The sequence below is a fragment of the Paroedura picta genome, chromosome 6 (assembly GCF_049243985.1).
Source record: "Paroedura picta isolate Pp20150507F chromosome 6, Ppicta_v3.0, whole genome shotgun sequence".
NCBI classification, from domain to species: Eukaryota; Metazoa; Chordata; class Lepidosauria; order Squamata; family Gekkonidae; genus Paroedura; species Paroedura picta.
The window spans coordinates 55,610,139-55,666,724 of NC_135374.1; the positions used below are offsets into that span (position 1 = coordinate 55,610,139).

The 56,586-nt window shown below is 42.8% G+C and overlaps 1 protein-coding gene and 1 long non-coding RNA gene across 5 annotated transcripts; one reads left to right on the forward strand and one right to left on the reverse strand.

Moving 5' to 3' along the window:
- Positions 1–18,308: 18,308 nt before the first annotated feature.
- Positions 18,309–50,566, forward strand: LOC143839857 (uncharacterized). Of its 4 annotated transcripts, XR_013231911.1 has the most exons (7): positions 18,309–18,504; positions 38,093–38,231; positions 43,267–43,378; positions 43,837–43,890; positions 47,856–48,101; positions 49,930–50,086; positions 50,434–50,548. It is a non-coding gene; the product is annotated as an uncharacterized LOC143839857 (long non-coding RNA). The 4 variants fall into 4 exon arrangements; XR_013231913.1 differs by lacking the exon at positions 49,930–50,086 and having other exon boundaries at positions 50,434–50,566; XR_013231912.1 differs by lacking the exon at positions 50,434–50,548 and having other exon boundaries at positions 18,309–18,530; positions 49,930–50,426.
- On the reverse strand, positions 41,708–55,767 carry ADAMTS1 (ADAM metallopeptidase with thrombospondin type 1 motif 1). The gene is made up of 9 exons (XM_077342475.1): positions 55,024–55,767; positions 52,686–53,032; positions 50,503–50,635; positions 49,588–49,755; positions 47,798–48,075; positions 47,396–47,582; positions 47,134–47,309; positions 44,059–44,234; positions 41,708–43,865 (listed from the first exon to the last, which is right to left on the reverse strand). Exons 1-9 carry the CDS (start codon positions 55,610–55,612, stop codon positions 43,124–43,126), a joined length of 2,796 nt encoding a protein of 931 aa, XP_077198590.1. The 5' UTR covers positions 55,613–55,767; the 3' UTR covers positions 41,708–43,123.
- Between the last annotated feature and the right edge of the window lie 819 nt (positions 55,768–56,586).

The window sequence follows — 56,586 nt, forward strand, 5'->3', positions numbered from 1 at the left end:
TAAGTGATTTTAAACAAATATATATTTTTAATTTTCTCAATTTTCACACAATATTATTCTCTATTTCCCCCCTTTATTAGCTAAGCAATTTCTTCTTAATTGGTTTAAATATTTGCTCCTATTCTTAGGTATTTTTAGGCTTATTCTTTCCCCCTCTGTTTTATGAGTGGTTATTGCATTATAATTTACTGAACTATTGCAGTTTTCAGCATTCTGCAGGGCCTGCAAAATGGAGCTCTTCCACCAGGTCTATGGTTGAGGCTGGGTAACAAGGAAGATCAGCCCCCCCCCCCCCACTAGGAATGGTGGTAGCGAAGTTGATCAGCGCCCTCTTGCACCGTCCCCTCTAGGTAATGTAGATTTGGGGTTTTAGGTTTAAGAGGAGGTTTTTTGCTGTAGCATCTTGGTTTTATGGGGTTGTTGTATTGTAGGTAATTTGGTTTTATATTGGTTTTAATGGCTTGTATTGGGGGTTTTATCTGACTGTTGTAATCCACCTCGAGCCTTCGGGAGGAGGCAGGTAATAAATAATAATAATAATAATTTTTGTATTCAATTTTCTACTTGCATATTTTTGTATTACAAACTGGCTATATAACCATAATAAATGAACTTCACTTGACTTGACTCATCACCTGTTAATGAAGCAAAGGTGTTTAACTGAACATGCCAGGAGCTGAACTTGAGACAGTCTTCAAGAAAAGAATGTGTGCTACCACTTAATCACAGCTCCTCCCAATGTAAAACTTCAAACAACAAACCACAGAAAAACATAAACTCCATATAAAAATTGGTTTAATTTCAGTTACTGAAACATAGATTCAATTTTGTGATAGAGTTCAAGAGTGATTAATCACTTCCTTTGATATATAAGGCAAGACAGTCATCAAAATTAATGACAGACTTGTAAGACTACACTTCATTCATGTAAATATGGAAGTGTTGAAATGAGGATTATGGGTTTGTGGCAGGCAGAAGTATAAATGAACTGTAAGAAGTAATAGAATAAATGAGTTAATTACCAAGAACTTGTTTCTTGTCATGCATGGCTGTGATATTGTGGTTTCACACAGCTATTAGAATAGTATTTGTAACCATTCTCAGAAAAGGTGTTCAAAGGCATAGATTCGTTGTCCTGACTCAGATGAATTGTCTCCGTGTCTTATACATTTCTATTAGAAAAATAAGAGAATTTTTATACCCTACATTTCACTGCCTGAAAGAGTCTCAGAGCAGCTTACAATTGCCTTTCTTTCCTCTCCCCACAACAGACACCCTCTGAGGTATGTGAGGCTTAGAGAGCTCTGATTGACTGCTTGGTCAGAACAGCACTCTCAGAGCATTGCGGAGCCCAAGGTTACCCAGCTGGCTGCATGTGGTGGAGCAGGGAATCAAACCCAGCTCACCAGATTAGAAACTGCTGCTGTTAAACACTGTACCATGCTTCAAATGGTAATTCTAGGCTTACTATTTGCCTGAAGGCAGTGAGCAATCTCCAATCTCTACTCTCAGTATCCTGCCCTTAATAATTAGAGAAGCAGGAGAAAAAAAAGGAGGGCAATATCAATTGTGATGCTTTAGGAATGTTCCCCTATCCCTGTGTGGTAAAGACTGTAGAGCAGTGGTCCCCAACCCCCGGTCTGGGGACCGGTACCGGTCCATGGATCAGTCAGTACTGGGCCGCAGCTCCTCCTCATCCTCCTCCTCCCCGGCTGTTGCCTCAGGGGCTGCCCTGCCACTCTGCCACCGGCTCACCTTTGGTGCTCTCCAGCAGCCACCATGGCTGGGGCTCCCCCTCGGCGTTGCACTGCGCAGTTGCTGCTGGCAGCGCCCCCCAGCGGGAGGCGGGAAGTCAGGGGTGCTGGCAGGAAAGCAAGTGGAGCAGTGGATCAGGTGGCGGTGACATCACTCAGCAAAGGACTACCCCCCCCCCGGCCCCAGTAAAATTGTCAAGCATTGACCAGTCCCCGGTGATAAAAAGGTTGGGGACCACTGCTGTAGAGCATCACCCAGTAGTGATATTAGTTTAGTTTATTTACAGCCCATTGACCAGTGAATTCCAACAAATGATAGTGATATCACATCCACTGGCACTACACCTCTGTAAAATAACATTTGGCCTACCTACCTCACTGATACATCACTAACTAGGAGGTTCTAAAGCATTTATCATGGTTAACATAAACATCCTGACATTAGATAGCTTGGCTTTCCTTGGCTTTGCTGGCATTTTATTTCCCCTGCATATATGGCTATTTTTAAGTTCTTTTTAATGGGGAAAATATGTTTCAGAATGGAAGAGGGACCCTTGTGGCTGTTTCCCCTTGTCTAATACATCTGAAGTACAAGATTCAAAGAGTGTGAGTATTCCTGGTTGGCTTCTCCCAGGTGGGAAGGGGGTGTCTTCTGGTCACCACAGATATAATGATTTAAGAACGACATTAGCTTCGGAGAATACAACTCATCTATATGAGAGTTGCTGTATTATCAAATAGATTTGTGATGGCTGGGAGACAGGGATAGAAAAATGGAGAGAATAAATCAGATATTCTGCTAGTTCTATTGGGACTGTCTAATATAGCCAAGTAATATTATTTTTCAGGGTATAATTACAGTTTTACTGGGAAAATACAAAGGCATTTATACTTTCAAATGTAGTGAGTATGCCAGATAGCATACTTTTATATGCTAACTAGCTTACGAAGCATTCATCTTATGTTGGCAAAACAGTAAAACAAGTTTAGGTAAGTACTCAATTTTCCTAAACCTTAATTCCTCCCTCAGGTTTTTTTAATAATTACAAAATTTCTCGAAAACTCTCCTTTCAGGATTGACATTACTGACATTAACTTCTAGTAGTCTAATCAATTTGAGATTCCAGGGAAAGTATGTCTGGCATACCTTGCTGTCTTCTATTACATAACTTTGGTTCTGAAATACCTTTTCACAGGTACAATGAGACCTCTTTTCTTTGACAGTTTGACAGTTAATGATTCACCTTTTTCCTGAGGAAAGTTTTCATGTTACTACAATTATACAACTTGTGGTGGAATGGGCCCACTCAGTCCTGCAGGCCCTGTTACACCCTGCCGAACACATGGAGAGGCTTTTATTTCTCTTTCAGGGAACCACATCTACTGCCTGATCTTTGTAAACTGAAAGGGTCAAGACACCCAGCTTCCCTTCCAACAGCTTCCCTGCCGTTGTGTCCAGTGCCTGGTCACCACAAGGACTGTTACTGCCTTGTGAATCCCTGAAGGAATAGCTGCTTGCCAACTGCCTGCCTTGCCCCAATGCCCCTTTTAAAATAGCATGTCCAAAATGTTGGAAGTCCATGTGGTACAGAGAACCACTAGCAGCATCAAAAGTTATAAAGTATTTATTAAAAAGAAAATGTTCACAAGCATACTTTTAGCACATCACCAGATTGAGCAAGGAACTTAAAAGAACTGGGTAAAATACAATTTCTCTGTCCTTCTCTCAATTCATGCCCTATCATATGTTAAAATACAGGACAAGCCCCTTAGCTTAGAATGTTAGAGATCTTTACAGAGTTTCCATTAATTTGCAACTTCCTCTGGCTGTCTAGACCAGCACACGGTAATGACTGTCTCCAAACAGAGTTTACTCCTTGCTCCCATCTCTCTTTTCCCCTGACAAAGTTAGTTTGGGTCAGAGAAGCTTTTCCTGGTGATTATTGTTCGAGCACTCCTAATCTAAAATCCTCCCAATCTCTGTTCTCTTCTTGAGGATGAGGGAAGTGGGAGAGCCTGACCATCCCATTGGCTAGACATAATAGCATTAATATGCATTGTTTGCCAGTTTGGTGTAGTGGTTAGGAGTGCGGACTTCTAATCTGGCATGCCAGGTTCGATTCTGCGCTCCCCCACATGCAGCCAGCTGGGTGACCTTGGGCTCTCCACGGCACTGATAAAACTGTTCTGACCGGGCAGTGATATCAGGGCTCTCTCAGCCTCATCCACCCCACAGGGTGTCTGTTGTGGGGAGAGGAATGGGAAGGCGACTGTAAGCTGCTTTGAGCCTCCTTCGGATAGGGAAAAGTGGCATATAAGAACCAACTCTTCTTCTTCTTCTTCTTCTTCTTCTTCTTCTTCTTCTTCTTCTTCTTCTTCTTCTTCTTCTTCTAGTTTTTATGATGTTGTAATAATTGTTTATGAATTGTTTTAATCCATAGTTGTGAACCACCCTGAGCCTGCTTGCAAAGTGGGGCAATATATAAGTCAAATAATAAATAAGTGAAAGTGAGCTAAGGTAAGTCCGGAAATCAACTGAAAAAACTTTTAACACTCAAAGTAAAGGTTTTGTTCTTTTCAAATGTCCAAAAAAAAAGTGCATCTCTTCACACATCTAAACAGAAAACTTGATCTCTAAAATATACAGAGACACCTCTGACACAGTGAAATCCAGCTGACAGTGCACTCATGCTATATACATCAATACTTTCTATTGTCTGCTGTGCAGATCTGGAGCCCAAAGAAGCATTTTTCTGCTTATTCCAGTTTTCTACAGTCATGACAAATTACTGTAATATTATAATGTATAAAACAGACACGGTTTAGTAGAGATCTTTAATAAAGATTTATCTTTACATTATACATTCAGGTTTCTTTCTGTCTTATACATCATTATTATTACCACACGTGCATCTAGTTGTCTAATACTTTGACTTGCCATTGTGAGACAGAAGCATGTAGTGTCTAGGTTAAGAGACATAGCAGGGTAATAAGACTGTGAGTCAAATTAGATATTATGGTGACCACAAGTATAATCTCTAGTTGTCAAGGCCATTTTAGAGGTCAAATCGCCTCTTTACCTATGCCCCTTAGGGAGTACTATGCAGTACTAAGGAGACCCTGCATTATAACCAGTGACAACCAGGCCCTCTGAACTGTATCTCATGGTGCCAGGAACCCTGGATCAGCACTTATAATAACAGACCTCATTGTGGGACACTAGCACTTGCGTGCTTCTTCAATCAATACTATTTCAATTAATCCAGTATTCCTGCAAACACATACACAGTGCTGGCAACTTCAAAGATCATAGCTTCCCCTCCACTTCCCATCCCCTTCAGGCCCATCATTGGCCATGGGTGGGGGCAGGTCAACACAACCATATATGGTAATATCACCCGATAAATGTTTTAACAATTTTAAAAATATATTAAAAATGAATTAACTCCCATTCAGAAAACCCTTCCAGGGCCATTAAGAAACCTTTGTTGTTGTTATGTGCGAAGTCGTGTCCGACCCATCGCGACCCCATGGACAATGATCCTCCAGGCCTTCCTGTCCTCTACCATTCCCCGAAGTCCATTTAAGTTTGCACCTACTGCTTCAGTGACTCCATCCAGCCACCTCATTCTCTGTCGTCCCCTTCTTCTTTTGCCCTCGATCGCTCCCAGCATTAGGCTCTTCTCCAGGGAGTCCTTCCTTCTCATGAGGTGGCCAAAGTATTTGAGTTTTATCTTCAGGATCTGGCCTTCTAAAGAGCAGTCAGGGTTGATCTCCTCTAGGACTGACCGGTTTGTTCGCCTTGCAGTCCAAGGGACTCGCAAGAGTCTTCTCCAGCACCAGAGTTCAAAAGCCTCAATTCTTTGACGCTCGGCCTTCCTTATGGTCCAACTTTCGCAGCCATACATTGCAATAAGAAACCTTAGGGTCTCACAAAACCCTTGCTGAGAAATCATAAGATTATGGAGGTTATTAAGACAACCCCTCAGAAGCTGTGGTTGATACAAAGGAACTTTGTGCTTTCAGTGTTTCCAAACCAACTCAGAACTACTTTATTTTAGAAACAATATTTACTACACACATCCTGTTTTTCAGTGCTATAGAAACATGACACTGAAAAATATAATGATTTACAATGAGAGTTACCAGCTTCCTGTTGGGAAATTCCTGGAGGTTTTAGGATGGAGTTTGGGGAGGGCAGGGTTTGACAAGGAGAGATATTAACTAAAGTCAGTGCATATACGGATTTACATCAGAGTTTTATATTGAGTTACCTCTGAAATTTTACCCTGATTTCATCTGACCTTCCCTCTTTATGTTGAGTAAAATATTTTGTTAATTTTGTTAATTTGGAATTTCAAAACACCTCAGATGCCAGTTGTTTCAGTTAAAGGGGACTCTCACCACCTTTAACTTGGCTAAGCTGGTAGCCAAAATATCATGCTGTGACAGGTTGGGACAACCAGAGTTCTTCAGTAAAGAAGAAAACAGATACCTAGGAGAGTTCAGTCAGAAAGGGAAAGAAAAACGTTGGAAAAATTTTCTTCTGAGGAAGGAAAGTAGATGGGTGCATCATAGGAACATTGTTGATGAAATTATCCTTTTCCAAAATAACATTTCTGTAACAAAAATTATCCTTGAAGTTTGATATGTGTGTTAGCCTGCAACATTCAACAGGCCCACAATGTATAGAATCATAGAGTCGGAAGGGGCCATATAGGTTCAGCCTAGAATAAGAAATCTAGATTTATTCACATTCTGCATTGTATAAAATGAAACACCTGTATGACAAATGGATGCTCAGACAGGATTTGATTTAAAATTAAGATTTCAGACTGCAATAGTCTTCTTCAAATAAAATTGGATAATTTCCCCCTGTACGTCAAAAGCACCAATTTTGATATTAATCATTACAATTAACTGAATTACTGCCATTTGAGTCTGAGTATAGTTTGCCACCTAATGGACATGAGTAGCAGTGCAGCTTTTAAGATTTCAGTTAAAACATTTTAGAAAATTCATATTATATATGGAATGGTCAGGGCTTTTCCTGTGCCTGTGACTTGCTGGCACTCAGTCCTGGCACCTTATTTCAGGGTCTGTCCAAGTCCTGATACCCATGTGCCATCCTGCTCCACTCAGCCAGACAAAGAGTGAGCCCTCGGAAACAGTCTAGTTGGGATCTGCTAAGGGAAGGGAGGATTTCTGGGAACCACGGCAAACTGAAGATGAAAACTAGTGCAGAGGGAAATAGAACATGCAGCTTTACCAGGGAATCTAATGAAATCATTAAAAATATGACATATTTGATACATCATTTTAAAAACTGATAAAACACAAGGCAATTTCAGGGAATGGGTACAGTGCAATCATAATTATTTGCTGATATTTAGGAAACCAAACCAACATCAACATATAACAAAAATACAAAATCCATGAAATATTTCACTAATCCTGTTGACAATAAACAATATTATTTTTTATTTATGTGTTTGATTTATATACTGCCCTCCTGGCAAGCCAGTTCAGGGCAATGTACAACATCACATTTAATAACAGTAATAACAGGTTAAAATGATTAAAACATTTTAAAATCACTTAAAACTAGCTTTGTATTCAGCAACAACAACCATTATATTATTATTTTAGCATGGGTCACATCAGATCTACTTTATGTTGATGTTTTGATGGGATGCTTTTTGTGGAGGTTACTGGCACCAACCAAAAGCTTGGCAGAGAAGCTCCATGTTGCAGGCCCTGTGGAACTGAACCAGCTCTGTCAGGGCCAAGTCCTGGCCCTGGTTGAGGCCAGATACACTTCTTTGGGGCCAGGGACTACCAAGCAAATGCTTAGAATCATAGAATCGTAGAATAATAGAGTTGGAAGGGACCTCATGGGTCATCTAGAACAGTGATAGGTCTGATCCGCAGAACTATCGACCAATTAGTTTGCTGCCTGTAGCTTCTAAATTATATGGCAGCTTTCTGAGGAAGAAATTGGAGAACTCAGTGGAAGACAACAATATCTTGAGCTCACAACAGTTGGGTTTTAAGAAGGGGCATTCCACAATCGAACATTGTCAAACACTCTATCACTTGGCTGCTACTGCTATGAAGGGTCCAACAAAGGGACTATTTGTGGCCTTTGTTGACCTTGCTGCAGCCTTTGATTCATTGGATAGGAACATACTTTGGCAGAAACTCCTGAATCTCCAGCTGGATCCACGTTTAATGTATCTAATGAGACAACTCCACCAAAACACCATGGTTAAGATCAAGGTAGGGAATTCAGGCGCTCTAACTGAGGAGATCCCTGTTAATAACGGAGTAAAACAGGGATGTGTGATGGCCCCTCTGCTGTTCAACCTCTATATTAATGATGTGGTAGGAAAGATGGAGGGCTCCCACTTTATGGCACCCAGTATCTGTCAGACCAAGATTTCCATCCTCCTGTATGCTGATGATATGGTGCTGATATCACTGACTAGAATAGGGCTAAAAAGACTTTTGGACAACCTAGGCTTATACTGCAAAGATCAGGGCCTGTCCATAAATTATCTTAAAACCAAGGTGATGGTCTTCAGGAAACGCCCCCCAAATTTTTCCTGGAGTATCCTGGGTACACGGATAAAACAGTGCAGCTCCTACAAATACCTGGGTGTAACGTTTAGCGAAACATTAACATGGAAGGTTTGAGAGTGGCTACCCTGAGAAGTATGGGGGCTATTGTCAAATTTGTTTTCTAAAAAGGAGGCTGCTTGGTTGACCCCGCTATTAAACTATTTGGCAGCAAAGTAATATCTTCCATACTATATAGTGCAGAGATTTGGGGCTGGAATGAGCAAGTGAGTAACAACCTAGAAAAAATTCAGAACCTCTTTATGAGAAGGATTTTAGCTCTTCCTAAAGGATCTCCAGTGGCTCTTATGAGGGCTGAACTGGGACTACCATCCATAAAAGCACAGGTTAAACTAATCACCATGAAATGTACACGAAAGAATTCTGAAGTCATCAGCAGTCAAAACCTAGAGCTCCATTACTGATAGAATCCATCTAGAGTACATGAATAGTATTATCTTACACTACTCTATCCCAGACGATCTAATCAGGCCTGGAAGCTCAGTAAAGGAGCTCCGGAAATGGTTCTATCAAATGGATGCAGTTCTAGATGGTAATATAATTGCTCGGTCCAGAGCTGTCCCTCTTTTTAAACATTTCAAGAGAATTCACTGCAGATCTTCATATCTGGAGAGTTTGCCATCCTTAACACTCAGGATGGCATTTACTCATTTAAGGTTCCAACCCTTACCCATAGCAATGCGTAGTGTTCAGTTCTCCCATCTCCCCCTATCTGAATGTATCTGCAAATGTGATAGGGGAGTGATTGAGGACCTCACACACTATGTAATGGACTGCCCGCTCTATGATGAAACAAGAGGCAAGTTTATTAAAAGAATACTCCCTACCACCACAGGCCTCTCAAAAACTTGCAGCAAGGCAAGCTTCTTTTTGCGGGAGGGGGGAGAGGGAAGCGCGGTCGCAGCACAAACATGCATGCGCAGCATGTCTGCACATGCGCATTTGCACCATGCACGGCAATTTCGTCCTCCCCTGCGAAATTCGCAGGGGATTTTCAACCTCCCCTGCGACCTGCCACACATGTGCGTTTGCGCATGTGCTGTCACGCATGTGCGGTGCCCAGATCGCCCTCCCCCCCAACGTTCTGCAGCCTGAAAAAGGTTGCGGACCACTGATCTAGAATTCATTTGCAGTAGTGAGCATGTGGTTGATGGATTATCATGTGCATGTGGAAAAATTGTATATTAGTAAGACATAAGACTCTGAACATAAAAGTAACATATTTCATAAAAGAATGGGTGTTCCTCAGGTAGAACATTTCTTAGAATACAAGAAAAAGCTCCTCAGATTTCTTGTTTTGGTTTATATGCAAATCAGATATTATTTCTTTGACTAGAAACTAAGCCCGCTGTACTGTAAATACAGCAGGCGCTAGTCGGGCTCGTGAGTTGGGCAGGGCACCTCTCCAGCTTCCTGGGCCCCATCCCCGCACCCGAGACTGGCTATGGGCCAGTCTGTGAGCCGCCGCCACCTCCTCCCCCCCCCCGTGCCGCCGCCTACCTAAGTTGGTGTGTGCGAGGCAGCAGATAACGGTGGGCAAGCTGGAGGCTGGGACACAGGCGATGAGAGCGATGTTCTGTGGCCGCCGCATCCACCGTACCGGCAGGAGGCACAGCTGGCGGCAGTGGCGACGCCGCTCCCAGAGGTTCCTCTGCCAGCTGCTCCTGGGTGCATGGGCCAGTGGGCGACCTGTCATGGTGGGCTGTGGCGTGTCTGGCGCTGCTGGCTGGTGGTGGTGCCACTGGCACTCGCACCCCTCCCAGCAATGTCCGCTTGTCACTGCATGGTCCGGCGTGTGACCTGTGCTTTTAGCGGGCACCGCCACCGCTGGCACCGCTGCCATGTCTGCTGCCGCATCTACTGCCACTGGCCGTGTGCACCAGCTGCTCCTGGCCATTTTGGGAGGAGGGGTCATATTTATAAGGTGTCCTATTTATCAGGGTCACAGGTACCAGAGTCACATTTATCAGGTGATACAACCATACCTGATAAATGTTTAACAAATTTTTAAAATAAACACTAACTCAGGAAACCCTTCCAGGACTGTCAAGAAACCCCAGGGTTTTATGAAACCCTGGTAGAGAAAGCCTTGTCTAATGCATTTGATAATACCAATTCAAGTATATAGTCAGAACACTTCAAAATTTGCAAATTCAAAGCATTTATTTTGTTCTAGTTTTACCATGTAGTTATTCAAGAAGCACCATCTTATATGCAGCTGGGACAGATGCCTTTGACTGGTCTGTAATGTTATGGTTCCCCTCTGGACCCATTATTAAGACAACTTAATTCAAACTCAATCCATCTCCTCAGCTAAAAATAAGTATTGGAAAATAAAAGATCCTTTAAAATAATTATTAAAAAAAGAGGGAGAAGATGATGGAGAATTGGAGGATCATCATTGAAGCTGCCAAATCTGATAACACTGCAGAATTCTGGAGACTGACGTCCTCACATTCAAATCTAGATCCCTTTCTTGCGTCCAATACAATTAGTGCAACTAAGTGGACACAATTTTTCTCTGCTCTGTATAATGATTCTCCATCTGAAGTGTTCACACCTTAATCTTTAGACATAATTCCTCAATGGCCACAGGTCACCATCTCTGAAAACAAACAACTGATACATAATTTAAACGTGGTAGGCTCCTGGCAATGACTTTATCTCCCCTGACCTATTAAAATCTAATACTGAATGGTGGGCCCCTATTTTGGCATCACTCTTTACATACATAGATAAAACTGCACAAATCCCATATGATTGGGGGCTTGCCATAATTATATCTATCTTCAAGAAAGGCCTCAGATCTGAACCATCTAACTACAGACCAAGCAGTCTATTAAATTTGATCCCTAAACTGTACTCTAAACACCTATGCCTTAAACTATGCAAGTGGAGAGAACAAGAAAAAATCTTAGAAGATGAACAAGCTGGCTTCAGACCAGGGAGATCAATCATGGATCACTGCCTTATCTTGCAATACTTAATCCACAAACATGTTACAACAGCTAAGGGCTCCTTATATGGAGCCTTCATTGATCTCAAGGCTGCTTTTGATATCATCCCAAGAAACCAATTGTGGGCCAAGCTGGCCAATTCCTCCATTGATAAAAGGCTTCTTCATTTGATGGTCATGTAACAAACCGCAAGTGAGATTTAGTAACGAGGGTAACCTAACAAAACCAGTGAACTTTCAGAAAGGCGTGAGACAGGGCTGTATTCTAGCCCCCTTTTTATTTAACTTCTATGTTGACTCCTTAATCAAATGCTTTCAGAACTCTGATATCCACGGCCCTAAGCTGGATGATAAGAAAATACCAATTCTTATGTATGCGGATAATTCTGTGATCCTTTCACAGACCAAATTGGCCTGAAACGCGCTCTGCTTATTTTGAGCCAACAGTGCAAAGAAGAACATCTTAATATTAACTATGAGAAAACGAAAATAATTCACTGTAACAACAGGTTTCAGAAACATTGCTGGTATATTGACAAGCACATAATTGATCAGGTTAAGTGTTTTAGATATCTAGGAGTCAGCTTCCAATATAACGGTGGCCATTATGCCCATATACATTCGGTCACATGCAAAAAAAAAGTACTCTAGCCATTTTTAGATTCTTTCATACCAAAGGTGGTAAATTTATCCCAGCAGCTCTGAAGCTATATTCTGCAAAGGTATTAGCACAAATCCTGTATGGTACCCAATTAGGTCTTTACAGGAGCTATGTGCTGCTTGAAAGAGTGCAATCAAAATTCCTGAGAAATCTTTATAAAACACCTAACTACACTCCAAATGTTGTATTACGTCAAGAATCTGGCCTTCTGAAAGTAGAAACCTGTGCTTGGCTGACAACAATCAATTCCTGGTTAAAAATTTATCTCCACCCAGAGGGACTAATCCTGAAATTCTTAGCAGTCTTCTCGCAATTCCCATGGAATAGTAAAATCATTGGAAAAAAACCAAATTCTGGGCCTTGATCCAATCCATTTAATAGAATTTGGCCTTAAAACAGCCAAAGCTGTCGTACGGCAATGTCTTTTTGATATAGATTCTCAGGAAGAATTCACAATTCTTCCTAGAATGTATAGCACTCTGAAAGGATGGCCAGGAAATACTCCAGCTTCATATCTCACAAACATCTCCATAATAAAATACTGATGGGCCTTCTCAAATGCAAGTTTTAACTCATTCCCCTCAGCTTCCCTCAAGGGCAGGTTTCTCAATCATCCGCTGGAGCTATGTTTATGCCCCTATGATACTACCAGACCCGAGACAATTTCACATATCTTTAAACCGCTCCGCAGAGCGGTAAGAATAAAGCCCTAAGGGCTGTGTGGGCGGAGAAAAGGCGGGGCCAGTCCGTGATAAAAACTCTAGAGGGGCCAATCGGGAGCCGCCAGGCTCCCAATTGGCCCCTTGGCCCTGGACTGACAGCGGAGGAGCCAATCAGGAGCCGTAGGCTCCCAATTGGCGCCTCCGGCCCCTTTCTGCATTTTGAGATGGTCGGGTGTCTGCCCTCTCTGCTGCTCAGGGCTGCATGGGAGACAGTCAGGGAGAAGGGCCAGTCAAGCCTGGCTGCCTGCCGAGATAGCCAGCTCTGGCAGACACACAGAAGCAGTGGGCTGGAAGACAGACAGACAAGCTTGTGATCCCGGGACAGCAAAGCAAACAAGAAGGGGAGGGGGGCCACGGGAGGAACGATGGCAGACACATAGAAACAGCGGCCTGGAAGACAGAGGGCTGGAAGGGCTCCTTGGAGGGCTGCTCAGATCCTGGCCAGGACTGAGACTCCCGAGGCCACAGGGCAAAAGGTGCAGGGATAGACAGAGAGAGAGACAGAGAGAGAGAGAGAGAGACCCAGCATTACACAGAACGCACATAGACAGGCAGGCAAACAAGAAAGGACGGGGGACACATAGAAACAGCGGCCTGGAAGACAGAGGGCTGGAAGGGCTCCTTGGAGGGCTGCTCAGATTGGGGGTGGGGCTCAGACTCCCGAGGCCACAGGGCAGGAGGTGGAGGAATACACAGAGAGAGAGACACCGATTGACACAGAAGGCACACAGATATCGAGGGACAAGAGGAAGGAGGTGTATGTGTGTGTGTGTGGGGTGAAGTCAGGAAGGAGGGAGGGAAAGAAGAAGGAACATAACAGACAGAGAGCCCATGGAATGGGCAGACTGAGGTGGCCACAGGTGGGAACAGACAGACAGGAAACAGAGAACACATAAGACAGGTGGGGGGGGGGTTAGGAGTCCAGGCAAAGGGAGCAAGGAGGCAAGGAAGGAAGGAGGAACATGGGGGGAGTGGAGCAGAGAACAGGATGGCGAAAATGCCCCTGGACAGACAGACACCGACACCATCGGAAGACAGCTGGATGGTGGGTATGGAGTGAGGTACTATTGGGGTGGATGGGTTGGTGGGTGTTAGCGCCAACGACACACAGACAGAGAGTCCATGCAATGTGCAGACTGAGCTCGCCACAGGCAGGAACAGTCTGAGACAGAGGACATGAAAGACAGGAGTGGGGGAAAGGAGGAGTCCAGGGGGGGAGGGAGGGTACAGGGAAGGGAGGAAGGATGGACAGGCGGATGGATGGACAGGCCCCAACAACCATGGCCAACCCCCCCTTTACTCTCCCCAGCACTGATCCCTCTGCTGCCACCAGAAGCCGCATTCCTGCTTGCAACTCCTGTGAGTACTTACACCTGTCTTACACATCACAAACACCTGTGCTCCTACTCTGACCAGAACAGCACTCTACATGATGCTTTAGGATGCTTAGCGCTGATCCTGCGTAAAGCAGGGGGTTGGACTAGATGGCCTGAATGGCCCCTTCCAACTCTATGATTCTATGATACTATGATTCTATGCCTCTCCCAAGACCCCTGGCCTGACAATGGCCTTCATACACAATGCCACACTTCATCTGCTACAATATCCTGCCCCAAGACAAACCCCCCACCCCACCAGCTATGCCATGATGCCTGACCCATCTTACAGGTCTCTTTTGACCTACTACTTCTCTACGTTGGTTACAAGAACATTTGTGAGACTTTCACATAACATACAGCCTGTGGATCATGCACACCTGTCCTTGCATTGCTGCCCATGACACGGCATCTGCTTCCTCTGGTTTGCAGATACCTCTCCATATCACATACTATGGTTGCCATCACATACAGTGACACAGAAGCATCACTCCTCAACAACACTGACACAGATGGCTATATCACATTACCCTTTTCCTCTAAAATCTAATATATGTGCGGAGCATACAGTGATATAGCCTCGCTTACATCTCTCTGTGCCGCAGACCTCCTCCTATCACATCCCAGCCCACCTCCCCATTTACATCTCTCCCTTTCACCCATCCTTACATTCTGCCTTCTCCTTTCACAGACCCTATGCTGTCCGCCTGACAGGCCACCATCGCCAACACGCTCTGCATCTTCACCTAACTCCTGGGACTGCTCACCTGACCTGGTGTCTTCCGTTTGCCCTACCCCTTGCAAATCACTCCCATTCCCCTCCCCTCCTCCAACCCTCTCCTATTAACCGGTACCTACCAAACCCCATGAGAACACTCACCCATACACTGCCACGCTACACAAGTCACACTACTCCTGCTTTTCCCCCTTCTGCAGATTGACTCGCCTGCACTCCTGCTTCACACCTCCTTCTGCTTTGTTGCCACAACCCACTCCACTGCGGTTGGCGCTCCCTCAAGACTGCACCCTTGGTGAGTTCGGATCCCCACCTATCCCCATCACTTGACAATCCTTCCCTGCCCTGTCCCAAACCATGCTTCCTAACCCAACTACCCTTTACCCTTGAACCCCTCCATACCTCCTGCCATCGTTTTCCCCAACCGCACCAAACTTCCCTCCTTTATGCACACCTTCCCCCTTCTCACCACAAGCACAATGCCTCATCCTGCCCCTTTCTCTATCCCCCCCACAGCTGCATGCCTGCCTCCCAGCCTCTCCAGCTTCTACCCAGCCTCCAGACAATACACAACCTTTCAACACCACCAGTTTAATCCCTCCTTTACAAAACACTACTGCACATTCCCAGCAACTGTATCTCCACTTCCCTGCACCTCTCCCATCCACTCTGCCCAAACACCTACAATACCACTTGCACAAACACCCAGCCACCAACAGCACTCTCAAATCTACACTTTCTAGCGCCCGTTGTCTTTAAACGTACAACGGGCTTTAAATCTAGTTGTATTATATTGTCCATTTTATGAAGGCATCCAAAAATATTTAATCCTACCTTTACTATCCCATTACACCAGACATTCACCTTTGTCCTTTCATAATAGTGATACTCTAGTTAAATTTTTGCTAAGGGATAAAGACTCACTTATTTCCAACATGGTAGCAAAATTTATTTACATCTCTACTAGAATAAGATCAAAAAGAATGTCTGAACAATAGTAATGGATAGGTAAGTGCCATCTTATCACTTGGCTCATGGATTGTTCAAGAAGTCGCATTAATTCCTTGTCCCTGTAGTTAACATCTTTGAGGTTTCTTCCCCCTTCTTCTCTATATGTTATAACCCTTTTCCCCCCCTACCCACAATATCATTACATTTGATTTCGACAATATATTGTTTTTAACATTGTTTTACCTTAATATTTTTATGTAGCATCATATTTATTTACTTTTATCATTGATTGTTGCCGTTTCTGCAGATGTATCTTTTATATGGGTCAATTGACCAAATAAACACTGACTGACTCAAAAATTGATGTAACATTTAATATTTTCCAGTCTTCTGGTACAGAGACTGAACTTAGTAACAGGCCACAGATATGGGTTAATACACCCATCCTTATCCATGGTTCCTCTTTATATTTATGAAACTGCCCCTGGGGTGGAGCGAGTCCGGCTGTCCAAGATTGAATAAGGCCAATCATGGCTTCACCCTGATTGGCCCACCCCGAACAGGTCCCACCCACACTGCCCTTGGGTCCTGGAAGGCCTTTAACTGCATCGCAGATGTGGCAAAAGGCCTTTCCAGAGCCAGGGCAGCTCCCTGCTGGCGCACCCACCAGGAGAGACCTCTCCACTGCCTTTGGGTCTGGGAAGGCCTTTCACTGCATCACAGATGTGGCAAGAAGCCTTCCCAGACCCAGGGGCTTCTCTCTGCTGGCACGCACAGTGGGGAGAGCCCTCTCCACTGCCCCTGGGTCCGGGAAGGCCTTTCACCGCATCTGCAATGTGGCGAGAGACCTTCCCGGACCCAGGGGCAGCTCTCCACTGGCGCACCCAGTGGCCAGGAGGCTCTCCACTGCCCCTCTCACCAAGGGGCTGCTCTTCACCAAAGCAGCTCTCCAGCTGCAGAAGTCTGCAATTTGATGAGAAGGTAGGCTGCTGGGGGGGGGGTCCCCCTTCTCCTTCCTTTCCCCATTCCCCTTCTCCCCCTTCAAAGCCCTTTTTTTTTAAAAAAAAAAAGGGCTTTTAAGCTAGTTATTTTACATTTGAGTTCCCTAAGATCTCTTGGGTATATGCCAACAAGATCTGGGGACCTAACAGGTCTAGAATGTCATCTCCCATCATCTCAACTTAACTCATAGTCTGTGGAAAGCTAGGAGAGTGGGAGCCTTCCTGACCTTATTAGGCAGGTATTCTGAAAGGTGGGGCCACAACAGAGAAGGCACATGTATGGGCAGTTGTTGATTTTGGTCATTTACAGATTGCCACCTGCTCTTGCAAATTGGATCCTGCTCAAATGAGCAAAGTGGTCATAGCACAACATAGGGGGAGAGGACATATCATCGATATGAGTGTCCAAGGCTGTGAAGGGCTTTGTATGTATAGTTAATACCTTGAATTTAATCAGGTAACTCATGGGCAGCCGGTGAAGTGCCTACAAAATAGGAGTAACATGTGTGCTTCCTCTGGCTCCAGAAAATGGCCAAACTGCAGAATTCTGCCTCCCCCCCCCCCAAAAAAAAATTATTAACTTCAATATGTTATCAGGGCTAGGGGCTCATTTGCTGTTCCTTTTACAAATTGCTATGTTTTATTCATTTCCTAAATCATATAAATAGCTTCGCTGATGTGTGTGGAGTTTTTCCCCACTCAGGCCCATTGATATAAACAGTTAACTTTTTTATGATTTGAAAATACTGAAGAAAGTAAGGTAGATGTTGCAATATTTCATTTTCAATTGAACTTTTGATCTGCTTCCCTGTTCTAGCAACTGGGATCCATTGTTACAAATTGATTCTTTTCAGCCAGCTATAAGCTCTTGAAAACATTCCACACAGGTTGGATAATACACTTTTGATGTCCTTTTGCAGCTGCGTTTTCCTGTGCAAAATAGGAAAATCTACTTCTAAAGTGCATTGGAAGTGCACTATCCCATGTATGAGGAATGTCTGCAAGAGCATACAGCCTCAGCTTCACTGAGTCAGATGCCTTTTCCCCTCACAACTCTCTCACTGCTAGTTCCCAACTGCTCTGCTAAGGGTTTTCAAATTGTCTCTCCCAAATATTCCAACATCTTTTTTTGGTCACTCTTAGGAAAGGTAGAATCTAACCTATATGTCACAAGTGCAGTCAAAAGCTTTGGTGTAATCTATGAAACAGAAGCTGATTTTCTTCTGAAGTTCTCTTGGGCTTTTCTGAGAAAGAACCTCTGAGGATTTTGTCATCTCATGCTGAGTTGGTGGTTCCCTTCTTTCTCATAAGGGAACTGGCTCATGAAAGGGATAAATCTATTCATATCCCCTCCATCTTCTAAAGCTGGAAAGATTTATTCATCTCCATGGATCCCTCAAATTGCAGCTATGCTCATATCTGTCCCAGCAAAGCACCTGGAATGTTATGCATGTCATAAACTCCCTTGTTGCTAGGTCATTCTGCTGCTGCTGTGAGACGTAATAACCTGCTCAGCTCAAAAACCTCTACTTGACCTTCCTCTCATGACAGAAATTTGTGTAATGCCTGCATCCCTCTTGAAATTGGCAACACTTATTCTCTAGCTGCATTGTGACTTCTTTGGTCATTTGAGGCTAAGAATTTCAGAAGAAGCAGTGTGAAGGCCTCGAGGGCAGAAGATGAGGCAAAGATCACAGCAGGAAAAGTCGTGAGTCATTGCTTTATAAATGCCAGGTGCTTATTCTGCTGCCATGCCAGGGTCTTAATAAATCAGGCCATATGAAACAGTAGCTGTAGCCAAAGCTGAACCAGCTGAAACAGTATAGTTAGAGAGCATGTCTGTTCCAAAAAGAAAATTCCTGGGATGCCTACTGTTAAAAGTCTCCATAGCATCAATAGCGGACCGCAAGTCAAGACAGACACCTGCTGAGGGAAAAAAAGGAGTGTTCATACTTAACCTCAGTAAGGCTGTAGGATTCTATTGTAAACTAAGACGAGGAAAATAGCCTGTACGCCACAAAAAAGGAGAAAAGAAAAAGAAAACCAAAGAACAGGAAATCCCAGAAGCACAAGTTTTTCTAATCTCTTTTGTGCTCTCCAGGTTGAAGTTTACTGTATACATGTACAACACAGCAGGGACAAAACACTGATTCTCCGCTTACATAGCGAGTGCCTGCTTCCTGTTGACAACCCCTCTCTCCACTTTAGAAGGGCAGTGTCAATTTTCACAGCTCAGGCCCTCTTTTTGTCTTTGCTATCTAAAAAATGAGCAAGTTCCAAGCCACCTCTTGAATTATATAAGCAGTCAGCTAGATTTTAAACAAACCCTTCCATTAGAAAATCACAAGCCTAGTTTGGCTCTCACATAGACCTAAGTTGTTTGACTGTACTTGTGCTAATGTAAGATAGCTAGCATGCATTAATGTGCAAGCAGTGCCACACTACCATTAACAATGATCAGAGACATGAAAGTGACATAAAACATCACAGTACTATTATTTACACACCCGTAACTCTAGTAATTATACCCTACAACTCTTATACATCAATGTCAGGCTATGTTCATAGTAACAAAACAGGAAATATGCCAGTTGCTGTGCTGGAATACCCTTTCTGCTTCAGTGGCAGTTGTTGTCCATTTAGAATACCACAGAGATTAACATCCTAACACTGGTGAATCAAACACAGTCCCACAGGAAAAAAAATGTCTCTGCAGGCGACTATTCCCCTTGCAAAACCCAGCCTAGCAACAGTATGCCACATGCTTTGCATATCAAAGATCCTATGCTCAAAGTGTTGAGCAAAGATCCTATGCTCAAAGTCTGGTCAGAATGATGTGGGTCAGTTTTCTATGAAGGCCCTGGAGAGTTGTTCCTTATCCAAGAAACAGAGAGAGTATTACATAGGGTTGCCAACTCTGGGTTGGGAAATTCCTGAAGATTTGGTAGTGCAGCCTGGGAGTGTGTGGGATGGGTAGCAAAGGGACCTCAGTGAAGTTCAATAGCATGGATTTTCCTCTCCAAAGCAGGCATTTTCTCCCATGAACTGATCTCTGTGGTTTGAAGACCAATTGTAATTCTCGAGATTTCCAGGATCCATCTGGAGATTGGCAACCCTAGCATTGTGCAAATTGGGGCTGTAACAAAAAAGGCCCTGTTTCTTTTGAAAATTAATCTTCATGCGAGATGGAACATGAAGCACAGCCTTTTGGGTATTTATATATTTAATTTAGAAAATATATATGCTATCTCTTCAGTGATGTGCTTGAGGTAGCAACAAAAACATATGAGAAAAACAGCTAAAATAGCTAACATTGTTCTCCTTATTAGAATAAGCAACAACTGTTTCTCCTGCAACTGTTGAATCTTTGCTGCCATATCTGCAATAGTCTTTCCATTGACATTTGTTGATTTGGATCCTCATTCCCATTGCTTGCCTGACACTATCAATAAAAATTATTATAAAAGGATTTGAACAAAGATGTTAAATGTTGTCTTCCTGGCTATTTTACCATTTCCTAAATCTTCTGAAGATAATACTTTCCAGGACAGCCTTCAAGGGTATTAATAGTTATGTGAGGTCATTTATTAAAATGGAGCCATCCGTTTAGGGTCTCACTAGGTCAATTTCCTATTTAGTTCCTGTTAGCCCATCCAATTCAGAAAGTTCAGCTGTGAAGTCAAAGGTTGTCGGATCAAAGATCATCCTGAAACCTTGACCTCTCACACAATGGTGTTCAGAACTGCCTGGTGAATTTCCTCTGGGCTTTGTTTGGCAGGCATGAGGCCAGCTTGGGAAGTAGCCTTTCTCACAGATGTTGCATATAAAAGAAGCTATTTATGAGTGGAAGTTATACATGCAGATTGAAATTAGAATAGGTTGTGGGGGGAGGTTAGCACATAACACAGGAACTGTTGTTCTTCTAAAGCAGTAGAGCCTGATAGCTAGAAGATATGTTTATAGCCAAAGGTTATATTCTTCAGTTTCACCTGGCATTGTTATTCATCCATTTCTCATTTGTGATTCATAAAGCCTGGAAAGACACCATTTGTGACAGTGCTAGATGCAGTTTTCAGGATGACTAGCAGCCTGGTTAATATGCTAGTTACAATTTCCCGGGTTTCCATTAATTTCCTCACATTTATGAGGAAGTTAACCAATCCTATTACTGCTCTGCTGTCTAGAAGTTCTTTTGCTTTGGTCCCAGTTTCTAGCACACTAATTTTTATATACCTCATAGTCATAGCAGTGTACTCTTCCCAATGAAAACCTATTTAAATAATATATTTCTGTGATTAGGTACTCAGTTGTGCACATAATGAACACATGAAGCTTCCTTATACTGAATCAGACTACTGCTCCAAAAAGGTCCCCACAGGTCGGAAGCAGTGAACTATAAATATAATGATGATGATGATGATGATAAATTACTGAAACTGGCAGGGGCTCTCCAGGGTTGTAGGCAGAAATTTTGACATCACCTAATACCTCATCCTTTTAACTGGGGATGCCAGGGATGGAACCTTGGACCTTCTGCATGCCAAGCAGATGCTTTGCCACTAAGACCCAGCCTCTCCCCAGTTAGACCTCTCAAGCAAGTAGAAACAAGGACATGACAGTGACAGCCACTTGGACTTACTGCATTCCCACTTGCATTTCTGTTTCACAAGATAGTGTGCAGCCAATTTTGGGGCACTACAATATACAGGGGGAAGAGTTTTAGATGCTGCATAAGATCTTGCACAACTGCTCATTTATTATTGTGGTTTTTACAGGTAAGGGATAACAGTAAACTGTTTATGAATGTTTTGCATTTAAAGGGGTATTTGGTTTGAGACGTACATTAAAATATTTCATGAAATGTGGTTTAAATGATTTGGGATAGTGTTATGACATCCCTCTTTCCTTTTTGCAATTACATTTTTAATAGGATGTCTGGGGAGGGCAATCATCCTGCAAACATGTAAACACAAAGATCAGAAGCATATATCAGCTCATGAGGAATAGTCTCTATCTTGGATGCATGTATGATTTATGGTGGTCCAAACCTATTTTGGTGCAAACCTCATACATTTATCTATAAAAATGGTTTTTATTTGAGAGATAAGGATAGTCAATGTGTATGCATGTATGTTTACAAAAGTATGTACAGCATCACCATACATCAGTTCAACAAGGAGTATCTTCATAATGCATGGGATGGAGGTAGTTGATACCCCATTCTGAGACACTGATATATCAACATAATTAATGCTTCACCTGAGCCTTTAATCTATGTATCTGTTTCTCAAGTGTAGCCCCCATCTGTGAATATAAAAATCTATATATTGGGAACACACTGACACTAAACAGATTTTTCTGCAAACTTTGGGGACCTCCCAGGTTTGCAGAAAAATCTGAAAACTTAAAAAAAAAGTACATTGGGAGTTTAAATTCCCCCATCCCCCCCAAAATATAAAAGTATATTCTGCATATGTGCAGACAACACACATACCTCCTCCAGGCAGTGGTGGTGACAGGAATAGAGGATGCCCAATAGTTGCAGTGGCACTGGGGGGAATTGTAGCGAGCCAGGAGCAGAGGCTGGGAGACATAGTGGGTCCATTGATGGATGCAGACAATGTTTGGGGGTGCCACTGCAGCCCCAACATTGGCTGTAGTGATGAGGGGAAAGAAGATGCAGTGGGACAAATCTATGAGCTGTGCTAGGCCTGCCAGAGTTGTGAGTGATGGGGGGAGCCTGAGTTGCCAGGGAGGGACAACTGTAGGCCTGGTAGCAGAAGCCGGGAGGCATGCAGCACATGGTTAAGGTTGCATCAGTGTGGAGAGAAGGGAGCCACAGCAACCCCTGCATTGGCAATGGTAGTATGTGTGTGGGGGTGGGGTGGGGGAACTTCAGCAGGCTGAAACTGGGATCTGCATCAGGGTTGCCAGGGTTGTTGATGATAAGAGAGGGAGCTGCAGTGGACCCAAGGATGTCAATATGGATAGGAGGGAAAAAGAACTTATGGCAAGACTGGCAGTAGAGGCTGGGAGCAGCACCAGGCTCATAAGCAATGATGGGGAGAGGGATTCTCCCTTCCCACGTGAGTATCATGGGTCACCACTTGTTATATATCGATACTAATAACTGCAGGTTGTGGAATGGTATAGTATAGGCTGATCTCATCAAATCTTGGAAGCTTAACAAAGTCAATACTTGGATTGGAGGCCACCAAAGAAGACTACAGAAAAAGGCAATGACAAACCAGCTCTGCATTTCACTTGCACTGAAAGCCCCTCACGATGGTTGCCACAAGTTGGTTGCAACTTGATAGCACTTACATTCATACTACTGACATCAAAGTGTTAATTGGGAAACAATTTCAGCCTTTTATTTGGATCATGGGTGAGAAGGGATTGTGGTTGAGAATCTTCTGTTAAGTAGAGCTAAAAACATAAGCTGGTAAACTCAGAAGTACATCCCATCGTATTATTATTATTATTATTATTATTATTATTATTATTATTATTATTATTATTATTATTATTTAGATTTATTTCCCGCCACTCCCCGTAGGCTCGTGGCGGGTCACAATAGTCTTATCCCCATTAAAATATCCATTAAAAGACTTTAAAAACAATCCCAACATGGCGGAAGCTCTCATTATTCCTATCCCCTGCTATCAGAGCAGCAGGGAGGGTGGGGAGGAGATCTAACTTACTAGGTCTGGGGGGGGGGGGGATGCTGGCACTCATTTGCTAACCCCGGCCTCAACCAAAAACCTGGCGGAAGAGCTCCATCTTGCAGGCCCTGTGGAAAGCTGGTAAATCCTGCAGGGCCCGCAGCTCACCCAGGAGCTCATTCCACCAGGTAGGGGCCAGGACCGAAAAGGCCCTGGCCCTGGTCGAGGCCAGGCGCGCTTCTCTAGGGCCAGGAACGATCAGGAGATTCTCCCCCGCTGAGCGTAAAGCCCTGCGGGGGATATATCCATTGGAACTTACTTCCAGGCAACTGTCCTTAGGATTTCAGCCATTGGATCTTGACACTGAAGACAAGCTTAGACAAATTATTAATTTAGAACATTTGGATATGCTCCTTTAGTCTGGATTTTGTTCTGCGTATAGCTGTTTTTATAGATTATGCAATGGGAAGAATCTATGCTGAAATGTATGACTGGGACACTCAGCAATCATCACACAGACAGCCTCTGAGTGCATGCAAGCAGTAAGGTGTAGACCAATATATTCAAGAAAATTTGTCCTGACTTACCAATCAGCTATTTCATAAATTGTCTGTTACATAAAATTTATCCTTTCTTCTCATCTGTGCTCATGTGCATCCGTGGTTTTTATTTGATCAAAAACAGATGTATCAAAATACTGCACAGTTAAAGGGAAAAGAGGGAAATTTTTACGATCCTTCCAGCTTGACTGTAACCAGGAAGTACTGTGTACAAGACAGACAGAGCACTTCTAAACAGAATTAAACCCTTTTAAGTTCACTGACTTCAATTAACTTAGAAGGGAGCAGAACAAAGTTTGAGTCCAGTGGCAACTTTAAGACGAACAAAGTTTTATTCTGAGTATAAGCTTTTGTGCGCATGCACACTTCAAAAGGGGAAATCTCTCTTTAGGACAACATTGTAATTATACTGTCTTAGCTCAGGCTTTAATCAAAAATGACTTGTGCTGCCAAGCTTTGAAAACATGCACTCAAACTTTAGAATAGCAACATTTATACATCATGGTTTGACAGAGTGCATTATTATGAAACATTAATGTCTTCTGCATCCAGAAATGCCATGCCCTTTTGTTAATGAATTATATTTCCATGACCTGCTATATGAACCACAGAAAACCATTGTAATAGTCTGGTTTATGGCACCATGTGCTGAACTTGTGTTTTGACACATTCAATATCTAAAGAGGCAATGGGTGCAATATGCAGACTTTCATGTACTAATTTCAACCAGACGTTGGGCATAATGAAGACAAAGCTGAATTTCTTCATAAACATTAGCTGAGTCTAACATTCAAAACCAGAATTTTAAAACATGTATCACAGAAATGTACTGATTTCTATTTCCACTTTTCAAGATCTATTGCAAGAAAGGAGTCTTAAATATTTTAAAATAAACTAAAATACAGAACTCACTTTTACATGCCCCTCTCAGCTTCATTCACAGCTGATAAAATAAGGGAGATGCTAAGCCTGTTGTTTGTTTCTTGGTTGCAATCAGGCAAGGCCAAACTTGAGAGCAAAAACAGCTCCAGTCACTTAGAAATAAATATATTTTCAGTTTCAAAAAGGAATGGAGTATGTAGGTGAGAAGTGACTGCAATTTACCTCTCCACAGGCCCTCTCTCCATGCTCATTTCTCCCAGCTGACATACTTCTGTCACTATCAGAGCATGGCTGAGGAGAAAAGTGCTTGGGAGAGATGCTGAGTGAGCTAAGCCATGGGGAGTGGGAAGCACTCCTGGTATGTACAGGCCTTTGGCTTTGAAAATCAAACCCATCCTCCCTATTTTCCAGTTACTGGGATAGTTTTATGCTTCTTGTGTAGACGGCTATCACTGTTATTTTAGTTCATTCTAAAGTGTATCAAGGCCAGGGCCTTTGATGAACCCAACCAGCATGGTAAGTTCAGAAAGCAGCCAGTTCATGCACATCCCTAATTCCAACCATAAGGAGGACCTAAATCTTGCTTCCTCCTGAGGCTTGCTTAACTACACTTTAGATTTTTCCTCAGCCATGTTCCAGTACAGGGAACAAACCTGGCTGGAAGAAGAATGCTGAAAAAAATGGCACGCATGAGAAAAAAGCAAATGGATGGTAACAGTATTCAGTTTCAATAATGATTTCCAAAATGTGGGATAGAACCAGAAGTCCAACATATAGATACAGTACAATCTTTATCATATATTATAGCTAGAATTTATATTTACTGTCTCTATTTGCATAAAATATATAACTACTAGTCATCTTTACCCCAAATACATCTTTCGATTATAGTCACAGTACTATGAACTTTAGTTGCTTGCGAGGGAATTGGATTAATTACTTTCTTTGTATATTTATCTTGGACACATTTGGAAGATAAAAGTAGTGTTTGTGGCTTTGTATGAATTTTCCATATACAGCTTGACTAAGAGATGTGCTTTACTGTGTTTTCTACAGCTTTTATTGTGATATCATCTGGGATGAATTTAAATCTTGGAAGCCCATCGTCAATTTAAATTAATTAACTTCCTCTCCTCAGCATGGTTTATTTATCTGCAAATTATTGACATTTAGGGATGGTTTGTAACAGATTTTGAAATTAAAGGAAAATTCAATTTTAATTACAACAGTACCCCCCCACACACATTTGCCGCAACATCTCATGATGTCTTTAATTAGAGTTATATTATATGGTTGCTCCTCATTATTACTGAGGTTTGCCATCACAGAGATGTTGGGTTGCAAGACATAATCCATTTTCATGGTTAATATCAGTGGTGTTGCCTGAACAAATGGCCACAGACCTTAAATAATTGAATGTATAATTGCCCTACTGAGGCTGACAAGAGTATTCCGGAATAAATAAGTCTTAATTTTTTAGCAAGGCAAAACTCACAGGATGAAGGTGCTCTTTGATAAGAAGGTTGAATATTTCAATTTGCTTTACACCTGTTTTATTAATATCCTTTTAGGTTACTCTGTTTGTTTTATGGGCTTTTATGCCTTGGCTTTTTAAAACAAATTTACTCGTTTTTACTGTTACGTATTTATTTCATTTTATTATATTGTTTATGCTGGTCAAAGAGTGTAATAAATTGACTAACAAATAAACCAAGTTATTCCACTGGCCTGGCTTGTTTTGTTGGCTTTGTTCTTTTGTGTGATTTGGGGTTTCTTTTTACTTGATTAGTTATGTCCAGGTACCTTCCCAAATCCTTATCCATTGGTTCCTATATATATTTGTGAAACAGCCTCGGGGGACGAACGGTCCAGCTGTCCAAGTTGGAATAGGGCCAATCAGGGTGCAGCCAGCTGTACCCTGATTGGCCCTGCCCCTACAGCTCCCACCTTCCCTCACCGAGCCCCCACCCCTCGCCTCACAGTTGCTAGAGCCAGGCACGTCTGTGACTCTACACCGCTCCATGGCCTTGCAGGGCTCCAGGTAAGAGGCCCAGCTGCTGGAGGGGAGGGGGAAGAGAGCGCTTCCCCACTGCCAGTCAAGCACACCCGGCACCTTGCAGAGGCGCCAGGTATGTCTGCTGGTCCGCGGTGAAGTATTCCCACCGCCAGGGGGGTGGGGGGGAAATTGCTTCCCCGCGGCCCTGCAAGCACACCCAGCTCCTTTGCTGAGGTGCCTGGTATGCTTGCCAGGCCCCAGGGAAGCGATCTCCCCCCCTCCCCCCAGCATGCTTCCATGCTGCCTGGCCACCGCTTCCCACGCCATGGGACAACGGCTGGCCTAGTGAGGGGGAGGTCCCTTTCAAAGCCCGTTGTTAGGAACAGGCTTTGTGGCTAGTAAAGACATAAAACAATTGCGTAGATTTAACTAGTTTATTTAATCTACATAATAACTGACTGATATATGCAGAATATTTAAAGTGGTGAGCTATGCTAAGCTGACTTAATATGGCTGCCATTATTCGATCAAATCCACTCTGGCTCCACACTTGTCCAGTGAATTTGTTAGCTTGTTTATCTTCAGTTGAACATATACTGTGCTGACAGATTACAACCATCATCACCCTCCTCTGATATACTTTAATCCATTATCAAGAGTGCTCTTTCCCATACCACGAGATGCATGATGGCCTGTTCAGGAGATGATCCTCCTGTGATGGATCATTTCTATTAACAACAGAGAAGATTTATTTATTTCCACAGCTCAACCTCCCATTGGATGGGGAGCCACAGCATCTGCCAATCATGGTCCATAGTGCATTTGAACATGAGAAGGGACCTGGACAACAGGGTCCACAGCATTATTGCCCTGAATGTATTTGTTTTAATTGTGAGCCTGCACAGCAGGTCTGGTTTCTAAATAAATAATTTGGCAGGCTGTGAAGCTGATGGCAGGCCTTGATTCAGTGTATGAAACAGCAAATGTCAGAATCCATCTCAGTGCTAAATGAGATATCCATGATTTGATCAGAGCAGTGGGGGCAGCAGAGACAACGTTTAATCTTCTCAGTATTACATTGTTTCCCCATTCTACATACTAGCTCTTCAAAAAAATGCTGTTTGCTAAGTCGAGGAAAGATACAGGGAAGGGCTATGACCATATGCTAGCACCACTGCCATGATCAAATTCCCCATGAATACTTTAAGATAAAAATGACAATTCAGTCATGGATCTCTTGTGCAATGAGTAGTTCAACCCTTAAGGAAAGGTCAGATCATAGGCAAGCATTGCAAGTTTATTTTTGTCTGCGTTCGTTTTTGTTTGGGTCCAACATTATCATTGCATATAGAGGTCTGAAAGCTGGTAAAGTTTCTACCAGGGAACTGACGAAGGATCAGCCTTACCCAGGATCCTCCAATGAAACCAAGGAGGGCATTTTTCCTTTGAAACGTCCTCCTACACAGTTTGTGCCTGTGGTTGTTTCCAGCCCATGGATATCCCATGGATAGGGCCAATCAGGGTGCAGCCAGCTGTAGCATGTATCCCATGGATATCCATAGCATACTGATACGGAAAGGGTGAAGGAATACATTTCCATACTACCAGCAACACAATCAGAACTGATGTGCAGATGCCTTCAAACAAGCACTAGGATCCATTTTTAGTAGAATTTGGCAAAGAAGGATTCTGCCTTTGACAGGGGACTATGCTAGCTCAATGGTTCTCTATAGAGAGGACCTTCAAAGTTATTGGAAAAAATCGCCAAATGTTCCCGAATTTTGATTTGGCAAGTTTGCTGGTTAAGGACAATGAGGGGAAGAAGCTAGTTCTACAGACTCTCCTGGGTCATTAGTTTTGCCCTATCCTGGGTAAAAACATCATCATAATTAATAATTTAGGGCATGCCTCTCCACTGGACCCCCCCCCCCCCAAAAAAAAAAGAAAGAAAAAGAAAAGCCTTCTGTAGAATTTGTTCGCTCCCTTCTCACTCAACATGAATGCTGGGTTATTTTATCCACCTATGCCACTGTTATTCAGATGCTACCAGCAGCTGAATGGATTTTGTCCTGCCCTTACACTGGTGTCAACATTTGCCTGTAGCTCTGGCTTCAGCTTCCCTATCAAATGTGGCTATCTTGGAGCAAGGTAATGTTGCCAACACATTCTCCTTCTGCTCATTCATCCTAATGAGAAGGGAAATTTTAAATATATTGAGCGAATGAAGTTCCTACTGGCTTACATTCCCACCTCCTCAAGACATGGCAAGTCAGCCTTGTTGCTTTTGACTAGGTTGGGGCTGTTGATGCTGAGATGCCTATTGATATGCTTCAGCTTCTTTCCCCCCTGCATTGATCCATTCTTTCCATGGCTTAGTGTATGTGGGAGAACTCCCTCTTGGCCTGGGCTGTAGTGGGAATGCTTTCCTCAGTGATTCAGCCAGAGAGGACTACTGTCCTAGCAGGCCAGCTATTAATTCATTATTTTTATGAAACACAGTGTGTAGATCCCTTTCAGTCATTAGGACAGAACTGCAGATGAAATTCTGAGTAAAAGTTTTAGCAATCACATATAAGGAATAGTTCCTATGTGTAATGTATGAAGTACAACAGCTATTCATTATGAAACAAATTAGGCAGTTGTAAAATCATTTAAAGACAGTGCACATAATGTATTGCTCTCACTCTGGTCTATGGGCCAAACTAATGTGATATGGTAGACCTGTGACATGTCTCCTAATTTTACTTATTTACTTATTTTAAATATATTTTGCTGAAATGCAGCTAAGGTAGAAGGAAATTTTGGATTTGTTTGGAGAAGTAGCAGAAAGGAGAGATGCTTAGCCATAGTATTCTTGTGGATTCAAAACCAGAAAATTTGTCTGTTGGGAAAAATTAAGCATGAGCCTCTTGTGGCGCAGGGTGGTAAGGCAAGCAGACATGCAGTCTGAAGCTCTGCCCATGAGGCTGAGAGTTCAATCCCAGCAGCCGGCTCAAGGTTGACTCAGCCTTCCATCCTTCTGAGGTCGGTAAAATGAGTACCCAGCTTGCTGGGGGGGGTAAATGGTAATGACTGGGGAAGGCACTGGCAAACCACCCTGTATTGAGTCTGCTTTGAAAATGCTAGAGGGCGTCACCCCAAGGACCAGACATGACCCAGTGCTTGCACAGGGGATACCTTTACCTTTACCTTAAAAATTAAGCACTTCTTCCTTCTGTGTTGCAGTTAACAGTTCCTTCTATGGCTGCATATCAGGGTTGTTTTTTAAAAGATTTGTTGCAGGTCTACCTGTCTTATTTGTCCCTGACAGAAAGTATGCAACAAGGACACTTACTCCATCCAAGTGGGTAAAACGTAATAAACATATGTGGTGACCCTGAACACTCCTGTTCTTTCTCTCCAATTCTAAAAACCAATTTAATGCACTGCAAAGGAAGAAAGCTTAATTGAAACTGAATGCACTGGCAAACTATGGAGTGCCAAGTGTGACGAAAATGACTAAAATTTCTTACAGGCATTGGCAAAAGGGAGAGTTATATAACTGCCCTGATGCAAACGGTTGCAATTGTGAATTTTGATACCTTTTAAGGGGAAAGGGGGAGTATCAAAGGATTGTGTAAGAACTGTTAAAACACTTTTACTTGGGGCCCATCTGTCTTCTTTTGCTTTGTGTATAACACAAACTTCCTGCCGTTTTGCTACATATATAGCAATGAAAAGGAAATTGCTTAAATCAAGCAAATATATTAATAAAATTTGCACAGGATCATGACCACATTATATATAAACATAGAGGGACTTACCAGCAGATGGAATCCAGAAGCTGAGGTCAACCCAAATCCAGAGATCACCTGTAGCTGCCACTGACTATGCTTATGCCAAATTAGGCCATAACCTATAATTGCAAAATTATGATAAAATTAGGGTAGGACATGGCATAGATGAGAGACAGTATTTGAGAATGTGTATGGGAATGAGGAACAGTTAGAAGACTGTTATAGAATGCCATTAGTAATCCAGTTCACAGCAACACCATTGGTGTAGCTGGATGTAGTAGAATAATATTGCCACAATAGGGAAATCATTCTGATTCCATGTGACATAGCTGCAGAAATATGGCTGATAGTGAATATAAAATATTTCTCAGTGGCTTTAGTGAAGCAATGCATGGAAGAGGTCCACCTGGGAAACAGAGGGGGTTGGGGAGGGGACTTACTGAGAACAGCAGGAAAGCCCATTCAACCTTCACTGGGGTTCTGGGAACCCTAAAAGAATGAGTTATATGGCAAAATTTGCAGGTAGAAAGGTGTGGTTGAATAGCACAGCTACTGTGATCTAGCTGGCGATTCCAAGTGTATGCAACCTTCTTCACTCCTTCTAGATCCTGGTTTGAAAATATAATGGTTTATGTAGAATATAGGCAAGTACAGTGCAATCCTAAACAGAGATGTATCCTTTAAAGCCTATTAACTTTAACAGACTCAAAAGGGCATAACTATGTAAGATTGCAATGGTCATGAAAATGGCTTTCAAATTTAAGACAAAACCAGCCAAAGCTAAGTGAAGTCATTCAAATGATTAGATTGTGCCATGTATTATCTATACACAACTGCATGTATAATTTTTTCAGCTTCATATATCTTTGATGTGAGTCTCAATCCTGATTAGACTCCCCAGTTTCAGCGGTGGGTTGAAAGAGAGACATTTAGTTGACCTTGAAAGCCAGTATTATTCTAAGCTGAGTAATGAATGAATGAAATGCCATTTGAGCACTGTGAATCACTTTATGCAGGGTTTCTCATGGCACATAAGACTTTATGCACATATGGTTTGTATACTAGTAGAGACTGCACATAAAATTAAATGAATATAGAGGATGCTGCTTGCAAACATAGTTATGCTGTTTCTCTCTCTCCTCTCTCTTTTACGCATGATCATCATATCTGCTTAAGTGGTCTAATCTGTAAAGCACAGATCAGAAAAATTAGGCAATATCTTCTCCTGGATGGAAGCCCCCCATGCATGTTTGAAGCTTTCAAGAAGATGACCAAGACTTCTTTAATTTTTAAAAAATCTCTAGGCACAGTGGGTTGACTTTTATATTTGTTTCATTTGAGATAGTCAAGAGTTAGTTTGAAATAATTAGTATTGTAAGACTCCTTGGAGATTCTGGGCCAGCTATGAGGTCCACTTTAAATCTGAAAATTAATAAATACCATAATGAATGAAGTATGGCATGAGTGCTTTTCCTGTCATGAATGGAACAAAAGCAATATGCGCAGAGGAAAATATAATTTCTGAAGCAGCCGTTAGTCGTACTCATTGCTTAATCTATCTTCCCTCACAGCAGAACATTCTTTTTTTCCTAACTCAACCAGACAACTTGAAATGATTTAGAAGATACAAGGCCAGCACAGCTACGTTCTTTGTATGCAAACATCGGACTATTAGAGAGCAAAACAGGAAACTGAGTGGAGACTTTGAAAAGTAACTGTCTGGAAAAGATGGAATCAATATGCTTTTATTTCATATATGTACACCATTCTTTGTCAAAAGAGAGTAATAATTTGTTGTAGGCAGAATCTTATTTGAAATGCCTTTTCCCTTTCCTTTCTGAGCACAGTGGCACCCCTCCTTGCTCATTCTACAAATAATGCTGAGTGGATTTTCTGTCACTGGATATTGTCGCTATTATTCTTTTTTATAGAGAATATACAATGGTGAGCTTATAAACCAAATTGAATCACTAAATCAGTCAAGACCTGAACACAGGCATAAAGTTAGTATCTACTCCTTGCACTTTCTTTGTTTTGACTTGAAGAGGGCATTCTGTTTCTAAATCAAGGATGTGCCATGGGCCAATGTGACCTCTTTTTCCACAGCAGAAGCATTTGGTTAGACAAGGCTCTGCTCAATAGAGGAAGGGAAAAAAGACTGAAATAAATAAAGAGGAAACAGAAGATATAGCATGTGTAGCCCATCAGGTTGCTGTAGTTGTCAATGAAGCAAATAACATCCCCTGAGGCTATTTGGGGTCAGGAAAATGGAGCAGAAGGAAGGTTGAAGCCTCTTCTCCCTGCATGCCATGGCCACAATCCAAATTGGGCCCCTATTTGTTTGGGAAGTGAGTTTGCAGCAGGGTACTCACAACTGATATATAACTGATGTTTTAAGTCACTCTGGAACATGACACAACATTTCAAAAATCTTAACCTGTAGGCTGCCCATCATTTACCATGCAACACCCTTTTATCCATTTTTGTGGCATAGGTTTGAACTTTACAACCTAATCAGAAGGACAATGCACCACTCCTTATTGCCAAAATAGCTGCAGAGAGGGGGAAATGGCCATCAACTTGCTAGGAAGGGATTGTATGACTTCAATCTTCTGGTTTTTAATTTTAGATTTTATGTCTTAACCATCTTGATTTTTTTCTGTTGGAAAAGAAAGACAGGATATAAACATTAATCAAAAATAAACTAAACATGCATTTTGATTGCTGCTCTAGTCATGCTGAGAACCCACATTGTTTGATACTTTGTTAAGAGTTGTCCATTTGCTTTCAAACACAAAATAAGTTTTACTATCAGAGTCCATGTGCATTAATTTATATTAAAAATTGCAAACAACAAAAAGGAAGGTGTGCGGAGAGATGATGTTACAAAGAGAAGTTTATTTAAAACATGATCCCATCAAAAGAATAATGAATCCACTAAAAGAGCGTGAGACTCAATCACCACAGTTGATTGACAAGTAAAGTCAGATTAATGTGAAATATGATCCAGGATAGTGCCAGACAAAAAATGCAAAACATGACCAGTTAGAAAGTTAAAGAGCAATAGGTGAAGTGGGAAGGAGGCTATGCATGATATTAGCACCTATAGAGTAAGAAATCCAAAGTGCTTGTTACCTCCTTTGGCACAAGGTGAATATTACACTTCTAATCACTTTATATTGCACACTTTACAATTGGATTTTATGGTGTGAAATGGAAAGATCCACTTCTAAACTATTGCTAAAGTGCCTTGAAAGTGAACTGTAAGTTCAGCATGTGTGAATACAGTGTTGAATTTCTTGATGAATTCTAAATCAGCAATTCTACCTCAGATTCTCCCCACTGAAGTGCTTTTGTAAAAAAAAATGACTTTGAGGGCCAGGTTATCTTTAAATATGAGTGGGATATGGATTCCTGGGACCTAACTTGCTTTCCACACCACTGCACAATTAGGTCGGCCAACCAGCCACTGGGATCTGGCAAGAACCTGGGGGCTCAGAGACATGGGGAGTTCTGTTATATCAACAGTGTTATGTCATTTCCAGCTTGGAACCAGAAGTAACATCACACTCCTGCAGGATGTAGCACAAACTGTGGTCTTACTACTGAATCCTAGAGGTCTGAGATGTTACTTGTGTTCACACTACTCCTGCAACTGCAATTTCCCCCTTATTTCCTCCATGTCAGCCTACTGACATGGGTGCTCAGGGACTACTGGTGGGAGCTCACCCATTTTAGCAAGAGACCTGGCAACCCCAAACATAGGATGTGTGGAGAATAGGATCTCAAAAGTTTGCCATGTGTGCAATAAAACAGACTGGAGGAAGGAAGGGTTCCTGCCTTTTCACCTGTGTCATTTTCCTAAGTTGAAATAACCTTGACAATTATTTGCCTCATCTTAGAGTTACATGTTCACAGAATACTGAATAGATAGTTCCAAAATAGGGCAAATAACTCCCCCATGGGGCTGTGCATCTTAAGAAAATGGTGTGTGGGGAGTCCCAAAGTCTAAAGTATTTTTTGTAAGTATTTTTCTTGGAAGGCAGAAGAAGACGGTTGTTTTTAATATCCTACTTTCACTACCCAAGGGAGTCTCAGCTTGGCAAACAAACACCTTTCCGTTCTTTAACCTTCAACTAACGCCCTCTGAAGTAAGAGGTGCTGAGAAAACTCTTAACAGGACTGTGACTGGCCCAATGTCGCCCAGCCGGCTGCATGAGGATTGGGGAATCAAACCTGGTTCTCCAGTAGGGGTGGGTGCTTTGGTGGCCAAAGCAGCCGGTCTTTCCCGGCGCAGCGAGTGCCGCAGGGGGGAGGGAAGGCACGGGCATCAGCACGCCGGCAGGCGCACACACACAGGTGCGGAGCTCCTTGCCTGCGTGTGTGTGCCCGCCAGTGCACTGACACCCGTGCCTCCCCCCCCCCACGGCACGGTGCTCGCTGCGCCGGGAGAGACCGACCGCGTTCGGCACCAAAGCACCCAGGCCACCACTCTTCTGCCACTACATCACACTGGCATACAGAATTTCAGTCCTTCCTTCTCTACTTAATGTATGGTGAAAAAAATAAACAGTGTTTGCTTCATCCTAAGAACTTCACATGTGCAATATCAACCTTTCAAAAATATATCTCTGTCCTTTTAAGAGCACCTCAGGAAAATCATATTTTCTTCTGCATACAGGGTCGTTCTTTTTTCTTTTCTTTTTTCTTTTGGTTGCCTGATCCTATTATGCTGTTTCCATTGTCCATAAGGGATTAGACACTTTATTCCTATAAATATTAGCTGGGAATGAAAACTGAAGTTGACTGAGATATGGAAATCCCATCCATTTCCTAAAATCTCCCCTCCCCCAGAATTCTACAGGTTCTCTGTCACTTTAACTGGGTGATTTCTTCTGCCCCTCCCTTCCTGCAGCTGCTGTCATGATTATGCTCCCATCTGGAGGACACATGTGTGAAAATTCAAAGTGCTACAACCCATCATCAAAACAGATATGTTGGGTCCTTAGCTCCATAAAGCTCTACAGGCTTAACTAGTGCCTATTATCCTGCAATTATGTGGCATCCTGAAACCAGTATTTTGAATCAATTCTTTTTCTGACAAGAAGCATGTAACATCTGTTATCCCTGTCTCTAATACCCTATCCTGTACGCACTTACTGTAGTAGAGAATGTAAGCTAGAAAGACTACGAGATCTAATGTATTATTTTGGACCTGTGTCTAGAAACTGAAAGGATCTATGAAGGAAATGATTAATCATCTCAGACTTTAGCTTCTAGGCCAGGGGTAGTCAACCTGTGGTCTTCCAGATGTCCATGGACTACAATTCCCATGAGTCCCTGCCAGCATTTGCTGGCAGGAGCTCATGGGAATTGTAGTCCATGGACATCTGGAAGACCACAGGTTGACTACCCCTGTTCTAGACTACAAAAGGTTGCTTTAAAATTGCACAAGAGATTATTTTGATAAGTCTACCTTTTTCTATGTCCAACATAGTCACTGAAATCAGGTCTTTTGCATCATTTTTGCAAAGTGAAGAATAATAAAGCTGATGAATTTGGTCTTGCCTTGCAGGGGCCTATTATTCGCATGTCAATAAGATGCAGGCTCGTGGCATCTGTGGCATTGGCACATGCCCCTATTGAATTCCCAACAGATGCCCCACCCATCCTTCCTACCCATTGGCTTACATCTGTCTTGTTCTGTCCTCCTGACATATGGCCAAAGTTTCATATTATAGATATTGTGGTCCTTTAAGTCCCACCTCGCCTGGATGTTGTGCCCCCCAGAAATGCTAGCCTTCAATCAGGCTCTGCATCCACACATTCCCTTAAGGGGCCCCCCAAATCTAGGGGAGGCCAGCATGCAAACTTGGCCACCCCAAAATTGATCCTTCCCATGCTACACTTTTGCCAGCTATGGCAATTAAACAATAATACAATCCAACATCTAAGGGAGGGTGGGTTTCACGTCTTTGGGCACTCTAAAGGGGGCCATTGCCACTGCGGGGGATGAACGCTGACAAGGAACTGGCTGGTGGGAGAGAACTCCCAGCTATGGCATTCTCTGGCCAGTGTGTGTGTTAGCATGGTAGCAGGGGGCGTGGCTCAGCTAGGTGTCAGTTAAATGGATGGCCTGACATTACTCAGTCTCTTTTCCCCCTCAGGGCGCCTGAAGATGCAAAACCCACCCTCCCTCCCTGGGATACAGTGCTGCAGAATCACCCCTGCAAGGCAGCCATTTTTGCCTGGGAAGCTGACCTTTATAGTCTAGAGATGAGCAGCAGTTCCAGGAGATCTCCAGGCCCCACCTGGAGGTTGGCTGTCCCTGGTCTGGAAATATTCCTTGGATGTGGGGCCTCAAAAGTGGGGTTTGGAAGTCTCAAAAGTGGGGTTTGGAAGTGGGGCCTCAAAAGTGCATAATGCCTCCACAGCCACCTAACCAGCCACATAGCACCCCCTGACCTATTTCAGGTCAAGAAAACATTGCAGGGAGGAGGTAAGGTTGCCAGATTGGTGTAGGTTCATGTTCTGGAATTCCACACTACCTAGGTGTGCATAAATCTGACTTGGGTCGAGACTGCTGTGCACAGAGAGACCTCCTCTTAAGGCTGCCAGCTCCCAGCTGCATCACTAAACCCTTATCAAACCATGAGCTAGCACCCATTATATTCCAGAATGCAACTGGCTTTACTACTAGAAGCTTAATAATCTGACAGATCTCCCTCCCATTTGACAGTGTTGTGTTTTGAAAAATACAACCAACTCACTGCTATGAAACAAAGACTAAACTCAAAGTCAGGAAAGGGGTGGGGAGTGGTCCTTCCTTCCCATTTGTTTGGATTTTAATTTAATGATGTCTGAAATATCAGGGAACAGTTTATTATCTGCAACAAAAAATACTGCCATCCTCTTAAATTACGGTGCTACAAACTGTGCTGGGTGGCTCTAATTTAAGCTTCATCAGCATTTCCATCACAGATTCTGTTGAGGACGAAGCGGTTGGTCTAATATTTACTGCTGCAGTTGGCTGAACCCAATGCTGAGTTTTGAAAAACTGTTTTTTGTCATTTAAGATACAACAATCAATGTCGAACCATTTTGTCCTTCTAAAAGTGATTCTTTCTTAGATAATGTTATTTTAATGTATAAACAATATACTTTGGCTTAATCAAATACTGTAGATTGTATGCAAATCTTGCATATGCTGAATGGAAGGAAACAAGAGAGCAGGATTGGATTGGAATGCCAATGGGTTTCAGTTCCACATGTTCAGCTGAAGGTATATATATAGCCCATCATGCATTGAGGTGTACATGCATAGATTCAGTTTGTTTGTCTGTTGATGTGGAACACATCTGGTGTGCCCCCTGTGTTGGAAACGGGTATGGATGTGATGTTCGTCATCTCGCCCTAGGGACAGCACTAGAAGAGGCAAGGAGACAGCTCACAGAGGAGGCCCAAGTGGCTGAGGCAGTGTCCATGCAAGTGCTGGAGACCCAGGCAGCAGTGGTGGTACCAGCGGAGGCCACAGCAGTGCTAGCAGAGGCCTGAAGGTAAGGAGGGAAAGGACAAGAGGAGGTGGGATGATGGAGGAAATCTGTGTGTGAGTGTGTCTGAGAGAGAGGGAGGGGTTAGAAGAAGAAGAGTTGGTTCTTATATGCTGTTTTTCTCTACCTGAAGGAGGCTCAAAGCAGCTTACAGTTGCCTTCCCTTTCCTCTCCCCACAACAAACACCCTGAGAGGTGGGTGAGGCTTAGAGAGCCCTGATATCACTGCTCGGTCAGAACAGCTTTATCAGCGCCATGGCGAGCCCAAGGTCACCCAGCTGGCTGCATGTGGGGGAGCGCAGAATCGAACCTGACTCACCAGATTAGAAGTACGCACTCCAAACCACTACACCAAGCTGGCTCTCAGTTAGGGACCAAGCAGGAGGTTGGGTAAACAATAGGGGAGGGGGAAGTGGGGGAAGGAGGAGTCTGTGTGTGCATGAGTGTGAGTATGTCTGTGTGAGGGGGGGGGCAGAGCCAAGGAGACCCACATATTTTGTGAGAGTCAGACTGTCACAATTTTAAAAATATATATTTCTATACTGTCCTTCCTTGCAGTTCAGGGCAGTTTACGTGGAACAGTTTAGTATGCACAGAGATGTGTACTATGGGGAAAATGTGCGGAAATCAAGGGCAATAGTGGGTCCACTCCAACAATTCTCATTCACAAGTTCATGCAGCACATACTCAGATAGGGGATTGCTGTTGAATTATGCTTAAATTAGTACATGGGTAGATGCATATCCTCACTGTCGATATGCCTTGTAGCACTTGCTGGCCCAGATTCAAAGACCTGGGCATATCCAAATGAACTTTTGACTTGTTCTCTCACCATAGCAAGATCACTGTTTCCCTATCACAAACAGTTTCTGGAAGTCAGTCTCAAAAGGGTCACCATGCCATTTGGAGGAGCAGAGGATGTTAATGAAAAGCCTTGTGCGCATTTGGAAGTAAATACTTATTTAGATCCAAGCCATGATGATGATTAATTAATTTAATTTATATACCACTGTCCTATGTGACTCAGGGCAGTGTATAACGTGCATTTACATCAATAAAACATGGTTATTAAGAACCTTAAAAACAATTAATAGATCACAATATTAAAATCTCAGTACCACCAAGCAGTTTTCCAATGTACCTTATCAGAGGACATTCTCCATGGGGAATTGTCTGGGAGGTGGGGGTGACATTTGATGTTATTGGGATCACTGGCCCCAACAAATGCTTGGCAGAAGAGCTCTGTCTTGCAGGCCCTGCTGAAATGGGACAGCTCTGACCTGATCTCCGGGAGCATTTGCAAGGATGACATCAGTAGTGGACAGGATCAAGCATTTTCAGAGCCTAATGGCAAGGGGTTGGGCCTGCAAATATATTCCTTGATAGTTCTTGTATCTTTTTAAATTGCTAGAGTCTATAATAATTTGTATTAATAGTATTTGTCCCTCTTGTCTTGCAAAAGGCATATTTTCCTTTCCTTTCTTTTCTTTTTTTTTAATTTTTTTCTACATATAAGGCATATTTTTCAGGCTGATGTAAGCAAACATGGATGTAAGCAAACTTTTACCTACTAAAGGTTTGGATCTAGTGTAGCTCTTTAAGTTCCAGTAATTGGTCATATCCACAAGAATTCCATGCAAAGAGTCCCCACACTGAAAATGGAAGCTGTGCAGTTATAAGTGTTTAAACTAGGAATGAATAATTTGATCATAATTTTTGCATGTTGTAACATTATATGCCTGCAGGATAAATAATACAACATTAAAATATTAATTTAATTAAATGCTGTAAACTGATATACATATATTTGATTTCTGACACATTACAATTTTAAATCTTTGGTTGTACAGAAGCAGCTGGCAGAATAACAGCTAAAGACAGATTGAAAATAGTCACTAACAAGAAGAGTTGGGTTTTATACCTTGTTTTTTTCTACCCAAAGGAGTCTCAAGTGGCTTACAATTGCCTTCCCTTCTTCTCCCCACATTAGACACCCTGATCTTTTCTGTACCAGGAATTATCCCTGCCTTACCACTTGGTCTGGTGGCAGGGCTAATTCCTGGTTCCACATGACATCGGTGGCAATTTGGGTCCATCCAGGTGTGGCCCAACTCAGGCCCTCTATTGCCCTATGGCAAGAGGATGCAGCTATATCCCTTTTGTGCCCCAGGTTGCAGCATGGCCTTGGCTGGGGCAGGCTTATGTGGCAGGGGAAGAGTCAGGCCATCCAGGCCCGGGTCCTCCTCCAACTATGGCATGCTGGGAGAGACAAAAAATGCCCCAGCTGGTTCCACCGCACTGTGCTGTGCTGCAGAGCTGCCTGGGGCATTTTCCCCCATTTAGGAACGTAGTATTGCTACCACATTCCTAAACAGAAAACAAATGCCCCCCCCCCGCAAAACCTTTCTGCCCTAGCTGCCTCATCTAGAGGCAGAAATCCAAGGCAGACTGGGTGCACTGCTAGGAACTGTCCCCTGTGGGGACACATTTAGTGGTGAGTCAAACTGCCCCATTGCAAATCCTCAGCAGCAGCCTGGTGCAGTGCCACCAGTGCAGTCAAGATCCCTGTATGGAAGGTGGGGCTGTTGAGAGAACTACAACTGGCTCAAGGCTACCTAGCAGGCTCCATGTGGAGTAAGGAATTGAACCCGGATCTCCCGATTAGAGGTCGCTGCTAGCTCTCCTAAGCAGCTACTCATAAGTTATTCTATTTGCCAAGTAATTCATGTAACAGCTCACCACACAGCTCTGGTGAATTCCTCTGCTCTATTCCAACAGAAGAGCCTCTTGTGGTGCAGGGTGGTAAGGCAGAAGAAATGCTGTCTGAAGCTGTCTGCTCATGAGGCTGGGAGTTCAACCCCAGCAGCCGGCTCAAGGTTGACTCAGCCTTCCATCCTTCTGAGGTCGGTAAAATGAGTACCCAGCTTGCTGGGGGGTAAACGGTAATGACTGGGGAAGGTACTGGCAAACCACCCCATATTGAGTCTGCCATGAAAACACTAGAGGGCGTCACCCCAAGGGTCAGACATGACCCGGTGCTTGCACAGGGGATACCTTTACCTTTACCTATTCCAACAGAGTAAGTTCTGGTGCAGGGGTAAGATTTACATGGAGTTGAGCCTTATAGAAACAGCTTCCCATCCATGCAATTGTATTTCAAGGGGATGTTTCATAGGCTTTTTTGTGCCTATGAAACCTTCACATCCAAGGCAACACCAATACAATTGGAATCTGTGCAACATGAGCTCATTACTCACACCAAGGTGAGCAGACTGGATTGGCAACAGAAGTGGCAGTGACTGCATGTTCCACATAATGCCCTGTGCTGCCAAGTATGTACACTGGAGAGGAGGGAACAGAGTCCACCAAGTCTTGGGCTGATCCTCCATTTGTGGTCATTGCGCAACTACTGTATCCTTCACAATATTATACGTCTATTACTTTCTTTGAATATACACATGAATGAAGGGAAAAAAACTCACTCTGTTTCCAAAATTCATAGTGTTTATTATTTCTAATATCATATTATATTGCATAAATACTCTATCCTTGTTAAATGTCCTTTTTTAAAAAAAAAGTGATAACTTAGATCACATTAGACAAGAAATATAAAAATAAATAGGTTCAATATATGCATTTATTACCAATTACAATCCTTCACAGAAGGGAGAGAATATAAATACTTTTAAAGTATGTATTATCTGTAGTTATATTTATTATATACATATGGAGAGCCATATTCTCAGGGTCTATGGACTGGCACAAACTTTTAAATACACATGTATTGGCATATTGCTGTGGATGGACCTGCTATCCCTCAGCTTAGACTTCCCTGTCTTGCAAGTGATTGGAGCAGTGTAAAAACATTACATGCCATGTATTAAAATCTCCTGTTCCTGATGGAATCGTATCTGTTTGCAGCAGATCACGTGCAAGTGTTCTGCTGTTGGCCTGTATATGGTAAGCTGTATCTTAAAGAGGTCAGACCATTACTTTAGCTTAAATGGCAGCATGATATGACTACATTTCCACCAAGAAACTTGACTACAATATACTCTAAAGACAAATATATACTTCCAAGATAAAATTCATTTCACTTAAATATTTTGAAGCAAATGGGGTGTGAATTGCAGACAGAAAGAAAGAGGATTCTATCCAAACCAAGAAGAATGGCATGTATTGCTGGAACTGTTACGATTCTAGTGCTGCAGGCTGACTGCAAGAGGGAAAAGTCGTCTCAGTAAAATCAAGAGACTTCAGAACTGAACCACATTCTAGTCATCAAGAGATTTAACAAACAGCATTTTTGTACTTGCTTATTTACAGGCAGAGAATATGGCTTTCCATTTATTTTTTTAAAAACCCTATTCTGTAAAATAATAGCAGCCATGAAGGTTGAAGGTTCTTTTCAAATACTGAGGGTTTTTTTGTTTTGTTTTTTGATCTTTGTGAGGTAGGCAAGACCTGACCAATTATTAAGCTTAGAGAAAAATGGTCATTCTTATTCCCAACTTTGAGGAAAAAATATTTTTATCAGTACCACGACACAACTCCAGGGGAAAAAAAGATGAAATCACTAAAATATTGAAATGTTTGTTTAAACTTGCTTTGGCCACTGCCTATGTTTTGTTTAACTTGTAACAGACTTAAAAGAGGAAATTGTAATGCCTCAGGGCTTTAGTACTGAAGATGAAATAGCTAGCGACATTAGTTTGCTGTTTTATCAGATTTTCGGTTGATAGAATCCACCCTATCCAACATTATTTGCACTGCCCCTTCTCAGTAAATCCCCCATGGTGAATTTTGCAATGAAAATTACACAATTGTTACCTTTCACCCTCCTTTTCAGTGCTTTGGTCTGAAAATTTTAGCCATTAGCTTTCTCAACCTGTTATAGTTTAGCTGCAGTTTGCAACATTGCAAAAGTCTATTAAATGTTTAGGTTTCTTTAAGGGGTCACAGCTTTCATGTGACAATGTGATGCCATCAAATGAAATACATTTTAATGATCTCTTCTTGAAACCTTTCCCACATGTCTTAGAACATGGTGACCAGTCTCCTAGCTGCCACCGTGGGCATGGAGTATCTGCACATGGCCGGATGTCGATTGGCTTGAGTTCTCTTGCGCAGTCTGATGAAGGTTGTCCACTGAGGTCTCTACATTCTACAGATCTCCTCTGCCATCCGGTTCCACATGACTTTGAACATTCTCTCCATTCTTCAATAACCCATTCAGATAAGATTGTCTCTCTAATTGCATTGAAAGACTCAGTCTTTTTACCAGAAGGCTTCTCAGGTTCAGACTGTAGTGGTTTCTTCACAAAATATGTATATTTTATTTTAGGGAGTGGCAATTGACCTACAGTAAGGACTTGTATTGTTAAAGGTTCCCTCAGTGGACTGAAACTGCGGATTCTTTCCAAGGAGGCTGATGAACCGCTGTACCTCAAAACATTGCCTTTATGACTGATGTCTTGCTCTAAAGTTGATAGTGTGTAGTCACCATTGAGAATATAAGTGCCATTAGCAGCTTTAATGGCTAGGAAGCTACCATCTTGTCTTGTGCCCCTGTGATTCCGTTGTTTAATGTCTATATTTGTTGCCCCAGCAGGAATCACAAGAACATCATGGTAACCATGGCTACAAGGAGAGAAAAAGCCAGAAGGTAGTGTTATGTATTTCCTTATTATCCTAAAAATTACATCAATCACAACAATTTAGATTACTTGTATTTCCTTAAGCTCCAAGGCTGCAGGTCCCTACATAATTAAAATAAGTTTTATTAACAGTTGAATATACCTCTATGATCCTAATGGAAAAGTTAGTTACATACCTGGAACTAGAAAGCATTCCTGATACTTTCTTGCATGTAGAACCACTGCCTCCACAGACACCACATTTATCAAACTTCTTATTGGAGCCAATGATGCGATCACATCCGGCCTTTACACATTGCCCTTGTACACAGATTGAAGTAGTATCTGGGCTACATAATGTTCCATCTATCACCTTTTTAAATAAAAAAAAAATACAGCAAAGCCATAATTAGAAGGCATATATCTGTTATTAAGAATACTGGACATGATGTCACAATTATTTCAGTTTTAAGAGTACCTTGAAGGTCCTCATTAAAATATAGAAGTCTGCTTAATTTTGTATCCACTTACAGGAAAATATTTCAACAGAACAGAATACAAGGGCAAAGAGTGTAATTATTCTTAGCTGTGCACTGTTGAAGTATTTTACTGTAAGTTGACACAAAATTAAGCACACTTAATTGAGCTTCTGAATCTCTATCAGCTCGGTTGTAGAAAAGTAATCTGTACCTGATCCTGGTCGCCAGTGTGATGTCATTAGCTTTTCCATCTGCACTGCTCAGGATCAACTCTAGAGACACACCACTTATTTCATGGGATATCTGAGAGTGGATTTTTTCCACTTAATCGGAGAAGTGCGGGCCCATCACACTCTTCTGGGAGCAGAGGATTTTAGAATTTTCTCCCCCTCCCCCCAGCCATGCCTCCAGCACTGACATTGTACAGAGGTTTTGCCAGTTAGTTAGTTTCTGGCAGCCACCCCGTCCACCTCAAATGATTCCATTTTAGTCCTGCCTTCATTTTGTCTCAGCTTCCATGCTGTAAAAACATTTTTCCTACTTGATAAGCCCCATTAAGTAATGTGATAAGCATTCATGACAGAAGGAGTTAAAGATGAGCCTCCAGCTGCCTCCTCTAACCTTCTCCCAGTTGGCATGTGCTTCACACTGAGGGAGGGGGGAGGAACACTCACCAGGGCTGCCCTCTCTCTTGTCTTTCTTCCTACCCTTTCCCTTCCAGTTTGGCAATTTCTTTTTTAAAGTGAAAGGGATGCATTATGCTTTCATTTTTAAAAAAACAAATAAAGTTTTTAAAACATAAGCAACAGGAAAAAATGGTTTTTAAAGGTCCATTTTTAAAACACGATCTTTTTCAAAGTAAAAAAATAAAAACTCCTATGTGGGAAAAATTGAGACACACAGCTAGGCTTGAACTCACAAAGCTGCAAACCCCAGGCAGGTATCTTACTGACTGAGCCATTTCAGCCACATAGCTTGCAGCCTATAAGCTCTATTCTCTGGTATTTTTTCTCTTCTTTTAAAAAAAGAAAGAAAAGCAATGGGTCATTAAATTTGTGGGTTTTTTTTTAAGGAATCCCAGTGTAATGTGTCTCCTTCACTTAAAAAAAAAGAAATTGCCAAACTGGAAAAGAAAGGGCAGGGGGAAGACAAGAGAGAGAGAGGGGAGCCCTGATCAGCATTTCCCCCCTTCCATGTGAAGCACGTGTCAACTGGAAGAAGGGAAGAGGAGGCAGCTGGAGGCAAAGACAAGCTTGTCTTTAACTCCTTTTGACCCGAACGCTTATCACAGTACTTAAGTGGCTTATAAAGCAAGAAAAATGCTTTTACATCACAGAAGCTGAGACAAAATGAAAGCAGGACTAAAATGGAACCTCTGGAGAAGTGAAAGGGGCTACTCCTGCAGGAAACCAATCAAGGATGTCCCCACCCACCCCTTCCAAGAACAATTCTCGGAAATCCAGTTTTTAGGTGCAGAGTTATAGTCTGCAATTCGGGGAGGTGGGGAATCCAAGAAAGGAGAGTGCAGGAATAGGACGCAAAAAGGGTGTGGGCTCAATTTGGTAAGAATTGCAATTTAGCTATGAACACAGAAAGCACCTGGGTTATCTGACCCACCAAACATTGCTAATGACCAGCTACCACCAACTTCCATTGCTAAGTAACAGCTAACTTAATTTGAGTGCAAATTCATGTCATTTTGCCAGTTTACAGCTGTCCCATGTGTCCAAGTAGCAGCAGAAAAAAGATTCAAGGATGTAGGAGAGATTCTTTTTTTCAAAAAAATAGCTGATTAGCCAATGGTCATAGATAACATACCAATTTTAAAAAACTGTTATTTCCCTGACACGCTAAATGTGATGCATGCATAAAAACAGTTTAGATGGTGAGGTACACAAGAAGTGTGGGAGGCACGTATCCAAAGAGTTGCTATATGACAGATTCTAGATCCCTACATTTAGAATCTGCCTCCAGAGTCTGCATATATAGTTCCTGGCCTCAATGACTGCATGTGCAATACGAAACGGAAGGTCTGCCCTATGAGCGTTGACAATGACAGTTACCTTTTTTGGTAATCAAGGTCTGAATATGGCCTCCCTTTACTATCTCATTCTCAACCAGAATTCATCCCTTCCGTATTCCTCTCAAATAAGTGTTCAGATGTGTAAAAATATATAGTAGCTGCTATCTACTATTGGCCAGTTGCACATTACAATCTCTATCTACTGATACCTATATATTTATATGCTTTAATTAAATCAAATAAGATTCTAATCTTGAAGCACTTGGGACTGCAGAAGCCTAGCTGCTTTAAAAGGGATTAGGCAATCAGCATATAGCTAAATAATAAGGACTTTAATAAGGACTTCCTGAAACAGAACAAAACAGTCCATTGTCATCTTTGGTCACAAGAAAGACAGGATAACTAAATGCTTAATAATTAGGCATGACCAGACTCTGGGATCACAAGAATGGCTAAAACTTAGAAAATCAAGCACTTTAAAGAAATTTAAGGGGAGGGGGATCAGAAGTAGAAGCAAAATTACTATGTATGTAATCTTTGTTTGCACTGGCAGAACTGGAGGATAAAATAAAGAGTGGAATGAATAAGTCACTTTGGATCTCATTGGGGAAAAAACAGAAAAAGTAAATAAAATGAACAAAAGTGAAATGAGAATTAAATATAAATAGTACGATTTGAATAAAGTGTTGCATTTCATATGGGAACCTTCTTCTTTAATCATCTCCAGGAGTGGTAACATTTAGCACTGCAAAGTTTTAGCACACACCTACCTTTGGCTGAAGAACAAAGAAATAGCCAGTGCCTTTAGCAAGACAAACAAGCTTGCATCTGTCTTTGGGAGAGACGCCAGCATACTTGGGTGTCCATTCCACTGCAGGTCCACTCCCAAAATGAGATTTGGAAATATCATTGTGAGTTTCACACTGTTCCTCCCTGAAGGTTTTGCCTGCATACAGAAAAGACATTTAATGGACACTAGAAGCCAATTTTCTATTTTACAACATTCCATTTTAAACATTAATTGTAGCTTACCATTGCTGTCTGGGCAGTCTTCAATGTTACAGGATCTGTACTGCACCCGTTTCCCTTCACAGTATTTTCCTCCATTCTTTGGAATTGGATTGTCACACTCTCTCACAGAATACTGGACTCCGCCACCGCATGTTCTTGAACACTCTCCCCACTGTCCCCATGGTCCCCAGCCTCCATGGACAGGATTCTGTATTTTAAAAAAATAAGACAATCTTTGCATGTCAAAATATTTTGAAAATGCATGGTTCTATGGGGAGGGGAGAATTGCTATAACTAGACTGCTATAACTAGACAGAATATTCCACATTTTCTTGATCATAATTCTCAGCTTTTATACATATATTTGTTCTATACAACTATTATACATTCAACAAAATGTTCAACTACAAATAATATACTTACATCATAATGCTTTTTGTCTACACACTTGCCATTCACACACCATTTCCCCTCTCCACAGCTGGTACCATCTGCCCAAGGAAAATGTTTGGTTTGGCATACGAGCAATCCGCCGGAAGTTCCAGTGCACCACAAGGTCATACACGTGCTGGCTGCATCAGGACAATGCTTGGACTCCTCTCCAAATGTAAACTGGCATTGCCTATTGGCATCATAGACTGTTCCAGGGAGGTCAGAAGGGAGCTGTATAGGTTTATGAGGTTTATCCAGCAAACACTCACCTGAAAAATGATGCAAGCAAACTCTGGTAAGAGATTCAATTTTATTTCATTTAAACAAGATCTATCTGCAAAAGGGAGCTCTTCCACCAAGCATTTAGTTGAAGTCAATTTAAACCAATGCCTTCCACAGGCCCCTGACCCCCCCTCCCATGAATCTCTATGTAGGAACTGCCCAGCCATGGGTCCATCAGTAAGCTTCATTGTGAATTGCTGTTCTCATTACTGTTCTATTGTTCAACTATACTATTTGTTCTACTGTTATTATTATTACCAGGGCTACCAATTTCTCTGTATTGTTATGTTCTGTTTCATGTAAACTGCCCTGAGCCTTAGGTGAGGCCGATATATAAATGTAATAAACAAATATAAATAAATAAACAAACTGCAGGATACCTTATTTCTGGGTCCCTTCAAAAATATATATACAGGGAGGTACTACATAACACTAAATATTCCCAAGAGTAAAGGAGTCAAGTTAAAATCATGTCTGTTGCAAGCAAGTAGAGGAGGTGTAAGCCCCCCCCCCCCATATTCCCAATTGGAACAGTGGTTTCAGGTTTGAAACTGTTACAAGAGGGAAGATTCAAGCCCCTCTTCTCATGCCCAGTAACCCTGACTGAAACATTAGCCAACATGCCTGCTTGCCAGGACCCAGGTGGATCTGGGAAATAAGCATGATGTAGGTAGCATAATATGGACCAGCATATAACACAAGGCTAGGATTTGGGATCCTGCTGTTCAAGTACCTGTTCACCAACAAACTTACGGAGTTGCTAAGACAAGTTCTCTCTCAACCACTGAACAAAATTACTACAGCAGTCACCAGACTCAGAAGGCTGTTGAGAAAACTACTGACAGTGCTGAAAACTTGGCTCTTTAGAAGTGGTATTAAATAATGAAAACAGATGCATGTTTACTATCGGTCTGTTTAACTGTTACTCTGTGAGATGTTACAGTATGAACATAAGAAAAGATCTATCAAGTCTAGCATTTTGTTACCATCCAAATGCTTTCAGATAGAGGGGCATGAACACATCAGTTCTATCTGTTGCTACTTTGTACTCTGTGACTTTTATTCAGCAGTAGACTGACATAGGAGGCTCAACTTATCTTTCATGGCTAATTGTAGTTTGATACAAATGTAGGCCAAGGAAAGCGCCTAGAAACCATTCCCTCTTTATTATGTAAATGTATCCGTGTGCCCACATATATGACTGAAAAAAATATTTAAAATGATGCAGGCGGAGGCTGATTGTTTGATATTTCTCAGTGAAATCAGAAATATGCCAGAAGATGGCAGTTTGGTAGGAAAGACCCACATGAACAGACCCAGCTGCCATTGGCAGCTCAGTCAGACAAACATTCTCCCAGCTGTGCAAGAGTTGCCCACGAATAAGTAGCTCCCCTGCTTATACCTCACAACAACTTCATACTATAATTTCCCATCATTTTTAGTAAGATGGAAAACAAAGAATTAAATATCTACAAAGATGAAAACAAAATATGTCTTACCGTGACCGTTGTCCAAAAATGTAGTAATCATGTAAGCACTACATGGAGACCAAGGCTGGCTTCGATCCAAATTGGAAAGCATAGATGCCATCATGTGGTAATCCCTACTTATGCCATTAATACTGGCACACTGTTTTGCATCGTCATGGGGCATATTAAAGACGTGGCCTTTAAAAACAACATCAGGAAGGAACCATAAGTCTGCTGTATATGTACATCATTTATTGCACCCATTCTTAATTTGTACTGATGCAGGTATTGCTATAGCAAAATGACAATATTCCGGGGAAATTTCACTCAGATCCCAATGACTGAAACAAATCTTCTGATTTTTATGAACAGGTGGAAAGAGCAGCCTAATAACAGCTACAGTTGCCAACTTCCTAGAGGAAAAAACACCCTGCCTCTTTAATCGAGGATCAATGCCTGCCCATTTTCAATCATTAAACCTCTATTAAAGGGAGACGGCATTCTTCCACCACGTCTGTGGCCAACTCTAGTAAGAGCAGTTATCCGAACATAAACAGAACTAAAACCTAAGTTTGCCTCTTGGTTTATTGAAAGGTTATTGCTTCTGCAGCCAAAGTGCAATTTGGACTTTCAATACTTGCCTCAGTTTTTTCACAAGCCAAACAGATGAGCAGGACTTCCAAATAGCACTTGTTGCTTAGAAGGCTGTACCTGTAACTGAGACTACTCCCTTTAACAGGTGCATGGATTTGATTTCAATGGGATTTGCATTTATATGGTTTGAAGCTGTAGAACCCATATATACCCTCAAGAAAAACTAGGCTACAGTAACTGGAAAATCAGTGTTTGTTCAAACATTAATTTACTTATTTACAGACCGATAGAAGCAAGGTATGTTTTCAAAATGAATTGACCTGCCACAAATGTCCTTTGGATCTTACTTACCCAGCTCATGAGTGGTTGTAAAGGCAGCTTGCAAGCCATCATCTTCTATGACAGAGCAACTGCGGTTTGGATCACAAACTGTTCCCACGTCAGCCATCCCAAGAGTATCACATGTCTTGGCACCACAGAGATCCTGGGGGGAGGGGGGGAGAGAAAGAGTTATTTTCATTATGTCAGTTCTTAACTTTGCCAGAATAAAATATGGCTTTGGCAGTGTGCCTCTCCTTATGGAAAGAGCATCAATGCTCAGTATTTGAATAGGTATACAAGGTAATTCTCTGTCGCCCCCTCTGGAAAATACACAACAGCTTACGCAAAGGAGCAGTTTCAGTAGAAGGGCTTGATTTGAGTCCAGTAGCACCTTAGAAACCAATGACTGGGGATGGCATGAGCTTTGACTCTCAGACTGCATAATACGTATATTTATTTATTTATTTATTTATTTATTTATTTATTTATTTGATTTTTATACTGCCCTCCCATACGGCTCCACATTGTGGAGTAATACATGGACTGACCTAAGCGTATAACATAATCAGAAATAACATTAACAATAATCCAACAGAGGTTTAAATTAACATAATATCATTTATTTTATTCAACAATAATATAGCAGGAATGACAACTTAGATTTTAAAAAAAAAACCCAGAAAGGTCAGACTGGTGTAGGCCATGGAGGAGGTGTCTGAGGGGGGAACCTATAGATGTTATTGGGTTGGTCAATCTCATGGGGATGCCAGGTGGAGCTCCTTTTTGCAGGCCCTGCAGAATTGTGAGAGTTCAGGCAGGGCCCTGATCTCTTCAGGGAGCTCGTTCCACCAAGTGGGAGCCAGGATAGAAAAAGCTCTGGCCCTTGTTGAGGACTGACATACTTCTTTGGGGTCAGGGATCACCAGCCAGCTGCTGGTGGCAGAGTGTAATGCTCTTTTGGGTGTATAGGCAGAGAGACAGTCTCAGGTACCCTGGGCCCAGACTGCATATGGCCTTGAAGATAAGAACCAAAACCTTAATCCTGATCTGGAATTTGATTGGGAGACAGCTGAATTGTTAAAGTATAGGCTGGATATGGGATCTCCATAGTGTATTGGTGAGAATCTTGGTCGTGGTGTTCTGAACCAATTATAGTTTCCAGATCAAGGATAAGGGTAGGTCTGCATAGATCAAGTTGCAGAAGTACAGTCTAGAGGTGACCATCGCATGGATCACTGTGGCTAGGTGTTGTGGTGCCAAGTAGGGCGCTAGTAGCTTGGCCTGGCATAGGTGGTAGAAGGCCTGCTGTGCTACTCTCTTGACCTGTGCCTCCATGGAGAGAGAGGCGTTGAGGATCACACCCAGGTTTCTGGCAGAATGGGCTACTGCTATACGCACACCATCCAGGTTGGGTAGGCGTGCTTCCTCGCTTGGTCCCTTCCTACTCAGCCACAGGACCTCCATCTTTGAAGGGTTGAGCTTCAGACAACTCTGCTTAAGCCACTTCATCACTGCTTCCAGGCATCTGGCTAATTTTTCTGGGGGGGAACTGAGGCAGTCATCCATCAGGAGGAAGAGTTGGGTGTCATCTGCATACTGATAGCAACCCAGCCCAAACTTCCACACCAGCTGAGCAAGAGGGTGCATGAAGATGTTAAATAAAATAGGAGAGAGGATTGCTCCTAGTGGGACTCCACATGTGAGCTGATGATGACTGTATACTCTCTCTCCTATCTCAACTCTCTATATGTGACCCTGGAGGGGTAACACAATGTCCATGCAAAAGTTTTCTGTAGGAATAATTTTTAGTTACATATACTTCAGTCTATATACTCTTATTAATTTTCTTCACCCACAGTTGGCTTTACAATTGTGTTGCAATGGAGATCCATTTGGAACTTCTTATGAAGAGTAATGTGAATCTGGCTACTTCTTGATCATGAACCAAACAAGGCTCAAAAATCAAACTATAAGCAGTACTAAGTATGCACAGACACTTATTACAGTTTTCGCATAATAGCAGCTATAGAGAGTAACCCCACAATAGGTAAAATGGTTGCATCACACATACATACCTCTCAGAGTTTGAATCTTAGCAATAATTTCTACAGAAACTGCAGATAAATTATTTTTTTAGCTCAGTTGCAGCAAAAGTTAAGAATGCCTTTTCTGGAATCTGGAAAATGCAGACTTTGCTCCTTCTTGTCCCTTACCTGTCTGGTGAAAAGAATTGCAGTGTCATAGTGCTCAGCATGCCGGTCACTGGGAGGATTGTGCTGCTTCTGCCAGTTGCAGAAATTTCTTAAGGTGAGGGCAGCATTTGAGGATATATCAGGTCCTTTCTGCTCATCATAGATGATCATTATTTTCACCACTACCAGGCTGATGGAGTTCCGGATGCTTGGGTGCTTGTACAACTTGGCTGCCACAGACATCAGTGTCAGGAGATAGTGCTTCAGTCCACTGCCATGAAACTCTGCCATAGACTGGTCTGCTACCAGTAAGGTTTCCACATAGCGAGGGCTTGACACAAATCTTTTTTTCCTTGTACTTCCATGTCCTATACATTAAAAATATTAAAGACTTACCAAAAGCCAATTTCTCTACAGTTTTGAGCATTAGCATATTAGCAAGCAAAAAAATATTACTAATTGCTTATATGTCATTGCTAAAGAGGAAACATTGTTAGTAGTAATAAAAGACCTTCAAATGGGAGCTCAACAGCATTTCAATTTTTGGGGGTTATTTTTGCTGTTCAGTCTTCTGCAACCTCAACAGCTTTTAACACAGTCTCACCTGCAAGGTCTGCCACTCTCAGATTGTTTATTCTAAAATATTTCCATTGCGGGCATGAATTCATGTTTGTTACATATATCCACAATGTCCTTGAGGGTGTCACTGTACACAATTTTCCCTGCTATTCTAAAACACTTACATCTTTATGATTATGAAGCCAACCTGACTGATTTAAGAAGATAATTCCTTTCTTCTGTAGGAAAATAGTTCTTTAGGCAAAGAAGTTTCATTTTCCTGATGATATCAGTGCACATACCTCTGCCTGAACCTTGTCCAGCATGGTAAGGGAACAAGGAATTATCTTCCCTGTGTAGGTCTCTCCTCTAGTTCCGGGAGTATTATTGATTCCCTTTGCTGGAGTTTACCTTCCTATAGCAAACATTTAATATGTTACAGACGTACAGGAGTTCTGTTCTCCTCTATGTAATCAGAGCACCAAAACCTCCTGCCTGGAAACAAAAAACCCTTATTTTAGGGTTCATATGGGAGCAAAGCTTCCTGAAACAAATTTTATGTATGAATTTCAAGCAACTGTCTGCATCTCTGACCTAGTTGCTCCCATGACCTCATGGCATCACCTTCTTTTCCTCAGATAGTGTGTCCTTGTCTCACCCCCCTGCTTTTCCCTTCAGCTTTTCATGTACTGCATGAGTCATATTCACCAGCCTTCATTCACAGACTTTCTTGGACTGGACTTCCTTTTACTTCAGTACACCTGTTTCCATGGTATGACTATGGATATTATTTTCATAGTGCACAGTAGGATTTGGAATACTTTCCAATCAATAAATATCTGTTTTTTAAATTAACAGGATGTAGTTACACATAAAGTGAGCCTGAGTCACTACTGACTTTGCCAATGCAACATTTGTGGAAATGTTCCCAATTAGTGAAAGCAGCAACATTTATTCATGTGTTTCTATTCAGAACTTAAATGTTTGTATAAGTAGGTATTACTTTAATTTTTGAATATTTTTTAAAGTTTCATAAAACCTAGGCGTGTCAGACTATAATCCTAAACAGAATTGCATCCTTCTATTGAAGTTAACAGATTTAGAAAGGAGTAACACTGTTTAGGATTGCGCTGTCAGGGTAACTGAAAATACTGTTTCATTCACTGGTGTAGATAAATTGCACCTAGGCCACTTCATAAGTTAAATACCCTGAATGCAGACACACTTAGCAGGCAGTTAGGAACACTGAAGTCTGTAAGACTTCTGGTGCTGGTTGCTAATTAGCATAAGACAGAGTGTTCCTGTAAAAGCTACATTAATAATAAACGTACCTAGTATTAGACAGCTGACCTAGAATCTCATTAAGCATGCATTTCAACAGAATTAGATCTAGAGCTAAGATCTCCCCGTTACAGGCAGAGTAGCGAAAATTATTTTGAAAATAGTGATCATTGCAGCCATGTACTTAGATTCAAAAGCTAAAAGGCACGTTTGGAAACTATTAGTCAGACAACTGCCAATTGCCAAACGTTAGTTTCTGGCTTTGCTTTATTTTTACGGGAGACACCATGCAAGCCACAAAAATCAGTTTCGAGTCACTCTCCTGCGCGATTTATTTCTGTGGATGCCACCTTTTATAGTGACCCACTGCAAGAAATCTAACAGAGCTTTCGTACTGCTTCAGGCCCTTTTAAAAAGTGTTCCGCGGGGCGCATGCGCGCCACGCAGCTCCCCACTGACGTCCTGAAGCCGAACTCCTTATTTGCCAGACATGGGGGGGGGGAGGGGGGTTGCTCCGTACCTGCCCGCAACACTTGTTGCGGCCGCTGAATGTCTACGAACAAGGGGGAGCTGCTGTCCGCCACCCCACACTTAGTGCCGCCGCCCTGGCGGGGATCCCTCTGCAGCCGGCGCCGCAAGACGTGGAGCCCGAGCGCGGCTTCTCCTGGCGGGAGCGAGACATTCGCAGGCTGGATGAGGTACTCTACTCCGCGCAAATAAAAAGCGCCGCGGATCCCTCCGCAGAGGCTGAGCGCGGCGGCAGAAACGGGATCCCCGTTGACAGTCCCAGCGTAGAAACAAGCGGCCAAGTCGGCATCTCCGGGCTGCTCGGACGCCTCTGTCGCCGCCGCCTGCCCCGTCCGGGGACGGCTGCCCACGTATTGCAGCGTCAGGTCCGACGCCAAGAAGCTGCTGTCGGGTTGCAGTTCCAAGCTGAAGTGCTGGCCGAAGGCGTCTAGGCGGTAGAGCCGCGCCTCAGCCGCCTGCTGCCCAGGGGAATCCAGCCTCTGGGGCACCACCAGCTCTTCCTCTGTCGTCGGCGGGCTGCCCCGAGCGGCCAGGCAGAGGAGCAGGGCTCGCAGCGCCAAGCGTGCTGCCGCCCCTGTCATGCTGGACCCGAGGCCGGCGAGGGCAGGCGGCGAAGGGCTCCCGCGGCACCCGAGCACGGCTTTCGCGGCGGGATGGCGCTCGACGCTCGGCTGCGGAGGCGCCCCCGTGCAAAGTGGCAGAGGCGAAGCGAGCGCCTTGGCGGTTCGGCCTGAATGCGAGAGCCGGCGAAGCCCGCGCGGCCTTTTATTGCAGTCGTGCGGGGACCGGCGGCCCCCCTTCTGGTAGGCGGGGACCCCCTGGACAAGCTTTGAGTGCTCCGAGTGCGTAACTCGTGGCGGCGACGGCTGCCTGGAGAGCCGCCACACCCTCCATCGGACGGGAGGGAAGGCGAGCCCGGATGGAGGCAGAGAGGGGGAGAGGGAGACGGAGAGGGAGAGATACCTGTGTGGGGCTGTGCGCAGCGCACAATGCGCTAGGAGCGGCTGCTGGAACCCGAACTGGCCAAGAAGAGCAGCCGAGTCGCGCTCCATTTCTTCCCTTCTTGCCTGCTTTCCAGCTACAGGTTTTCCACTTAGGAGGGCGACGGTTGCTCAGAGCCCCAAGGAAAGGATACTCAGAAGAGGAGAGGGAGGCAAAGTCTCCTTGAACCCCCCCCCCCCCGAAGTCTGTCCCTGCCAGAACCTTTTTCCCACACCGAGACCATGTTTGGAAAGGGAGGGAGAGTGCAAATCCCTTGACACGGATTCCGCCTTCTCTTTCAATGCGGTGGGCTAAAGAGCAGGGTCAAGTTACCAGCCTCTTTTTCTAGTTACCCACCTGCTGCAGGGCGCTGAATGGACTCTCACTCAAAGCAGCAAGCCATGGGAAAGCCATTGATTCGGTTTTGGAACAAGTGGATTTTTGTTGGCCAGATATCATCTGTTCAAGTAATGTCAGTTATCACCATATGCCATTAAAAAAAATAAAAATACCGGCATATGAGAGGAGAAAATTCCTGTAGATCACATCTGAATCCTTTGAAGGGGCAGTGATG

Excerpts from the sequence above, each read along its gene's own strand:
- ADAMTS1 (XM_077342475.1), bottom strand. The coding sequence starts at position 55,612 with ATGACAGGGGCGGCAGCACGCTTGGCGCTGCGAGCCCTGCTCCTCTGC. Across the intron at positions 47,583-47,797 it reads TAGACAAAAAGCATTATGAT|AATCCTGTCCATGGAGGCTG; the intron begins GTAAGTATATTA and ends TTTAAAATACAG. Across the intron at positions 47,310-47,395 it reads AGACTGCCCAGACAGCAATG|GCAAAACCTTCAGGGAGGAA; the intron begins GTAAGCTACAAT and ends TTCTGTATGCAG.